At 54.3% G+C, this 70,521-nt stretch overlaps 2 protein-coding genes across 2 annotated transcripts; one reads left to right on the top strand and one right to left on the bottom strand.

Annotated features, from left to right (window-relative positions):
* Nucleotides 1-40,787: 40,787 nt before the first annotated feature.
* Nucleotides 40,788-58,118, top strand: PNOC (prepronociceptin; the record flags this gene model as incomplete). Its single annotated transcript, XM_084232130.1, has 5 exons — nucleotides 40,788-40,913; nucleotides 49,950-50,349; nucleotides 53,233-53,332; nucleotides 55,400-55,466; nucleotides 58,059-58,118. The coding sequence occupies 5 exons, from the start codon at nucleotides 40,788-40,790 to the stop codon at nucleotides 58,116-58,118; spliced, it is 753 nt and encodes a 250-aa protein (XP_084088256.1).
* A 1,131-nt stretch (nucleotides 58,119-59,249) lies between these two features.
* Nucleotides 59,250-68,222, bottom strand: ZNF395 (zinc finger protein 395; the record flags this gene model as incomplete). Its single annotated transcript, XM_084231850.1, has 9 exons — nucleotides 67,980-68,222; nucleotides 66,712-66,929; nucleotides 64,662-64,771; nucleotides 62,826-63,061; nucleotides 62,359-62,459; nucleotides 61,540-61,819; nucleotides 60,347-60,439; nucleotides 59,508-59,611; nucleotides 59,250-59,361 (listed from the first exon to the last, which is right to left on the bottom strand). Exons 1-9 carry the CDS (start codon nucleotides 68,211-68,213, stop codon nucleotides 59,250-59,252), a joined length of 1,488 nt encoding a protein of 495 aa, XP_084087976.1. The 5' UTR covers nucleotides 68,214-68,222.
* Between the last annotated feature and the right edge of the window lie 2,299 nt (nucleotides 68,223-70,521).

The following is a 70,521-nucleotide window of genomic DNA, read 5'->3' as shown; positions in this document are numbered from 1 at the left end:
ATGGCTGAGCCTCAGGAGCGTGAGGAGGGGAGGTCAAAAGTCAGAGGTGAAAGGGCACTCACCATCTACTGTGTGAAACGGAACATGAATTCTGTGCAAGTGTTTCATAAGCCAGATCATATTTTCCTTGTGGGAACCGCATTGTCACTGTAAATGGGCCGGCACCATGATCGTGCCCGAAAGCAAGGAGGTGTCGTCTGTGACACAGTCATTTGCAAGATACATTTATGCAAGAATTGGCATAAATAAATCAAAATATACTGATTTTAAACCGTCTACTGATCAGCACATAAATGTGCGATTTTGCCACATCATAAACTGTTGTCCACGACGAACGGATTCGTGGTGATCCTGCAAGCACTGACGGCCGACTGACCAGCCTTCCTCGCCTTCCTCGGTATCTGGCAGGATGAGATGAGAAGGTGGTTTGGCTGGTCCAGGCTCCCTGGGGAGTTGGAACAGCTAGAGAGGGGGACGTGTTCCCCGTGATCTGGCTCATCGAGGAATGGCCTCAGAGCTCAGCAGGTGGTAAACTGAGCGTGTTTTGGGGAGCAGGAAAAATATGGAAGCCCTCAGGGGTTGCTCCATAGTTTTTTGGAAGGAAAAAAGAAAACAGGGAGTCATCCAAACTTTAGTGACCTGTTGGTGCTGGTGAGGGGCCAACATGGTGCCAGCAACAGTCACTGGGATGACAGTGTCCACGCTCTGTGGTGGTCGAGTCTACGTGTCAATTTAGCTCGGTTCTGGTGCCAAATTGTTTGGTCAAACACTAGTCTAGATGTTTCTTTGAAGTTATTATATTTAAATCAGCAGACATTGAGTAAAGCAGATTTCTCTCCCTAACGTGGGTGGGCCTCATCCAGTCCGTTGAAAGCCTTAAGAGCAAACATTAGGATTTCCCAGAGAAGAAGAAATTCTCAATATTGTAGCACAGAATAACTGCCTGAGTTACCAGCCCGCTGCCCTATAGAATCTGGACTCAAGACTCCAACATCAACCCTTCCATGGACCTCCGGGCTGCTGGCCTGCCTTGTAGATCTCAGACTTGCCAACTCCACAATCACAGGAGTCAGTTCCTTAAGAAAATCTGGATGGGGAATGAAGGATGGATGGATAGACAGATCAATAGACAGAAGAAGCTAGATAGATAGAGATGGGCAGGTATGTAGATGGATGGATGGACAGACAGACATAGACAAATGGACAAATAGGTAGATAGCTGCAGAGAAAGATGAGTATCCTATTGGTGCTGTTTCTTCTGCCGAACCAGCTAACACTTGCAGGCTCCCCTGGGCCCAAGGTGGGAATAAACTCTGCAAAGAGGAAGCGGCCCAGGCAGCAGAGAAGCTACAAAAGAATGAGGCAAATTAGCACTGAGATGCCCATTCACTCCATCCCGAGGTCACTTTCCAAAGGCAAACAGAGCCCTCTGTGGCTATTAGGCTGCAGGCTCGGACACCGCCGTTTTTAGAAGTAACAGCCACGTTACCTGCCCGGCACCCAAAGTCCAGGATGAAACCGCTGACGTTTTTGAGCCTATCAGGTGAATTTCGAAATCAGCCCGATTCCCTTGACTCTCAGAGAGGTCTCCACGGCCCCCCAGGGTCTGTGCCAGGGACCACCAGGTAAACACTTCTCTATCCGCCACGGGTCTAGGCTGAGCAAGGGCTCGAGCCGAGGGCTGGTTCTAACCCTTCCCGGCCTTGGGAAGGGACAGGTAACTACGCGGCTCAGGGCAACAGAAACACTGTGTGACTCGGAACCGAAGCCAGCCCTCGCGGTCATGCAGCTCTTCTTGCAAGCCGAGGCCACGGATGCCTCCCACTGGAAAAACAGCCCCCTCAGCGGTGACCTGTGGAGCCCAAGGTAGCGGTCCCCAAAATGGTGGGAAGGAGGCAATTTTCACTTGACTGAGAGCAGACTCCTCCGGGGAAACACTGGCTGAGAGAGGGCGACAGAGGTGAAATCCCTGAGGAAGAGGAAACTGGGTTTTGGCAGGTGGTGCATCTCAGGGGGCTGGGCCAGAAGAGGCGTCGCAGCACCCTCCCAGCTGGGACCCTCGGAGTCTTGACAGAGGGAGGCAAACTCAACAGCTCTAAGGTAACAACGCACTTTGCAGTTATTAACTCAATTATTAACTTATTATGTCTTGATTCTTGCAGTGATCCTCTGAAGCATAACAGAATCTTTATTTTTTTCCCCCAAAGATAAAGATGCTAAGACTGAAAAAGGTGGAGACTTAGTTAAGATACCACAGGTTCTAGGCCTCCCTGGTGGCCTAGAGGTTAAGTCTCAGCACTATCGCTGCTACGGCCTGAGTTCCACTCTGGCTAGGGAGCTACCCACAGGGCGCAGCAGACCTCTCCTGTCTCCCCGCTGCTCCCCTCAGCAGTGGATTTCAGTAGATCTGCCTGTTCTGCTTCCCACTCTGTCTCTGGTGTATCCTCTCACACCCCTGCATGTCTGGCCTACAGCCCGCCACATCCCAGTTCTTCTACATTAAAAAAAAAAAAGACCCCAGATCATTTGCTGAAACCTGACTATTTCTCCCACCTCAAGCACCGCCTGCCTCTGGAAGCCTTTCTAGCCCTCGAGGACCGACTGTGGCCCTTCAAAACACAGACGCGGGAGCTCCAACCTCAGCGGGACGACATTTGGACCCGGGCCTTTAAGCAGTAATTGAGGTTGGATGAGTCTAAAAGGTGGGCCCGATGATACAGAATCCCTGTCCTCACGGGGGCGTCGCCCTCTTTCTCTCTCCACCTGCACAGGGAACTACAGCCACGTGAGCCCAGAGCAAGACACCGCCACGCGGGCAGAGGAGGGGCCTGGGGAGAAACCCCCTCCTGGCACCTTGACCTTGAACATCTCAGGCTCCAGACCTAGAGCAAACCAACTTCTGTGGTGGAGTAGGATTTTGCCAGGCAGAATAAGTTTGCTCCTGGCCCCCCCCAGTTGCTACTTTATACTCTAATTAGCTGGGTCTTTGTCTGGCTTCTTCTGACAGAGGCTTTTTGAGGTCAGTGACGCCCCACCCAGCGCAGGTCCTGTGGGAGCAGAGAAGAGGAAGGACCAGAGGACCAGGTTAGGGCCGGGAGGGAGGGCAGGGCCTGGAGGAGCCACCTGGAGCGTGGCAAGGAGTCACCGCAGTCAACTGGGGAAACCAGGAGCCTGCAGACAAGCACTTCCCGGGCACGCGGCCGAAGGAGGCCACCCCAGCTCCTGAGTCTCCTCTTCCTCGGCTGAAAAAGGAGGGTTCCGCCAACTTCTCAAGCAGGGTCACCGGAGAAGGCAGGCTGCCTAGTTGAATTTGAATTTCAGGTAAATAATCACTTTTTTTGGTGTAAGGATGTTCTGTACAATAGTTGGGACATACTTACATTATGAAAAGTGACATTTATGAAATTCAAATTTAACTGGGCAGCCTGTGATTTATCTGCTAACTCTGGGCACCTCTCCAGAGGTCTTATGAGGATTAAATAAAATGATTGCAGGGGCCTGTCGGCGGCGCACACGGTAGGCGCTGGCTGCTAGTGCTTATTAAATAACAGGAAGCCATTCACATTACCTGAACACGAGCAGACAGCACCATCCATCTTAGGGTTCTAAATTTAGCTCTGGTCAAAAACAATTATTGGAGACTTCTTAACATGCCTAGACATAGAAAGTTAAACTCATTTAAAATGCACCACGCACATAGCTTTCAATTATGACTTTATCTTTTCCAGGTTCTGCCCCAGCAACTCTGTAATGTAGCGCTGCGGAGGTGTCTGAAGTCGCTGAGCGTAATGAATGGGGATAATCATTCTCCCCCAATGCGCTGATGACACAGAGTGTCAGACATATGGGCTGACTCGAATGACAATTGACTAAATCATTGTTTCCACTCAATTAACTGATCCCCTGGGGTGTGGAGTCAGACTTCCGAGCTCCCGTCTCCTGCAAGCCCCCTCCCTACCAGGACCCCAAATCTCAACCCCAGGCTTCACCTGAGAGCGGAATACATCTTCCTTTCACAGATAACTCCCGGCGCAAATGAAAGATTAATATACTAACAGAGAAATCGTGTAAAATCAACAGAAGGTGCATCTCTCCAGCCTCGCTAAAGAACCAGCTGTGGCAGACTCCACGGGCCAGTCCCTCCCAGTGTTTTCTCCCCTCTTCCATGAACCCACAGCTGGACAGCCAGAGACAGGCGCTTCTAGCGTCCTTGACCTGTGCCCCTGGATCTCTCTACCCATCAGTGCAGCTGAAAGTAACATGCAACTTTCATGTCACCTGTTGAGAACGGCCCCTGATCCCCTGGGCTCTGGGGTGAGGTCAGGTGCACAGGCTGCTTACCCACCTGCTCTGGACCAAAGTGTCGGGATGACATTAATTCTACATTCTTGGAGCCGCTACATATTCTTGGGCTGCTTTCTTATGTCAGCCTGGCTTCGCCATGACACAAGGTGCTGTCTGTTCAGACAGGATTGTGTGTGGTCTTATTTTATCTTGAAGCGTCCTCATCCCAGAAGGGCCTTGTCCAAAGCTAATGTTTGTTTGAAATTTGTATGTTCAACAGGAGCACCCCGGGCCTCACTGACGGTACCTGGTCAGTTCCTGGATAGGTGGGGCAGCTTTTTTCTTTCTCAATGGGAAAGCGCTAATGACATCCAGTGGGGAAAGTGGGCAGAGCTATGAAGAGCAGTTCCCAGTAGGAAAAACCCTAGTCGCCACAGACACATGAAAAGATGCAAAACATCCCTAGCCATGAGGAAGAAGCAAAGGAAGACAAGAAGAGTCACGCCTACCCACTGGAAGATCTGATGATGCAAAGGTTGGCAAAGTTGAAGAGAAACAGGGAGCCCCAACTGTTGCACATTGTTTTGACTTTGGAGAGTGATTTGCCAACATCTAGCACAGGTCAAAATATGCATACTCTTTGGTCTGCCAGTTCAAAGTATTTAAAAATGTCCCCCCTCCCAAAAAAATTTACATATATATAGAGGAGATACATGTATAGGAAGGTTGATTGAAAACAAAAGGCCAGGACCAGATATTTCACTAGTGAGTTGTACCAAAACTTCAAAAATGAACTAGTATCTATCCTTCTCAAACCCTTTCAGGAAATTGAAGAGACAGTGTTTCCAAATGCAATTAATGAGACCAATATCACTCTGATACCAAAAACAGACAAGGATGTCACAAAATAAATACAGACCAATATTCCTGATGACCTCAACAAAATCTTAGCAGATCAAATTCTAACTCAATAACATATTAAAGGCATCATATATCATGGCCAAATGGGGTTTATTCCAGGGATGCAAGTCTGGTTCAACATACACAAATCAACCAGGGTAATTCACCACATCACAAAAGGAAAGATAAAGAGCATACGATCACATCCATAAATGCAGGGAAAGCACTTGACATGATAAAGGGCCTCGATGACGAACCCACAGCCACATCACACAAATGGAGAAACACGGAAAGCTTTTCATCTAAGCTCACGTTTGAGTCGGAGGCGGCCACTCTCCTCACCTCCTCCACACATTATTGGCAGTCCTAGTCAGAGCAATTAGGGAAGAAAAAGGAAAAGAAAAAAGATCTAAATTGAACATAAGAAGTAAAACTATCACTATTTCCAGGCAACATAATACGCACTCAAACCCTAAAGATTCCACTAAAAATCTACTCGAAGTAATAATTGTGGCAGGTTATAAAATCAAAACATAAAAATCTGTAAGCTACAAAAGAAAAATGAAATCTTGCCATTTGCAGCAATGTGAATGGAACTGGGGGGTGATGCTGGGTGCACAAGGCAGGGGGAGAAAGCTGGGTGCTGGGCCACCTTGCTCATGTGTGGATAGAAAGAAACAAAGCAAAGGCACAGACAAAGCAGCCTCAGAGAAAGCCTTGGCCTCTGACTGAAGAACTGCAGTGCCAGAGAGCACAGGGTGGGGGTGCCGTGGAGGGGTCACTGACATTTGGGGGATGGGCGTGGTGGGGGAACATAGATTTGAAGAGCGTGAACCTGTGTACTGTTGAAAACCCATGTTATTTCCGTTAAAAAAAAAAGAAGTGTGACTCTATGTAATAGAAATAAAACAGTCCCCCAAAATGGAAATAACCTCACACCCACCCACAGGAGGACAGAGAAGTAAATTGTTCGATTCAGACATAGGAACACCATATGGTCTTTTAAAATGAACGCACTAGAGCTATATCTATCCACTTTAATAAATCCCAGAAACAATTTTTGAGCAAAGAACTGAGATCCAGTGGGATATTTACAACAGGAGGCCATTTCTATGTACTTTTAAAGCAGGCGAAACAATGCTTTTTAATTGTTATGGCTATATAGCATATGGGGCAAAATGCAAAAACGTGGATAAAAATGATGAAAGCTGCATTCGTGAGAACGATACCCTCTGGGGAGAGAGGGAGGGCGGGGAAGGATCTGAGACGGGTGCACAGGAGGTCGCCCCTGTATCTGCAATGTGTCATTGCTTTCCAAAAGTTCTTCCAAATATATGACTTGCTATTGAGGTTGGACGAAGCTGGGTAATGGGTATGTGGGTTTTCATTACACTATTCTTTATTCATACTTCCATGTTTGAAACAATAAAGTCACTCTTTGATTGGAGTGGGAAGAGGCAAGTTCATTTTCTAGTAAGCGATCCGGGGAAACCAGGTTGGAAGCTATAGACGTGGTGCGGAGAAGAAAAGGTAGAAGGAACTAGAATGTTTTCAGAACCTCCTCCAAGAAAGTATTCCTCGATCCCACCCCCGACCCGATCGGGGCTCCCGGTACAACCCGAGCACCGTCTGTCCTCACATGGGCCGCAGCTGAGAATGTTCTGGTCCCGTGACGTCACCCCATGCTGCAACAATCCGTGGGGGGACCGGGTGATTTCTAATCTAGTTCTACTCTGTTTCGGGCTTTTGATATTGTTTGATGTTTTCAAATTAAGAAAACAAATGCTTCCCCAAAATCAATTCTTTTACAAAATAAATGATCCCAGAATGAAACATCCCTGAGCACAGAAACCACATCCATCGAGGTGATTTCCTCCTCCCAGGCTGGCTCTGCCCTGGCTCACAGCAGACGGGCGGCCTTTGCCCAGGCACGGATGGGCCATTCAGAGGAAACACTGAGGACGCGAGGAAGGAGGTGATGTCCAGCAGAGGACGGGGCCGAGGACAAGTGTCCTCACTGGACTTCACTGCCACGGATCTCGAAGGGGGTCCAAGAAGGGCAAAGAGAACGTGGTAGGTCGAAGGTGGAAAACAAGCAAAAGAAAACTTGGTGCTCCGCGAGCACAGGGTTCTCCCGGCACCACAGACTTCAGAACGGCTGGACTCGTCGTGGAGACCCCTGGCCCTGTTCTATGCCACATGCCGGCGTCCTCGCGATGGCCTCGCCAGCAAACCTCCAGCCACTGACAACCTCAGCCTCTCCCGGTGGCGCCACCTCACCTTTGGGCTGGAAGACTTTCCTTTGGCTGGGGCGCCACCTAGTATCCTCTCTCCCGACTTATTTCTTGGGGCCGTTAAATGAAAGAGGAACTTCTTAGGATCCTTCATCCTGACCTAAAATGGAAGCCGGGGATACACGCGAACATCTGCAAGGGTGAGGGGAGGGGATCTTGCACCCAGAGGACCAAGCATGCCCCCACCTCACCCCTGCCTAGCTGCCGGCCCCCAGGAACCTACTCCAGGGCTCCGTCTGTCTGACTCCCGAGTCAAACGAGAGAAGGTGAGTGGCAGAGGAGCCAAGTCAGGTGAGTCGACCTTGTTCTCTGACTCTCCACCTGCTGTGCTAAGTGCTTTCTGCTACGTTCTGTGAGCCTCGTCCTCACGGAGGCGCCGATCCGTTCCCCTGGGCTGTGCTGCTACTCCGTGGCCTCACCTCTCGTCCAGAGCCGAGACTCGCTGGCAGGCCAACATGCCTTCTCTCCTCTCCTCCCCGCCGGGGTTCTCCCGAGTGATTGGATTAATGAGATTGTTGATATAGTAATTTCACTGCCATCTTCATAATTAGTTCTCAGTGGAAATTGTTGCAGTCCTGATCCTTCTCAGTAGGAAGGAGTCGAGATGAAACTCTGGGAATAGAGCTTTTTAAACAACATGAGACGGGAAGTTTGCGATGGGACCTGACTCAGTCACTCCTACTTAAGAAGGTCGCTGAGATTAGGTCGACACGAGTCAAGTCGAAGTTGTGGTTGGGGATGCTGGGCTGTCATTTTCTAAACACATTCTCAGAAAATGAACTAAATGACCCTCATCTGAGCACTCACACGGTGGGAAACCCTCGGAACGACATGGTATAGCAATGGGGTAAGATGGCTCCTGCTGGGCTTCGTGGACAGGGGCCCGCCGTCCGCGTGACCTCTGTGCGGGCAGCACGGGTGAGTGTGGATCATTAGACGACAGTGATTTACAAACCTGTCCCTCCTGCAGCAGGTTCCGTGTCATTAGGCCCTGGAATCTACCACGTGTCTGCTCGGCCATATGTCGGCTGAGCTGTTGAGTGGGTGAAGCAAAGTGGCACCAGCGAGGTCCCGTTGCCATGTAAAATTCTCCAAAACCGTTACCGAAATTGCTGCGGAGTGAACTCAAACATGGCAGCTGCCAGGGGCAGAAGCACATGAGCGGGAGTGATGAAGCCAAGCTCTGTCTTTCAGCAAAGCCGGCTGAGTGCCGTGTCAGCCCTGCAGGAGCCAAGGAGAAACCGGAAGGGCTTCCCAGGGAGGGCGGGAGAGGTTGACTGCATGTGTGATGTTATTCATAGAGGATTTAATATTTATCACACAGAAAAGTGGGTAGATCCCCGCTTTACTCACGAAGATTCCAAGTCTCAGAGAGGCTGCCCGCCGCAGCCACAGTCCCTCAGCAGCGGTGGGCCCAGGCAGCTCAGCCCCATCGGACCTGCCTCCCCGCGACTCTCCGGAGCAAACAAGGTGTCTCTCAAAGTAAGGGGTGGCCCTGAACTTTGGGGCGCTTGTGATCTGATAAGGGAGATTGTGTATTTGAAAAATATTACGACCAATTAGAAAAAACAACACAGAGATGGAGAGTTTAGTTGTCCTCATAACAGGTGAAGTTTAGCCAACTAAATGTTGCCTCCTACTGATTTTCTTCCACATGCTAGAAAAATCCCACTTGAATGGTTTCATTTCTTCTATTTCTTCTACTTAGGATGCTTTCTTCACTAACTCTGCCTGACCACGTGTGTGGAGGTTTTGCATGGGCAGTTTCACTTTGGGGTCACCCAGAATCTGGGCCTCCTTCCAATGTAGGGCATCCCCAACCTAGGAATTTTAGTGAGCAGTGAGTCCACCTCCCATGACAGGCGCTGAAAGTGCCCGCAGGACACCTCCTCCCAATCTCCCTTGCTGTTCAAGTATAGACACACAGCCTAAGCTCCGCTAGTCTGGCACAACTGCCCTAGACCCAGAAACAGGAGCAAATGAGGCAAAGAAGCAAGGCCCACGGAGATGCTGCTGGCGGACACTAACAAGCCTGAAGTCCTGCATTGCTGACGGCAGCAGCCCGCGTCCAGAGCCGGGAGTCCTGGCATGACAGCAGGGCCCAGGGCCCGGAGGCCAGCTGTGGTGTCCTCCCCAGGCCAGCACCGTCCTGGGACATACTAGCATTTGATTCCTTGGTCCCATCCATGGCCTCTAAGCCCACAACTTCTTGCCTCCTCCACTCCAATGGACTAACCAATATAATTTCTGATAAAATTTTATTTTAACAGGCAAAGTGCAAGGCATAGAGTATAAAGTTAATAAACCTTAGAAGTAAAACTCTGACATCTATTAAATCCCAGTTGCCTCCCCCGCGAGCCAAGGACACTGCTCTGAACTGGTATTCTCATCCTCCTGTATCTTGACCACTTTCCTCTAGCATGTACGTGAGTGGAGCATGGTGACAGACTTGTTCGGTCCTGACGTCATGTAAGTGATGTCACACTCTATGTATCCTTCTGCACTGGCTTTTTTCTACTCAACACTGGTTATAGAATCTTCCAGGATGGCATGTGTCTATTAGTTCTGTGACTATAGAATTCCTTGGAATACATGTACCACCATTTACAAATTTCCCCATGGCAGACAGTTGTCATTCTAATTTATGCCAATATAACTAATACCGCTGCCACCTTCTTACACGTCTCCTGGCTTCACATGCAAGGGTTCTGCAGGGGCTGTCTCTAGCAGTAGAGATGGGCCAGACCATCGGAGCGTCTCCAAGCTGCGTGTATCTCACATTGCTTTCACAAGTTCCCTCTGCGTAGTCAGAGACCACTTGTCACGAAGGAAGCAGAATGATGCTGGGAACCAGTTCTCATGGGCTCCTGCTTTTCTTTCTGCAGGTCTTAGAGCAGAGCTTCTCGTTGTCTTTGTCCCAGAATATCTTTCCAAAAGTCTTCCTCAGGAGCAGAGGACAGGGCAGATTTGTTCTTGTCTAGTATAATAATAACATCTCCTTCCTGGGCAAAATCATACAGGTTCACACCCTCATGAGAGATTCAGTTTACTTGAGCTTGGGGTATTGCTCTTGAAATGCACCCCACTGCAAACGCAGGTGTCATCTGGACCTCTTTGCTGCTCTCTTGGAAACTGGAGCTCAAGGAACTGGCGTGAGTGCTGGTATTCTGGTTATTGTCACATTGTTATTCACATTTCCTGGATGTGAATAATATGGTGTGTTGTCTCTGACCCAGGGATCTATGGAACTTGGCCACGCTAATGCATTAACTTCAAGTAGGGTAATTTCTCATACCCTTCCTAGTTCTTGAGCATCGACCCAGGAAGCAGGGGTGGTGTGGGCACTCACCCCTCAAGAGAATGAGGAGGGGAGTCTTGGATTGGTTTTCTGAAATGGTCAGAGGTTAAGTAAAAATTCCAGTTTTAGAGAAGGGGCTTCTAGTTCATGTGTAGCCACTAGGAATGCTTTCAGTCTCAGTCATGGATAGCTGTGCTAATGGCAGCTTAACTATAAAGACTTTAATTATATCATGTAAAAAGAACTCTGGAAATTAGAATTACAGGGTTGGTACTAAAGTCCTGTGAGGCCAAAGGCCCAGGCTCCTCCTCAATTTCTGTCCTGCCATCTTGCCCATCACTTCCTTGTCACAAGACAGCTTGCAACTCCCTGCATTGACATGGAAAGAAGGGCAGCATCTGTCCTTTTTATCAGAAACATTGCCCTCAAGGTCTCTAGATTGGGAGAAATCACCATGATTCATTGCTTCCAGTTGAGCAAATACCCTCCCCCAACAAAATCAGGATTCTAGAAGCAAGAAAGAAGAAGCCAAAGGTAAATGGGAAGCTCTTCATCAAGGATCCAGCAACGTCTGCTATGGTCTGGATGTGAGACCGACCAACACCGCAGTATCTGATCCAGTTACCACATTCAGCTCAAAGTCCAGGATCTTGGGTGTGCCTCTTCGAGGTCTGGTAACCAGCAAGCTAAGAAGCACATTTCTGAGTAGACCCAGCTGAGTGTGCCCAATAAACAGTGATGAGAAAGAAAATAGGATACGTGAATCGACATCTTCCAGAAAATGGGGAGATAGAAAACACAAGGTAGTCACTGCTCCCCAATGCGTGCGCACCCCACTGAAGATGGCCAGGGCAGCTACTGGTGGAATGGGATGGCTGACCCCCTGCCCCCAGGCTCTGCTCCTGTCTAGTCCTCTTTGGTCATTGGCCCATGACCCCTCATCCTGGCCCCTGAGAGTAACTTCTTTGTCCTCTGAGGGGGCACCAAGGAAGACACATCACTTTCACAACCTTTGGAAAATTGACTCGAGTGTTAGTTACCATGAGTAAGATGACTACATGCACCCTTGTACAAGCCCTTCTCTGTAGATCAGAAGCCAGTTTCCATCCAGTGGATTGGAAAAATCAAAAACTGACAACACAGAGTTGACAAGACTGTGTAGGCAGGTGCGCACATACAGATGCTGACGGAAGCATAATTTGGAACAATTTCCAAGGGGGACAATTTGACTAAATATATTACTCACATATACATATGTGCACATGAGTCACTTGGAGATATATTTAGACATCTATCTATACACATTTGGCTATATACATGTACATTACTCATGCAATATCTTTTGACTAATTCCACTTCTAGGAATTTATCATATAAATGTATGCATACATATAAAATCTCATTTCTAGAAGATTATTCATTGCAGCTGTGTCTCTAAAGCCCAGGATCGGAAACCACCTAAATGACAATCGATAAAGAATGGTTAAATACAGTTTGGTGCACCCATACAATGGCCTATGCAGCTATAAAAAGAATGAGAAAGCTCTTAAGTTAGGCCTCCAAGAAACATAATTAAATTGAAAAATTACAAAACAGGCACAGGATAGCCTCATGCACGTCAAAAAAGCAGGGAATCATGTATCTCTGGAAGGACACACAAGAAGCTCTCATTTTGGGGTGCCTGATCCCAGTTATCAAAAGGAAATAGGGTTCTTACTAAACAACATGATAGGAGGGACATGAGGGATGCAGGTGATTTGCTGGAGTCTCTCTAAGCCCTGCTGCTATGGCCGACTACCTCACAGCCTCTCCTTCCACCTGACAGAATCACAGCAGCCTCCACTGCAGACAACCGAGTGCTTCAGAGAGGCTGAGAACACGACAGCCCCAACACGGTAGATCTTGATGAATCGCAGCCAGTTGGCTCCGCCATTTTCTTTTCCAGTCATCGGGGAAGGAATGCACTTGAGACAAAATGCCGGCCCATGACGTATGAGGAAAGGCTGTAGGGGAGTTTCTGGGAAAGATTTTGCTCTTAAAGTCACACAACTACTACAAAAGCATGAGAATAGCAAAAACTGCAAAGAAAGACCTTCTCAAGGGTGAACAGGAATGTGTGGCAATTAGAACTAACTCTCAAACACTTCTGGGGGAGTTGTACCTACACAGACTGTAGAACCCCAAAATTCCACTCCTAGGAGACACCCAGCAGCCAGGCACCCATATTATAGGTACCAAGATAAACACCCACTGAGATTAACACCGGGAGGTGAGAGACTGTCCACCCCGCTTGCCACTTTACAGTATTTGGCGTCACCAGATTCCACGTCAGATTGCTTTTTCTCTCTATTTCTACTTATAAATCCTCAACCCAATTGTAAGTTACTGAGGCTGGCAGCAAGAGTTCACGCCACCAGGCTTGCTGGATATTTGGGCTGAGCAGGGACAGGGAAGGCTGAGGGGGACTCGGGGAGGCGAAGCCCGTGAGAGCATCACACCAGGAGCGCCGGCGCTCAGCTCGGGGTGCGGGCTGAATGGGTCCTCATCTACTCTTTGGAAAGTAGCTTTTCATGCTCCATTGCCGCCTTGGAGGTAATTTTAAAATATGCCCAATAAGATATCCTGAGAAGAAAATCAGCAAATGCTGGAGAAAAGCAAACTTATGCCACTGAGCTATTCACATCACAGAGGAGCTCGCATCTTAATCCTCAGTATTAAAATTCATGATCTTTCAACCCTGAGGCAGTAAGTTCAGGCTCCAAAGACAATAAACATCGCTGAGATGCACCAGTTAAGCAAAACACTTCAGGTCTTAGAAATGGAGTTGGTGACATTATTGGTGTCACAAAGAAATGTTTTTATCCGCTTCCTGATTTCGAAAACTCCCAAGAGCAGCTTTCTCTCTGACAGCCGGGGAATCTCCTAGTGGAGAGTCTCTCACCCTAAGTGGCCATTTCCTGATGGAGCACACTAAAAGGATGTGCTACCCGTGGTTGTGATTTGGATGGATTCATAATTTTCACAATTTTCCATTGACCTTGAATCAAAATCAGGATGTGCTAGGAAATGTAGGTTTTATTATTTTTCAGGTATGGTGAGGCCACGAGATCCAGAGAAGATTGATATTGAAAAGGTTGCAGGACTGATTGATTCCAAAAGGGGGGGCCACACTTTGCCTGGGGGCGGGGGTGGGGGCCCTGGGGACAGAGAGGCACACTAGCAAGCACCCGGCTCTGCTGCCAGGCAGAGCAAGAGGGAAAAACATGACCAAGAGCCTAATTGTGGCTCCCCGGGGAGGAACAGGCAAGGTAGGGCAGGCAGCTGTCAGGTTGGCTGGTCTTAGTCATTTCGGCAGACTCGGCAACGCAGGGGCTGACGGCAGTTTCCTGGTGTCTGGCTCTGGGGTGACCAGCGTGGCCCTGAGTGTGAGAACCAGGGGCATGGACTCTGCATAACTGAGTTTGCACATAAAAGGCAATTCAGGTGATTTTGGTTCACCAACTCCAGGAATTAGCTAAGACTGGGAAGGGCAGGCGCTCCCCTGTCCGCAAAGCCCCAGATGCCAGAGCTGCAGAATAGAGAAGATGAAAGGCTGCCTCCTGGAGGCCACCAGTTGTCCCCAGTGAGCAGAGCGGTGTGGGGGTGACATAAAGCTCAACCTCTGCTCTGCAGAGCAAGGAAAGCCCCTCCTTGCTTTACACACAGATCGACACACTCAGGGGAGATCCCAGGCTACAAGCTCATAAACTAACCCTGACTCCATGGAAAATCTCTTCTGCAGCAGGTGCTTTTTAGTGATAAGACAAGACGCCCCTAAGTCTTGCAGCCTCGTGGACGTAGCGCACACAAGAACTGGTTCACGCTCCAGACAGCAGGAGTTTATCCAACCGCACGTGGTGGTAACTGCATCTTCCTGGGGCCTGTGATGTCCAATGGCCTCATTTCTTTAACAGCATGATTTTTAATGAATTTTTTAATAACTTGTTGTGCTTATTCCCTAAGCATATTTATCGCCAGCCTTTGGTGGGCTTTACAAGCTGCACGTCAATACCTCCATTTTCTCTGGGGATTGCAACTCTGAAAGATGCCTCTAATTTGGGTCTGTCTTGAACCACAAAATCAATCCATTAAAGGCTCACCAAAGAGTGTTCTGTGCTTATCATAGTGAAGGTCTTTGCATTTGCCAGAACTTGGATGTTCTGCACCACTAGTTGACAAAGCTTCAAGCAGACAACATACCAGGGCCTGGGAGGAAAAGAGTTTACCTGCCCAGCAAAAATCCAACTTCTAATTTATTATCTTCTTATTTGTGCTCCTTTTGACAAATTGTGTAGTCTGTCTTGTTGCAGCAGAGTCACAGTCTACGTTTGCACGTTCTACATCTGAGATGCAGTGTTTACATGATGGTTTTCACCTCTATTTTTATGCTTCATTGAACCATTTCCAACCTGTCTATCCCTTTCTCCAAACAAGGGAAATACTACAACACCTTTAAAGCTATAAATATTCCTTTGAAGGTTCTTTTCACTGTATCCAGTAGGTCCTAATATAAAATGCTCTGCAGTTCTCCATTTGACTGATTTTCCTGGATGTTACAAAAGTAATGATGATGGATGCAAAATTCAACAAGTATATGCAATAACATGCAAATACATCAACCTAAGACTGAATCCTAGTTAAATGATCTGATACTGCAAAAATGCAAAACATACATAGCCTTGCTCATAATATAATACAGTCTTTGAGAATGGAAACAATGACGCAGTGAGATTTCAGTTAAAATCATAATTGCAAAAGTCACAAATTTGCAAAAATACATATGACTAATATGGTCCCATTGTTTTTCTTTTGAAAATCCCTGAGTCACTGGATGGCTGAACTGAAATCACAATAATCTATAAATCTGTTCACGCTTTTGATCTTCCAGATGACTAAATCAACTGTGTCTGTTCCATTTTTTTTTCTTTCAGGTATTCTCATCACCTTTTTAAATTCAGAAATAATTTCACATTTCCAGAGGAAATTTTTTTTGCTCTTTGACCATTCCTTGCAGAATAGCCTAATATCTCTAGAAGATTTGATGATTTCTTTTTTTTGCTCCCCACCTTCCAGATTTGATAACTAAAAAAAAAAAAAATTATCAAACTCCCCATTCTGGTGTGAGCTAGATTTGCCTTCAAGCTCCTGAGCTCTCCAAATGACTTAGGGGCTGTCTTTACCCGCCTGCATCATTTAATGCAGGCCAGGAAGCTGAGCTCCTGCAGGCTGTGGGGGCTGGCTGCGTAGGCAGGAACTGCTGCTTCTGTGAGCCTGACTCAACCGCCTGGTCAGCCACCTCCCTTGAAGCCCCAAAGAGCTGCTCAGATCCTCAGAAACTACGGCAGGAACAGTCTGCCCCAGCCACACAGAGAGCAGTCAGCCAGCGGGGAAGTTGCCCAAGAGCGAGCCCAGGGCCAGTGGGGTCCACCGTGCCTCCCCTTTGGGTCACTGTGCCCCAGCTTAGGCTTTGCCAAAAAGTCTGCCTCCCTCAGTATTATATATTATATATTATATATTATATATTATATATATTATATATTATATTATATATTATATATATTATATATTAGGGTGTGCAAATGCAAGCATCTACTGGTCCATGACCCCCTTTGTCTCACACTCAAGCCTCTGGTTGTGTTTGGGATCCCCCTCCAGGCTCCAGCAATGAACCCCACTTTTCTTACTAGTTGATGACACCAGCAGAGAAGGAGAGGGGATCACAAAAGGGCACCCCAGCAACATCTTTGGAGTCCCAGCATCCAAGCTCTTTTCCATTGAATTCATCCACCTGGGAGATTTATTTCAAGCATAAAACATCATGCCCTGGGGAGACTCTTCCACCAACCACAGAAGAAGTGCAAGCTCCGTAGCAGTTTCCTGGTTTTTTTCTGCCACCCACGGGTGTGCATTTTACACCCACACAGGATAGACGTGCTCATCATCCAACACTGTGTTTTCTTGCTGACGCTGCTCCATTGCGTTCCAAGTTTCATCTCCTGACAGGTTCCAAGGAGCTGTCCTTAAGGCCCCAGGCTGGGTAGCATCCTGGCCGCTCCACAGCGCCAGTGCCTCTCTCCTCATGCTGCCACACATTATGGTGAGCTTCTGTAGCGCTGTCTCCTTCTAAACTACTAGCTCCTCAAGGTGGGGGCTCTTGCCATATTCATTCATGGATCCCCAGAATCTAATACAGCAGGTACCCGGCACGTGGCATGTCCCCAGAACACATGTTGAGTTAGACTGAGATTGGGCCACGTTTTCCAACTAGACCAACATCGCTAGTATTTTTACAACTCCCCCCGCAAGTGTTGACAATCACTGCTCTGGATGGAGTGTTTGTATCTCCCCCAAATCTATATGTTGAAACATGTGATGGCATTAGGGGGTGAGGCCTTTGTGAAGCGATTAGGTCATGAGAATGGGATTGTCATGAATGGGATTCATGGCATAAGAAACCCCAGAGGACTCCTTTACCCCTCGGCCTGTGTGAGGACACAGAGGACAGTCATCTATGAACTGGGCTTTGGGCCCTCATCAGGCATCAGATTTCCCAGCACCTTGATCTTGGACTCTCAGCCTCCAGAACTGTGAGCATCAAGTGTGCGTTACGTATTCTCTTCATGTGATAAAATGGAAGTTGACCATAAACAACTTTGTTGTGTATTTGGGGCAATGGTTATTTGGGGGCGAAAAAACAAGACTATGACTCAGGTTTCTGGATACGGGTCCTTGTCAAAACAACACCAGGCTGCTGATGTGGTGGTGGGAGCTCTATTCCTCTAGACCAGGGGAGCTCATCCATAAAGTTCACACAACTCTACAACGAAGCACAACGCGGGCCGGTGCACACTTCCAGCGGTGGGCCTCACGCTGGCTGACGGCTCGGCTGCTTTGCCAAGATGCTTCCCACCAGACCACGGTGTCAGGTTCTCTCTGAATAGTCCACATTTTCCAGGCCATAATGAGGTGTTCTTCTCGCAGACCCTTTTTATCCGGCCTGATTAACAGCCGCCACATCCCACTATATAATTTCCGACCCACTTCCTATGGGGTATTAGACTTGGCATCGATTCCCCGTGTTCATTCAAGCACAGGTGAAAACAACTTGGAAAAAAAAAAAAACGATTTTAGAGTGCACACCCATTTCCTAAGTTTGAAGGGAAGAGGAGAGAGACAGAAACAGGACAGAATAAATTTTTAAACTTAACCAAGAGGACAGATTTCATTTATCAGCACAACAAAGCACCACACATGATCACTTAGTTTCTTAGAAGACAGGACGTCCTTAACAGATGCCACCATGTCAGGCCTTTGTTGGAGAAAAGAACCTTGAAAGACTTTCAGCGTTTTTCAAAAGTCTCGCTAAGAGAAGGGACACTTCAGGAGGTTCTAGAGTCACCTTCCTCCAGCTGCAGCTCTACCTATTGTTCAGGTGAAGCCACTGAAATACTTGGCCACATTCGCCAGCCTGACCTCCAGAACCATCTCACTGAAGTGCACTTAAGCATCTTAACATCGAATTTTTTTGAGCATCACTACAAGAGTATGTAAAAAGCGGCTCTGCTTATGTTAAAGAATCTTGTTATAAAGGAAATTTATTCTGCGTTCCTGGTAATAACAACATCAACAAAATCCCCACATAGGAAGGAATGCCTGAAAAATTTATAAACCAGAGCCCAGGAAGACCAGATGCCAAGCTCAGGGATAGTGTCCTAGGTTGAATATTGGTTCAGAGGAAGGAGTTAGTGGGAAAACTGGAAATCCAGATGAAATCTGGAGTTTAATAAACACGCACCAGAGTAAATTCTTCCATCTTGACCGTGGCCATGTATGATGCTCGCATTAGGGGAAACTGAGAGCAGTGTCTACAGGAACTCCACTCTGTCTTTGCAAAGATTACCCCAAAGTAAAAAAATTATGTAGAAATAAAAACTGGCATGAAAAGCTTAAAGTCAGGCCTCCCAGGTGGCGCAGCGGGTTGAGCGCAGCGCTGTGAAGCTGTCCGCAGCCTCTGCAGTGCAGGTTCGATTCCCGGCCGGCCAGGGAGATTCCCACATGGCGCAGCAGACCTCTCCTGTCTTGCCTGCTGCTCCCCGCTCTGTCTCTGGTGAATCCTCTCACCCTCTTGTGTCTCTGGCCTATACCCAGCTCTTGTATAAAAATAAACAAATCTTTAAAAATAAATAAATAATCCCAAAAAAAGAAAAAAAGAAAAGCTTAAAGTCAAGAAAATGTTGGTCTCCCAAGAAAGTCTTATCTGCCTTTTTCTCTGTTGACAATAAACATCCATAACTGACCGTACTTTTCTTTTTTCTTTTGTTGTTCAGAAGCTCAAGGCAAGTTCTGCACTGGGTTACATCAGCTGCATCAACTCTCAGTGTGACCAAGTCTGTTTCCTCATTTTTCCTGATCCCAATTTCCCTTTTCTCAGGAATAAGGCCCACCCCGGCCTCCTTCTCCCCAGCCTCTTAGAACAAGTGCCCACCCCAGGCTGCTCTGAGAACAGGGGGTGGGAGGGGGAGGCCTGGGCTTAAGGTGAAGTGTCCCAGCGAGGAGGGTCCTGGGAGAGGTTCAGGAAGCTTAATCAGGAAGGAGGCTCTGCATTGACCACAGACCTGAAAACCAGGCTGAGGAGAGGCCGAGAAGGCTGCAAAGCACGAGTTCGATCCCTGGCAGGCCAGGGAGCTACCCACATGGCGCAGCAGACCTCTCCTGTCTCACCTGCTGCTCCCCTCAGCAGTGTATTTCAGTCAGTCCGCCTGTTCTGCTCCCCACTCTGTCTCTAGCAAATCCTCTCACCCCGCCTACGCACCCCTGGCCCACACCCCGGCTCTTGTATGCATAAATAAATCTTTTTTAAAAAATCTAGCCCATGCCTCCCCTCTAGGAAACTGGGATTAGCACACAGGCGACCAGCATCAACTGCACATGGGTTCCCTGCCCTCCCCCCAACTGCTGAAGCCTAGCAGCACCAGAGGGGTCCCTCTGCCCAAAGGAGCCCCTTTTTGTCCCCCGCCTGGCAGGAATCACAGCTCCCTGAATCTCCCCCACAGGACTCTCCTTGCTGGAGATGCTTCACCTCCAAGTCCAGCCCCCCCCCACCACCACCCCCTGCTCTCAGAGCAGCCAGGGGCGGCACTTGCTCTCTGAAGCTGGTAGTGCTCCCCCAGCTCCCTGACACCTGACCCCAAGGACTTGGGTCCCGGGGGCCGCGTCCTCCCAGCTGTCAGCCAGAAACAGCAAAAATGCCAAAATTTCTTCAACCAGGGAAAAGAGGACATTCAGCCACTCAGGGGGAGATAAATTCGGCAGATAACTAGTCAGGCGCTGGAAGTCACTGGAAGGCACAGTCCTCTTAATTACCTTGGGAACAGGAGATAAGGAAAAGGCAGCCGCAGATAATCCATGCGTTTCAAAAACCCTTCCACATTCAAATGTGCAATTCTAAGTTGATGTTTACAAGACACAAAGGAGCACTGGAGGCGGCTTTCAGGAAGGGAGTAAAATCCAAAGAACAGGAGAGACAGAGAGCTAAGCGGGCGCACGGAGCTGTGAGCCGCCAGCCACACCCTCTCCCGCTAATGGAAAGGCTGAATGTTTCTGAGTGTGACAGGACGCACCCTCTCTCCCTGGGGACCCTCTGTCTCTAGCCACTTAACAGTCACGATAAATTTTTCTGTAGTTCCACTTAAAACGTTATTCTCCGGGGGGTACTTTAGTTTACGGGGAACAGCCTGTGACACATATCCCCAACCAAGAGCAAAAATTCAACCCACCCCAAGGGGCAGCGAGTCTCGAGTCTGGGCCAGGCGACTGTGAGCAGGAAGTGGGGGAGGTGGAGGTTGTTCCCCAACTCTGCTGCTCACTTACAGGAGACATGACGGGTCCCAGGGAGAGGCAAAGACTTGCCCAGGTCACAGCTCCTTAGGAGCAGAGTCTGCGCCAGGTCTGAGCAACATCTATAACCAAGATGAAAATGCACACATTGTGCAAAAATGAAAAATGATGTAAAAAATAATAAATAAATAAATAAAACATCTAATTTCAAATAGAGGTTTTTTTCCTCTTTGTCCGAGCAGCCTCTAGCAGCCTGGGGTGGGTGGGCAGACCCAGCTGGGGAAGCGAGGTTGGCCCATGGCTGCTGGCTTAAAGCAGCCTCAGGGCCACCCTCAGCTCTGGAAGTCTGTGCCAGCCAAGGTCACTCCCTTCCTAGGGAGCTGGGGTTGAGGGACTGAGGAGGTGGGTTAATGTCCCAGTCATTTCTGCCCAACAGGCACAGCTGATGGGCGATGCTGGCCCCAGGTTCCCCGCAACCCTGCTCCCTAACCCGCCAGGCCTCCACAGGGCTTGCCGGGGCCGGCTGGGCCTGCATGGAACTGTAACTTCTCGCTCTTCCCAGTCTCGCTGCCTTCCCTTCTCTCCCCGATGCTGACCCCTAGTAAACACCTCAAAAACAGATGCCCCCTGGGCACTTGCTTTTGGAGATGCCAGAAGCCACACCCACACTCAGTTGGCAACCACCTTGTTCTGACTTTGCTCACCCCTGATCTGCCCATCCTGATGCTAAGCTTGCGCTCTAGCCTCAGTGCAAGACAGCCTTTCCTTCCACACCCTGTGCCCCAAGTTGTCCCCTTCTGGCCACCACTGCTGCTCTCTAGAACGGAGTCTTCCCGCCTCCCCAACCAACCACGCAGCACAGCAGACGGGAGACAAGACTCCCGGGACAGCCATCTCGCAGCCTCTGCCGTCCCAAGCGCACTGCGGCCTAGGCTCCCGTGGTTGTTGAAAATACCAAGTAAAATAATGGATAGAAAGGTGTTTTGAATGTATAAAGTCCTGTTCAGAGAACACATATCACGTAGTGCAGAACATAATAGATGTTTGCTGCATGAGGGATCGATGGGCTGAACGGTAAAGGAGAGGTGTGAGGTAAAGTTATTATCAACTTGTGGCAATAATATCCAACATGTTTTCTAAGGCCATGAGCCTCCCGACAAAAACTAGAATGTAATTCCCCCATTCTGGAAACAGGCTGGACTTAGGGACTCACTTCTAACGCAGAGAATGTAGTAGAATCACGTGACACTGCGAGATGCCCAAGGCCAGATCTGCAAGGTGCTTCGCTCTCCCCACCTGCTCGCGCTGCAGCCCAGCCGCCATGACGTGCGGAAGCTGGGGAGCATCGGAGAGGCCAAGTGTAAGGCATCTGGTCTCGGCCCCACGCAAGGTCCAACTAGCATCAACACACAATGTTGGAGATGATTCCAGATCCTGTCACTCTCTGATTGTCACCTCGTGAGATACCCCAAGAGGGAAACACCTCGGAAGCCCAGCTAACAATAAATAAGCATTTATTAAAAAAACATAAAAGCTGGTGGGCGTGTGTTCTGAACACAGATGTTCCTCTTGCTGCAGGCTGCCTCCGGACGGAAAGATGCCGGCCTCGCTGGGATTCTAAGCGGCTGGAAATGTACAGCCCGACAGCAGCCTCCAGGGAGGAGTCAGCCAAAGCATCGGTTTTCTTAGTAGCTAATTATGATGTCATCTCCACGTTTCTTCCTCTCTGAAATTACTTTTTAAGGCACTACCACCTCTTGAGATAATGATTTATCAGTCTCTGCCCCACGAACTCCTCCAGAGTTTGAAAGAAGACAAATGTATGTTCGATTTGTCCACCACCTGTACCGGTTCAGAGCTTCCAGACACGTCCACTGGTCATCGGCACCTTTCCAGGCTGAGAAGTCTGGTATTTCCCATCACATCCCCTCCTGGCAAAACCGGTGTGGCGTCTGACACACTCAAGCCCCGTGGCGGCCGTGCCAGCTCCCGGAGAGAGGGGGTTTAACAAAGTTGTTTTTCTGTTAATGCATGTATAGTTTTAATCAGCTTTGAAGCAGAATGTGGGTTTTTAATTTGTGTAAAAGAATGTAACACAGATTGAAGCACTTGAAAATAAATATGGAAGCTCTGAAGCGGCTGTTCAGATTCTCATGTGTGACTTCTATGGATGTTAAAAGCTAGATTTTTTCCCCCTTGGGAATACAGGATCACAGTCATAGTAGAAAAAAGTCAGAAAACTGCTGGTGAGCATCAAGCCCGCCCCGCTTGGCGCCTTTCAGAGCAGCTGTGTCCACAGTGTCCACCGTGCCTGGATGGACAGGTGGTATCACAGGTCTCCCGCCCCCCACATGCCCCAAACATCCCCCCAAAACCTGAGCTGTGGTAGGTCCAGTCACTCCCCACCTCCCGCTGCGTCTCCCCACCGCTCTGCCCCACTAGGCTGCCAGGGCAGCTTCCTCCACTTTCCCGAGTCCCTTCGTGCACATTTTTGGCTTCTAACTATTTATAAGGATCATTATTTTATGGCTTTCTTCTTTCTTAGCGGTCTTCCAAACAAAGAGAATTCACATATTTTTAATGAAATAAATCATATTCTATCTTGCAATTACCACGTGGGGCCATGCGCCCCTGTATCTAAGGCTCCGTAGCTAAGACAGCTCGGGGCATCCTTGTGATCTCATAGTCCCTCTATCTTAAAACACGCTGCTCTTCCAGCACACGCGAGTTATTGTTACTCGGTGTCCCTCGTCATTACTCACCCCTTGTTCCCAATCACGCTTTTAAAAAAGACAAAAATAATTCTTAAATGGAAGCGTAATGGAACTGCTAGGAAAGGCTTGTGCTCGTAAGTAAATCCTCATCTTCCTGTTCGCTCGTTGCCCAAAGAAATACATCATCTTTCCAGAAGATATAGAAGGAGGCAGTAGACACCATCTTTATAGACTGGTTTTAGCCTTCATTGAGCACAAATGACAACTTGGAATTGGTCATTTTCTACTCTTACAGGCAAAGAAAAGAAAATGGACAGGGAAGATGTTTCGAGTTATTAGACAAACCAGAAGATAAAATGAAAAGAGACAGACAGAAGCACTCTAGATGCTAATGATAATGGGAAAATTTACCCTTTAAGTGAAGTCTCAGACAGCAAGACCCCAGATGATACCATTCTGATGATTTTTCTCAAATTTAAGAACCAAGGTGAGAACAACATATTTTTAGGGACCCAAAAAAAAGAGAACATGGGGTTTTCATCCAGTTAGTCAAGTGACAGACTTGCTCAAGCCACAATTTATAACAAGAACCTGGTTCATCCCAGTTTGCAGAGGAGCTGTGACAGTATTGTTTCATTCTCTCTGATGTCTGTGCCTCAAATTTTGTTTGATACAAAAAGATTTACCATGTTTTAACTCTTATTAAAATGTCTAATGAAGTTATTTTTCCACTACGCCTTTATTTTCACTTGTATTGGCTGACCTCAAATACATAACCCACACCAAACCAGTGTTGTAGTGGAATGCCTGCAGCAGTAATTCTGGGAAGGGAAAGTTTAGGGTGAGTTGTGACCAGAGTGGAAGGTTCCAGAAGTTCCTGAACTATCAGAACACAGGAGAAGTAGTTACCATCAGGGTCCAGTGGCTATTTATTTAACTTTCATATTTGAAGCCAGCCAATGAAGACATATACCAATCATAAAGCTCTTTAGGGTGAATATATTCAGTCAACAAACATTGAGTACCGTGACGGGAACGCAACAGAGACAGATGAGGCACCCTCCTTGCCTCTCTGGTTCTTTCTGGCTCTGAAACAGGCCCAACCCTCAAAGGCCAGAGCAGTGGAGAGACCCAGAGCTTCTGCACGAGACACACCTGGATTTGAATGCTCGTGTCACCACTATCTGCAGGTACTTGGGGACTTGTTTGCTCTCTGAACCTTGTTCTCTTCACCTAAGAAGATTAGGGTCTATGTTCTTCCTGGAACCAGTATGAATTTGTAGGGTGGCCATAACAAGACACCACAGACCGGGTAGCTTAACCAACGGACATTTCGTGTCGCAGTTCTGGAGGCCGAAGCCCAAGATCAAAATGGCAGCGGGTTGATTTCTCCTGAAGCTGCTCCTTCTGCTGAATCCATCACACATTCACTTAATACCTTCTGCACTTCACACTGAGGGCCTGGCAGCTTCGTGTTGACGTGAGATGCATTTTTCAAGCTTCAAGGGCTAACACAGTGCCTGGCACCAATGAGACCCTCGGGGCACGTTTGTTGAATGACTAAAGAGGAATGGTGATGCAGGGCGGTGTGGGCTGTGTGCACCGAGACTGCACAAAGCCCTGGAATGCACAGCCCTGAGTTTGCCCCCAACCCGAGCCCTGACTCAGAGGCCTCTGGTGCCTTTTGTCTCCCAGCAGCCGGGAACCCGAGCAGAAAATTCTGTATTAATGGTTCAATCACACATTCAGGTCCTGGATGCAGCCCCTCGGAGGCCGCATGGCAGCCTGGAATACAGATGTGCTGCCTCGGGAGGGAGCCCCATCCTCATTCCTTCTTATCCGTCATTAGGACAGGCCTGGGCGCCTCTTCCACACTGGTGGGCACAGCGAGAGCCAGAGGCAGAGCGAAGTTTCGGCAAGTCCCAGTGTGCCTGCTCAGTGCCCTCCCGGAGCTTTGACTCAGCTCTGCTGTATGAGCCGCTGGAGGCTCAGCGCCCACCTTTCCCCCTGAGAAACAATTCCATTATCTTAACCGACCATGTGGCGGGGGATTTTTTAGGCCCCGGCGCTGGTGTGATTCAACAAGATACATTTTGTAAGTAATTCTAGAGCTTTGATGGTGCTGATGGCAGAGCTGGCACCCCAGCTGGGCCCGCAGCACCCAGGGCGGGGCCAGAGTACGGAGTCAGAGGTCAGGACAAGGTCTTTTAATTGATGCAGGGAAGCTGGACTTGGGGAGCCGTCACTTTATTTAGCGAGAGACTAAAACGATTTTCTCTATCAAGAAAAAAATCTGTTTCAAATTTTCCTCTTCCAGGACCACAAAATAGCTTTGGGAAGATAATTCCTGTTGTGTGAACAACACCACGATTTCCTGAAATGACATTCTCTGAGCGCTGAGCCAAAGACTGTTTGGGGAGAGGCAGGAGGAAAGCGCCCTTCCCAGGCTTAGGCTGTGACTCTCTCAGGCCACAGAGATTTGAGGCTGATGTATTGATAGAAACAGATGTCAGGAGATTAGGAGACGTCTGTGTGGCCCTGTTTGCTGAGAAAATGGGGAGCTTTCAGCGCGGGCCGACTCCTTGTAAGGCTTTTCCAGCGGGGTTTTGAGCTTGCAGCCATCCGCGCAGAACCAGCCGCACAGAGGCGGATGAACGCCCACACCCATGTTTTTTGCTTCCTCCCATCAGGAAGTTTCTAGTGCCAGCCCCGGCTTAACGATCCCAAAAGCCTGCCCTTGGCACATGTCTCCCCGTGCTGAAAATTCCCGGCGTCCCACCGCAGGGCAGGGCGCGCTGTGGTCCACCACTCAACACCTTCCACGGTCTCGTGGTCATCTGCCCGCTGGCCCCCCCGGTGAGCCAGCTCTGCTCTGGCCTCCTGGCCTGGCCACTCTCCACCTTCCCCTGCTCTGCCTCCCTGGGCCTCACCCCTCCTTCAAGAGCCTCCTCAGATCTTCTCTGTCCACCAGGTTCTCCCCCGCCCCAGCCAGAGGGGAACCATCTCCCTTAAATGCTGTAGCTTCTACTAACACTGTAACTGCCTTAAAACGTCTTTTTCAGTTCTTGCAGCTGATTTTCCAGGCCAGACCATGACCTCTGCGAGTAGAGAAACAGAATAAAAATCCCTGCACTCACAGGGTATCAACAAAGATTTGCTCAGAGATGAACAGGAAAGAATAGCAGCTGCTTCCCTTGCGTGGTTTACACTCCAGCCCACCCCCCAACAGCAAGATGCAGAACCTTCGGGGATACAGGTGTGGACTCCGCACACAACCACACTGCAGGTCTGAACACAGGCAACGGTCCCCGAAAGAGCTGTCCAGCACGGGGAAGGAAAGGGTTCCACTTTACTTACTTCTTAGTGGTGCTGCACTGGCAATGGCCTTGAGGAATAATCATTCTATTTGGCATTTGTGTGGTATGTTGGAGTTTTCAAGCCCCTTCATTTACAGTAACTGAACACATTTACATAGCTGTCATTAGGTATTACTCAGTCCATTTTAAAGAACAAGAGCCCAAGACCCCGGAAGCCCAACTAATTTGGCCACAAGGCAGGTAAAGAGCTAAACCAGGACTCAAAACCAGGTCCCTGGGGCAAAAGTCCAGTTGACTCTGCAGTGCACACCCCACCCCCTGCCCCCCACCCCCATGCTGTCTACCAACTTGATCATTCATTGCCTTTCAATTAGAATACTGGAGCAAGATATAGATATATTGAAGCGCTGACTTCCATGGCTTTATCCAGTGCTTTATTTCTTCATAGTCCACATGTGGATGAACTCAACCAGCATTTGTCTTTCTCCTTCTGATTTCACTTAGCATCATCCCCTCCTGTTTCATCCACGCTGCTGCAGTGTTATTGGAATGAGCTCACATACAAAACCAGTGTCTGCTTTAACAGAGGGACAGTTTTGGAGTACAAGGACACTTATTCAAGGGCCATTTTCAAGGGACTAGCACAAATAATACTACAAGTTGGATGGAACCACAAAAGACCCCAAAGAGATAAAGCAAACCTGAGAATAAAAGATAAATGGAAGTATCACAAGCCCCAACTTCAAACTATACTATAAAGTGATAATAATCAAAACAGTATGGCACTGGACTAAAAATAGACACAGAGATCAGTGGAATAGAATTTAGAACCCAGAAATAAACCCACACATATATGGGTAGTTATTTTATGTCATGGCGCCCAAGCAGACTAGTACCCCCATCCTTATCCTTGTCCTTACTGAGGCCTACCCGCCCCTCTTCTGCCACTCAGAGCCTGCCATTGACTTCAGCATCCTGACATTTCACTAAAAACAAGACCTCATGTCCTCTCTCCCTTTTTTTTAAAAGATTTATTTATTTATTTATACAAGAACCAGGGTACAGGCCTGATGCGCAGGAGAGTGAGAGGATTCACCAGAGACAGAGTGGGGAGCAGAACAGGCAGACTGACAAAATACACTGCTGAGGGGAGCAGTGGGCGTGACAGGAGAGGTCTTCCGCGCCATGTGGGACCCTCGCCGGCCAGCTAGTATTGAACCGGCACTGCAGAGGCTGCGGACAGCTTCACAGCACTGCGCTCAACCGCCTGTGCCACCAGGGGAGGCCCCTCTCTCCCTTCTTGCTCCAACCTCTCTTTCACGTCCAGCCTGGTCTATAACTGGCCCCTTATTCCATGCTTTTTAATTCTCTAATGCTCTGAGCCACTGGGATATGTGCCGTCCTGGCCACCCTTCATTAGCATACATCGTGGCCCCCAGGGCAGCTCCCTGAAGCAGGGATCCCCCAGCTCCCGTTGTCCTCACGTCACCAGCACAGCTGTCTCAACTGGATGGCCCTGGAGAACCCACACCTGACAGGTGATCTCTGCCTCTTCACCTTGACATTGTATGTACAGAACCCTGCCTTCACACCTCAGCTCTTGGGGATCGCTAAAATTCAGCTTTGCCCCAACAGCCCAAAAGCCTACCCATTTCTCTCTCTCTCCCTCTCTCTCTCTCTCTGAAAGCCAACATGTGAAGAAACACGGGCAGCTCTCTATTTTCAAAATCCATTTGTGTTTGACACAAGTTGTTGCAAAATGGGACGAGGGTTTGACCACTTTAAAAAGAAGTATCAGCCTTCCCAGCCAGGACCCTTTCAGCAGGTTACTAGGGAGACAGAGCGGCGGGAGCGCCTTTATCATCAGGAGGATCCCAACGGCCACCGACCTGGCGGTGACAGGCTCTTCACTCGAGCCGAGACAACTGCTCCAGGTGGAGCTTCACGTTCACTGTAAGAGCCCAGCTGGGCTGCCTGCTCCCCTAGACTCTCACTACTGAAATTTCCTAGGGATTGTTTTAAGAACCTCTAAATCTCCTTCAAAACATGCCTGTGGGAACTTGGAGCCACCCCAGCTGGGACCTCGTGGGTTTGTAGGGGCAAAAGTTAACAGAAGTCAACAGGCCCAACAGTGCAATCAGCGCACTGTGGCACCTTCCTGAGCAGCCATTTTTTAATAAATGGTCACTTATGGGCCAGAACATGTCACAGAGCCGCGAGGAACCCAGGGGTCTCGGGAGGCTCTGCTTAGCGTCCAGGACACGCCAGGCAGCCTGCACCCTTCCTAGCTCATGCTTGCTTTTCCGGGAGTAGGGGGTCTTCGGTCTTTGCCCCCACGCTAAGGGGCTGTCCACCCCCTCCCTGGGTCATCCGGCCCTTCCCCCTGCGTTTTGGGAGACAGCCATCATGATGAAGCTTCCTTCACCCCCAGAGAACCTCCCAGTCCTTCGGTTCAACTGGCTCTTTTGGTAAATGAGGCAAGAGAAGGGGGCTTGCTGTTTCCTTCTTGCGTGTCTTGCCCTCAGCAGCGAGGGAAGGACAGCCCTTGGCCGCCAACCCCTTTGGAAATGGCCAGGTGTGCAAGGGCAGGGGTCTCGTTATCCACGTAAGTGGCGTAAGCAAAACATGGTGGGTTGAAGTGGTCAGCGCGGGGTGAACAGTCCTTCCCTTTGCCCTACCCGTTGGCCTGAGGTTTTGTGGTCTCCACTCAAGCCGGCTCCGAGCTGGCTCGTGACTGGCTTCCACCGGCAAATGCAGCGAAAGCAATGAAGCAGCAGCTCAGAGTTGGGCTCGTGAGGTTTACATGCATCTGCCTGTTCCCTTGCTTGGTGTGCGTGTGCTTCAGTCTAGTATGAGAGCAACGGACATAAGGGGGAACCCAGGTGCCCCCAAATGACGGCCAACCCGCCCCCGGAGCCACCCCGCAGCTGACCGCGGATGCGAGTGAGCCGCCCGAGACTGCCCCGCTGAGCCTGGTCTAAACCGCCACCTTGCAGCATCGTGAGGCACGTCGTCTGTTGCTTTACGCTGCAACAGCTAACTGAACCCTGGCTGATGTGTGAAACCAATATTTGAGGGTTTTTAATCTTAAAAAGTAATTTGGAGGTTGGTAGTTTGAGATTAGTATCCACAGTCATCAGGGACTCAGAATCCTTCTGTCTTCATGCTCCATAATCTGTTAGTCAATACCTCTCGTCCTCAAAGTTGTCTCAAGATTCAAAATAGCTGCTAGGGCTCCAGCCATCACATTTGTGTCCCAGGCAGAAAAGAAGGAGGAAGGTCAAAGAGGTCGCGCCTAACTGAACCAGCCCCCTTTCATTGGCCACCCTTTGTTCCAAGAAGACTGGGAGCTGTACCCTTTGAGCTACTTACACTGCCATCTAGAATGAAATCAATGGTACTGAAGTGCAAGGGAGGACGGGGTGATGGGTGCTGGGTAGACAGTACTGGGTAGCCCGCATCCCCGGGCTAGGACCCCATGTCACTCAGCGAGAGCAATGATTTCCCAGAATTCACAGTGGTGGCTTTGACCTGCAGTAACAAAGCGTGCGGCTCAGTACAGATCTAGGGGGAAACCACGCTATGCTGGTCTCCAGGGCCCTGTAGCTGCGAATGCAGATGGAGGGGAAATTTTATTCTTAGGACTTTTGCTCTTAACCTGGGGCAGGTGCTTGCCAGCTTGCTGCTTTCTGCTTCTCCCTGTCTCTTCATGGGGATGTCATTTGCATAACATAAAAATTCCCTGTTTAAAACACGCACTTCCATGGCTTTTAGTATATTTGCTATGTTGTGTAACCATCAGCACTATCTAATTCCAGAACATTTCCATCACCCCAAAAAGAAGCCCCATGGCCCGTATCTGTCAGGGCAACGCTCTCTGCATCCTCCCCTGCCCAGCCCCTAGTGGATGAGTCAGACCTGCCACCGGGTCAGTGGGTGCTTGAGCTGCAGAGATGACATCGGCTCAAACCCTGGGATTCGGGAATATTTGGGGGCCTTCTTGGGAGAACCAAGGACAGGTCATGGTATCTGGGCAAGCCACAGAGGGCTCTGCAAGGGCGCTGCAGGGTCTAAGCCCCCCTCCTGTGATGACTGTGCACCCCTTCTCACAGCCCAGGGCAGGGGCCCCCCCAAAGAGGTGGGGGCATCTTCCACAGCCCCAAGCCTCCAGGCCCTCAGTGTGACCCCATAAACTACAGACACAGCTCTAAAAGCACTCTGCTGTCACGCCAGAGGCTGACAGGGATATTTTAGATTCCGTTGGGTTATTTCACGGGAAAAGGATGGAAGGGCTGCAGACCTGACGTTTGTTCAAGGTCTCACACTTGTGAGGTCCAGACACAAATAGGGCGTCCTCTCCCCCTCACGCCACCCCGGGAAGTGTCACACCCATTGTGCAGCAGGAGGCCTGGGGTTCGCAAGAGGAGTCCCCGGCTCGGTGCAGGGCCAGCATGCCAGCTGCTCCGGGTGAGTGTGCCGACCGGTCCGCAGGCTCGCAGCCTCCCAGCCTCCCGACCTGGCCTGGCAGGTAGCGCCTGGTGGCGGCTGCCTGCGGGCATGTCATCAGGAGGGGGGGGCTCCTCCACGCCTCTCTCTCGTGCTGCCCTGCTCTGCCCCCTCCTACTCTCTACGCCTCAGGCAAGGAGGCTGCACGGGAGGCTCCAGAGTGGGGTCTGCCTCACACCATCGCCAGGAGTCGTTTTGTCTGATTGACTTGCCAGAGTGTCTGGCAGCCAGGGAAGGCGCTGGGGGGGCCTGGCGGCCCAGGACCCAGGTAAAGCAGGCCGAGGACGCACGACGGGAGGTTGGGGTGTCTCGGGTCTGAGCACAGAGCCAAGGGTGGGGGGCGGGGAGCAGCCAGGAGGGAGGGTAGGTTCCGCTGCTGGCTTGACGAAGGGGGTCAGCGCGTGGATGTGTCACGGAGGTGGGCAGGGAGGGGAGGGCCGCGGGGGGAGGCTATATATGCGCGGCGGCTGAGACGGCTCGCCCAGCCGCACATCGAAGGAGCCCGCGCCGGCACCGACAGCCTCAGGTAGGCAGCGGCTTGCAGGCTCGGCAGAGCCCGGCAGCCGGGGCGCTCCTCAGCGGCGCTGCTTTGTCCAGCGTGGCTGCTGCTGGCCTCCGGGCGGTGATTTCCTCCTTCGTTTTGTTTGCAGCGCTCGCGGGGTGCCGCGGGGGAGGGCGAGCGTCTCATCCCAGAGCGAGAGGCAGAGAAAGGGCTGAACTTGGAAAGGAGGAAAGTTTTGTTTCCCCAGATGTGGCCCCGATTCTGTCGTTGCTGTCTGTTGAGAAAAGGGGGCTGTGGGCATGAGCCGGGGGGGGTGGTGGTGGAAGGCACCTGGGATGGGGGGCTGTCCTGCAGCAGCCCCCGGCCGCCTGCGAGCCATCTCTCTCCACAGCTCGTTTCCTTTCTTTCTTGCCTCAAATTGTGTTCACGCCAGTTTTCAGCGTATCACTGAACTTGATTGGGATGGGGGGCTTGAATCCTGAGGGGACCCTTCTCCCGTTGGCAACGAATAGAAATTGTTGGTAATGATGCCGGGGGACGCGGGCCTGGGACAGTGAGCGCGACCCGCTCCGGCTGAGCAGGCTGTTGGGGGGGTGCGTCCATGGGGGTGTCTGCAGGATGACCTTGCCGCGCGGGCCCCGGGACCCTGGGCACTTTCTCCTCTTGCGTCTCTCACCGCCCCCCCAGCCCTCCCACCTGAGGGCTCTACCTGGAGGGGCCGCTGCCGTGGAAGTCGTCCGGACTCTCCGCCTTTGTGTGTGTCTCGCTCGCCCCGCTTCCTTCAGGACCGACCCCCCCCCCCATCTCGGAACACGGGCAAGTTCTGGGGGAATTTCAAGGGAGGCAGGATGGCTGGGGAAATGGACTATTTAAAGCAATCTGCTTTGGGCTTGAATCCCCTGATCCTGGGCTTAAACATCTGTGTTTCGCTCCCTCGAGCAGCCCATAATTGCCCCAATTATAACCAATAACGCTGTTCGGCAGACTAACAAAAGATGAGCTGCGCGTGGCCGTCGCCAGCCAGCCTCACCCAGAGTTTCCAGCGCAGAGGGGAAAAGTAGCGCCTGGCTTCTTATCAAAACCTCCCAAAGAAATCGTTGCTCTTCCTCCCCGCCCGCGGGTGGCTGCTGCGCGCACATGGATGAGGGGCGGCGGGGAGAGGGTCCGCGTGCTTTCACGGTGCTGTGACACCGCTAACAAAAAGGATGTGTGTTCTTGGGGCTCTCCGAGTCTTCTGCAGGGGAGCCCCCCCGCCCGCAGCTCCTTAGTAAAGGGAGCTGCTTCCGACCCTCTGTGTGCAGCCCGGCACCCCCTGGCAAGGGTGCCGTGGGGTTGGCAAGGGTGCGGAGGGGCAGTCAGGGTCATGTGGGCTTGCAGTTTTGTTCTCCCTAGGGTGGCAGCCCCCATTTTATCAGCTGCAGGCGGAGGGTGCTGGGGCTTTAGAAACCGCAGGCGAGGTTGCATTGTCAATGAGGAGAGTAATTGCAGGATTAGGCTCAAACCCCAGCTCTCTGGAGCCCGTGACGGGAGCTGTCACAGAGCTCCTCGGTGTTCCATCCATCAGGTATTTATTGTCTGCGCTCCATCCGTGGGGGAGGCGGGCGGGGGGCAGGTGGATTCCCCGAGGTGACAGAAGAGCCCTCTGAGTGTGACGATGTGCTCCTTAGTGCTCACACCCATCGTCCCCAGCAACAGCCGTGTGCGGCCGTGTCAGCATCTCCGTGTTGCCTTTGAAGAAACTGGAGCTGAGAGGCTAAGTCATGTGTTGACTGAAGACAGAGTCCTGCTTTCCTGGTTTCGGGGCAGGGTCCCCTTCTCTGGGTAGGGAAGCTACAGACTGGTGGTGGGGGGCGCGCATCACAACACCCGGGAACAATCCGAGCATGCTAGGCTGGGGTGAGTCCTAAGCGGTGCTGTCCAGACAGCCTGTGCTGGAGGAATTTGCGAAAAGGAGTGAGATTCCAGGGCTTGAGCCAAGAAAAAGGAGGCAGAATTTGAGGGGCAGAGGGCTTGGGAGAGGGAGGATGCTGAGAGGAGGGCGCAGGAATTCACTGTCCTTACAGGCCAGGGGGACCTGCTCTGAGCTAAGCTCATCTGCATGTTTGTTTTCTGCGCACCTGCTCCAGCAGGCATGCGAGGTTTGGGGGGAGAGCTCTGCCTTTCACCCACATGGTTCAGGGAGACTCAGCCCCACCCCACAGAACCCAAAACCCACCAAGGAACCTTTGGAATCTACCTGTTGGGTCCAGGAGGACCACTCACAGGGGTGCTGGGGAGGGGAGGGGCGTCTCTGACAGCAGGAGTCTGGTGGAAACGCCTTGCAGAGAGGTTTGAATGTCAGGAGCGCATTAGGCTACTGCACCTTTTTAACACCCCGGGGCGCTGGCACGGAGGAACAGGCAGGTTTCCTTCTAGCCACACCCCAGCCACGCTGGGAGCAGCAGGCTTTCTGGGCATCCCTCCAGCCGAGCACCTTCTGTCTGTCAGATCCTGTGGGTTTTCACTGCTGGGCACAGTGAGGGGACCGCACCAACAGCTCGGGGGGCCTGGCTGGCCTCCCACGCATTCCGGGTCCGGGTGACGACAGCGAGCCTCCTACAACCAGGGCGTGGGCTGGAGCCGCCTCCGGGGCCCATCCCGCCCCGCTCCCGGTTCATCCTGCTTCATTCAGCCGAGGAACGTGCCTGGGGTCCTGATAGGAGCAGCGCGTGCCCAGAAAGCAGAGCTGCCAGACGCCCTGTTGGCCCGAAATTCGGGGCTTGAAACTCGGGGCTCGTGGCCAGTGTCCCTCCCTGTTACCCCGCCCGCTGGCGTCCAGGGCCGCGGGGCCAGACAGCCCCCAGGCTCAGGGAAGTGCAGAATTTATTCTGCAGGTGGTCCTCTCGCCCTTCCTAATGTCCACGTTAGTGGGCTTTATAGTGTCTATACCGAAAAATAAACTGAGGTGCCTGCCCCAAACCCATTGTTTGAGGGGTGCAGTTGAGGAAGCTTGAGTATTGGGGTAGATGCACAGCCCCCCCCCCCCCCCCCCCCCCGTTTATCGGTCCCTTTTGTTTATGGGTTCTTTGTTGTTTGTTTTCAGCTTATCTGTATTTTCTAATCTTTTGGAAAAGAACACTAAGTGATTTTATTGTACAAGCAAATAAAAGATTTTTTAAATCCATTTAAATGATGCTGACGGGGGCGTGGAACCGTGGGCCAGAACCCCGGGAAATGGAAGGGGAAGGACTTTCCAACTGTGGCAACCTGGATTACAAACTTGATGAAACTGTGGCAACCATGATAAAAACCCTCCTTGGGGCCCCCACTCTTGTCCCCACCCCTCTCTCTCCTTGTTAAGGCCTCTGGAGTCCTCGCTCACCCCAATGGCCCTCCCTTCTCGCTTCCCCTCGCCGGGAGAACCCCAAAACCCGGTCGCTCATAAACCCCAAATATTAACGTTGTGATCCAATTGGCTCTTTTTGGAGAAGGGGAAACTGAGGCCGAGCCGCACCCCAGCGCTGCTGCTGGGTCACTGTTGCAGCCCTGCCTTGCGTGTCTGTGCGTGGCAGGACTCCCCACACCCCCCATCCCCTCTGTGCCCCCCCTTCCAGGCAGGAGGTTAGAGCAGAAGGGGGGCCTCTTTTCATGTAAAACAGGAGGAAAGGAAGCTGAAACTCAGGCGGGCTCCTGCGGAACAGCTGGGGAACCAGCCCATTGAATGTGGGCGTCTTCCTGGCAACGAGTCAGAGCAATGGGGTGGGCGTGTGAGGACCAACCCAGAGCCGGTGGGCAGTGAGATCTGCCCTATGAGCCCGGGACAGGCAGCCATAAAGAGGCTGCCCTCGGAGAAGGCCCAGGGTTCTGAACAAAGGAGGTCCTTGGGGGCCTTCCTAGTGGTGCAAGGGGTTAAGTCTCAGCACTATGAAGCTATCCACAGCCACGGCAGCAAGCACCACAGCATGAGTTCGATCCCCAGCCAGGGAGCTGTCCCATATGGCACAGCAGACCTCTCCTGTCTCCCCGCAGCTCCCCTCAGCAGTGGATATCAGTGGATCCGCCTGTTCTGCTCCCCACTCTGTCTCTAATGAATCCTCCCCCCCACCTCTGGCCTGCACCCCAGCTCTTGTATGCATAAATAAATAAATCTTTAAAAAAAAAAAACAAAAGGAGGTCCTTGGAAGGAACCCACATGCTGGAAGACAGACGGACAGCGGCAGACAGCTGGTGCCAGAGTCTTGGCGGGCTGCTGAGAACACTGGGGACAGGGTGTGGGCCTCAGCTCCCTGCTCCAGCTATTTCTCCTGTGCCAGCCCTGGTCTTCTCAACTGTGAAAAGGGGTCCACCCCACGGGACTGTGCTTAAGAAAGTAGCAGCGCTGGCACCTGCTCTGGGACATGATTACTAACCAACAGATAGAGGCCCAGCAGGACTCCACCAGAACCGGTGTACCAGGCCAAGGGTCTCTCAAAACTCAAGGTTTGGAGGTCAAGTCCTGTCTCTGCTATTGACTGGCCAGTCTGAGGCAAGTTGCTTAACTTCTGTGAACTGGTCCTGGCATCCAAAAGGGGGGTGATAGTAAGCCCTGGCAGGGTTGTGTATGTGTGTGAGAATCTTTCTGCATCTATGAAGAACAGTGTCTGCCCGTGAGGGCAACGATGTCTCTGCCTCCAGCAAGACTGCCCCCTCCAACTACAGGTCCCCCCCGGGACCTGTAAGACATCATAAGACAAAATTCAATTAACTTTTAACTTCAGCTAAAGCTTCCTATGTAATACTCCAAGCAGATAAAAACTCATTGTGTTGCCCTTGGAAGAAAGATTATCTGCAAGTTGATGAAGGCAAAAACGCCGTGGTTTTTTACCTTTATAAATAGAGGCACGATGCAGTGTGAGGCATCATTACCGAAATAAGAGTTAATTAAACATTTATTTATCCCATACCAGATAACCAGATTATAATGTCACCACAGAGAAGTGTTAGCTGAGTTGATTTACCACGTAAAAATGCAAGTATGTAAGATTCAAACAGTAAGTTTTAGTGCCTGATGGTCATTAATGTACAATAAAACGCATCCACAAAAACCTGTTTTTACACCCATTTTGCAGTTGAGAAGCCTGAACTCTCACAGGTGAAACAACTTGCCCAATCACACAATTACCAACAACAAGGGTCAAAGATCTAACTCACCAGTCAACTAGTCATTCACCTTCTTTTAATTGGCATTAAGTTATGTACAGAGTTCCTGAAAGCACACAAATGTACTCGAAAATTCTTAAAAGTCGATTGAGTTTTCAATTAAGTTCAAAATCTAACCTCAGAATACAATTGTACAAAGTGTTGTGGGAAGGACCAGGAAAGGCAAAGTTTTGATCCCTTTGTAATGCTAATTACACGTTTTCAGCTTCCGCTTAGGCGACTCTCATTTCAATATCACACACCACCTGTGAGGCTGGGCCCTGCTGTTCCCATTTTACAGATTCTTTGAATTGCTGCGGAGACTGAATAGCGATGAGTACCCCCGGTTTTTAAATGATAGGTGGGGTCACTTGGCAAAAGAGGACAGGACAAAGCTGGCTGGGTAGGAGAGTGGCAGGGGAAGGGAGAGACACACCCCCCCCCAGGGCAGTAAAGATCTGATAAGCCTCCCCCAGGCCCCCCACCACCAAGGAAAGCCCACACAGTCCACGAGCTGGAAGGCTCTGCTTTAAAAGTCCCGGGAGCTCATCTGCAGCTCCTCCTAAATCCCTTCTGCCTAGAATTTCAGATAACAGCTATCAGTCAATCCACCACCCACTTCCTGAAGTTGTCGAGGTTCGTGAAGTTCACGACAAACCTCAGCCAGAAAGCATCTCATTAACATCTGTCACAACTTATCAGCTCAGCCGGTGCAAACATTCCACGTTGCCATGTGAAGCGGGGAAGGAAGAGGCTCAGCTCTTGGCACCTCACCTTCGCGCTCCGTGACATGCAGGCACCGCCATCGGGTGGCCGTGGAGGGCACTGCAGCCAGCTCTGCCCAGCTGTGCGCTGAGGGTTGAACTTTGCTTCCTCCTTCCAGCCCCACCCACGAGAGTCAGGCTGAATCAAGGCCCAAGGCCAGTGATGGAGGCTGTGGTGTTTGTGTAATGAAACCTGCATTAAAACCCACAAGGACTCCATGGTTTCCGGGTCAGTGAACACACGGAGACTGGGGCAAGTGGGGCGCTGGAGAGGGCCTGGATGCTGAGGCCCCACACCTCGCCACGTCAGTTTCCCCCGGGACTGTTTCTGAATTATATCCCTTTACAAGACACTGGTAATCCAGGAAAATTGAAAAAAAAAAAAAGAACAACTATAAAAATGTCTCCCAACTACATAGATTGAAATTTCATAAAATAAGAAATATAAAGATCGTTCTCAAATTCAACAAGAGACTTCCTCGGGCAGTCCTCGATGTATTTGGTGTCGGAACTCAAGATACAGATTCTCTTCAAAAAAGCCAGTGAGAGGGCACGCGTACCGGCTCCTCTACGGGCACCCCTGGACCTTACAAACTCACCACCCCTGGCGCGGGGACATCCGGCCTCTCCACCAGGCCCTGCGCCACGACCGGCTCACTCGGGAGACCCTTCTCTGGGACAGATGTGTTCCCACAGAGGCTGGGTCCTGGAGTGGGTCCTGCACCCTGACGATCCCAGGCCCCGGTAAGGGCTGCTCCTTCCCACAGTTTGCTGGAGACACGGGGTTCCTTTGCAGGGTGAACAAGGTGGACACGTGGGTGCTGAGCTCTGCTGACCTTGGGCAAACTCTGAGCACCTGCTCAGTGCCAGGCTCCAGATTGGGCTCTGCAAATACTGAGGCTCAGAGGGATGACCTCCGCCCTGCAGGAGGACCGTCCCAGGGAGGACCACAGGCCCAGGGAGACTGCCCGCCCCAGGGTGCCATGGGGCTCTCTTGCCTTCATGTGCTTTGCTGCGGTGCTTGCTCTGGGGTTGGTTTAACTACTTACTGACCAAAACTGACCTGTGAGGTGGATGCCACTATCACCCCAGTTTTATAGATGGGAAACTGAGAGGCTGAGTGACAGAGCCGGGATCTGAGCCGGGGGTCTGTGGATGCGAGAAGGAGAGAGTGTCCCATGGCCCGGCTGGCTGGCAGACCCTGGCACTGGCCACCAGCTGTGATGGCCACCTGGAGATATCCAGAAGCAGAGGGTCACTAGCTCAGCAGGGCCTGGGGGTGGCTTCCCAAAGGGATCATTCTTGGGGTGCGTCTGAAGTCTGAGGGGGTTCTGGATGGGACAGGAAGGCACTATAGACCTGACAGAGTTGGGAACTTTACTTGACTCTCCAGGATGGAGGGCATGCGAGCGTGAGCAGCAGGAGACGAAGTGAGCAAAGGGGCAGAGCAGGGCCGGGCTAAATCCTGGGCTCATCCGGATGGGGATTATAGAAATATACCCATGAAGTGACGTCGTCAGATTTGACAATGACTCGGAGGGAGCCAGGCCATGAGACTAATTAGGAGGCATTCACCATAACTGAGGCCATATCCCTCAGCTGGGGTGCAAGGAAGGATGCATTTGAGGTACACACATTTGTAGAGATGTTTGTGTTCACTTTCATTAGCCAGGGACTTCCACCTTCTATAAAGCCTGGCCCTTTAGGATGGCAAATCGGGCCAACTCAATGGGGTCAGCCTCTTTTCAGTCAAGTGCTGCCCCAGGAAAGTGGACTGGAGACCCAGGGAGAATGGCCAGCATGCTGTGCCCTCAGAGACAGTGGACCCAACTCCTCTCCGCCTTCAGAGGCTGTCTCAGAAGCCATCTTCTCTGTCCTCTTGGCGAACTCTTATTCATCCTTCAAAATCCATCTCAGAAGTCACCTCTTGACTTAACAAGCACTGATGGAGCATCTTAGAGTCGACAATCTCTTGGTGCGAGATGCATGGAGGATGCACCAGAAGAGCCGGGGGCAGGGTATCTAATGTGGCTACTGGGTGACCTCAAGTGCAGGACCCACTTCCTCCTGCTGTTGCCTTGCTGCATTTCACAGCCTTCTTAGAAACCATTGCTTTTTAAACTTTAGCCCACCTACACTTGAGACCCTTGCTGCAAACAGATCCAGACTCAGTGGTGGGGGTGGGGTGAGACCTAGCATTTCTGACAAGATCCTGGTGATGCTGGTCAGCTGACTGAATTTAAATAGCAAGGCTGCTTGTGTGCTCAGTCAACTCATGAAAAAGGAATAAAGGAGATGTTTGTTGTTCTACACTGAACTCTCCATCAAGGTAAAACTCACCAGTGATGAAATGCACAGGATTGAAGAGGACAATTCATCGGTTTTTGGCAAATGTATACACCCCTCAATCAAGAAGATGCACAACATTCCAGAAAGTTCCCTATTCCCCTTTCCATTTACTCCCCCAAGTCAAAGTTCCACAGGCACTAACACGATGCCCTCAAGGACTGAGCTAAGTGACAACAGTCGGAGCTGTTATCTGTTTCCTTGTTCATCTTTTAGTCACTAACCCTGCACGCTTGGTCTTGTGCCTTGCACAGAACAGCCGGGTGAGCATCCTGGCAGTGAGCATGGGGAGCCGGCTCCCAGCCAACAGGGGAGGCAGGTGAGGAGCCTGGCACGAGATTCCAGGAGCAGCGAGTCCTGGGGGGCAGGCATTCCCGCAGCGGGAGGACAGGCTGGCGGAGGAGGAGCCCACGGGCACTCACTGTTAAAACCCCGCTCTCACCAGCCTTTTTGCAAATGTCCCGACTGACCTCGTCTCACCTTCACAAGACCCTGGGAGGCGGGCACCACCCTTCCCTATGAAGGACTGGGGTTTGGGGAGTTTCCTCAGTCACCCACAACTTAGCTGCAAAACTTTTAGTTCCCTGAAGTGCCCGTGCAAGGCTGGGTGGCGGGAATCGCGGGGTGCTCTCCCCAGGAGCCCCGACACCAGCCGCTGGGCAATATTAGCTCCGTGCCCTTGACAACCCACTCCCTCCGGGGAGGTGACTCACAGGTGCAGGCGCTGCCCCCTGCGGGAGGGTCTCCAGCCCGCCAGCCCTCAGGATGGCTGTTCTAACTGCCACCTGCCCACACTTGTGTTTCAGCACTTGGCTCCCGCTCCCGCACCATGAAAGGCCTGCTCTGCGGCCTCCTGCTGCTCAGCCTCTTCTCCAGCGTGTCCAGCAGCTGCCAGGGGGACTGTCTGACCTGCCGGGAGAAGCTCCGCACAGCCCGCGACAGCTTCAGCCTAGAGGTAGGCCCAGAGCACCCCCGCCCACCTCTGGCTCCCCCTCCTCCTGCAGAGCCCACTGGGGGGACGCTGCTCCCCCAGTGGTCATGTGACTTGTGTGCTGTCAGCGGCGAGGAAGCAGGCGTGAGCTGGAGCAACTTCTGAACCCCAGCCCTGTCAGCTTCCCACTGGGCCACGGTCAAGGAAAGGCCTGCGGGGCCGCCGTGTGGTTCCCGTTATTAAAACAGTGTCCTCGTGCCGGGGAAGTTGGCAAGTTCAGAGCAGTATGAAAAAGGAAACTTACAACCACCTTTAATCCCACCCATCAGAGAAAGAACCTGGCTTTTTCATACTGAGATAGTTTCCCCAGGTCACCAAGCATTAGCAATGTTTTAAGTTATTTTTCTCTGGAAACAGTATCCTCTGCTCAACCAGCCTCGGAGTGACGCGTTCCCTCCACTTCTGACATTACAGATAATTCCACGGCGAGCTCTGGTGCCCTTACGTGGCACGTCTTGAACTCGAGGTCAAGTCTGATGTTAAATTTCTTGTCAGGAAATAGCTCTCACTCCAGTCCCGACAGCCAGGCCTCTGCAGTTAACCCAGCCTACCTCCGGGGCCTTTTCCTAGAGGACAAAGCTGCATCTTTTCAAAGATGCCACGTTATCGCTACTTGGCCTTTTGGCTGAGACCAGGTATAAAAGATGCCACGTTTCAAACTCCTCGGCCTGTAAGGGCAACCCAAAGTAACTCCTGTCCCTCGAGGCCAGCGCCCAACGAGAGGGCCCCAGCATTCCTGCGGGATAACACCCTGCGGACACCCGAGCCGATGGCCCGGCAGGCCCAAGCGCCCCGCCCCAGCTCAGGCACGGCCAGCTGTCTGCTTTCTGAACAGTGCTCACCGGCACGTCATGAGGGGTGTCCCTGCCCACCCCGCCCTCCTGCTCCCCAGCCTTGTGGCTTGCACTCGCAGCTGCTCTGTGCTGAGCAGGCGAGGGCACCCAGGCGAGCAGGCAGGGAGCTGCAGCTAGAGGGAGAGGAGACCTCTCAATCCCTCCACGGGGCACCAGGCACTGGAGAAGCACAGTGCAGGGAACCCCACCCTAGTCTAGAGCAGAGGGGCCTTGAGGGAACTGAAGTCTCTAAGGCCAAAGGCGATGCGGGTGTGAGGAGGGAGGGCTGCCCGCTCGGGGAGGGGCACACGCATGCAAATGCAGAAAGGGGGGTGACTGCGGAGCTGGTTTGGCCAGGAGACCCAGTGCCATGTCTGAGCAGCCCCCAGAGCAGTTTCGTGGTACCTCCTGGCTGACTAGAGGTTGAAGGGTCACCTTGGTCTGGTGCAGACTAGTTTTCAGGTGAAGGAGCTGATGGAGAGGGCTCCTCACAGTCACCGCACAGTTAAAGCTCTCGGGTCGCAGCCTAGACCACACTGAAGGTTCCAGCTTTAAAGGCAGCGCCTTCAAGCGCTCCACAGAGCATCGGGGCTCGCCCTCGCTCCCCGCTGCACTACTCGCAGTCACCAGAAGGGGCGACAACCCAAGGGCCCATCCACGATGGAGGAACAAAATGGGGCGTGTCCACGCAGGGGACTGTCACTCAGCCTCCAAGAGGAAGGCGATTCCGACACCTGCTTCAACATGCATGGTGGACCACATCCTAAGTGCCCTAGGCCAGAGAGAAAAGCATGGCGATGGACAGCAGACCGGGCTGGGGGCCGGCCAGGGCTGGGAGGGCCTGGGAGCGGCTGGGAGCCAGTGTTTTATGGAACAGTTTCAGCTATGAAGGGTGAAGGAGGGGCACAGCTGCCTGGCAATGTGACCGTCACGGACGCCACTGGCTCTTTACAAGTGACTGAAATGGCAAGTCTTCTGTTTTGTGTATTTTACGCAAAAGGAGCATTAGGAACTTAACTGTAAGGACATCCCCGGGCCTGAGCTAATGGGTTTCTTTGTGATGAAGTCATCCTTGGGCTTAGGTGATCTTTTTGTGGCAAGACCTCACAGCTGATGGTGAAGCACTCATGCCCTGCCCTTCCCCTTGTACCGAGAAGACAGAGACCCCCAAGCACAAGTCCCTCCTGTCTCGACACCACACGGCGTCTGCGCGCTCGCCCCACCTGCCCCGGAAGTGTCCCTGCTCCTCAATCTCCTTCCTTTAGCCATTGATTTCCCCACTGGGCTTTCCCCTTCATCTTTCCTTCCCTTTGCTGTCACTCTTCTTGATGGAGCAATGTGTGCTGGCAACAGACCCCGGTCAAAGAGAGGGCTACTCCCTCGGCGCTCTCGGGCCACACCGACCCCAGAGTCTCCGACTGATTTGCAGGCTGCCTCCTCCCCAACCTGCCTGGCTCTCCCCACTCCGAACCTTCTTTTTCTGCCCCCACTTCCTCTCCCCACGCCCAGCCAAGTAATGACCGAGATTCCTGCTTCCTACCTGCGCGCACTGTCTCCCACTGAGTCGCCATCCAGCTCCCCAGGCTTTCCGCTCTGCCCAGGCAGCAGGTAACTCGCAGAGGTGCAGCCCACCCCTCTCTGCTGGGCTCCAGTCACCTGCTGCAGTTCCTGGAGGTTCCGTCTCCCTTTCTGACACTTCCCACTGCTCCAGGAAGTCCCCGACGCCTGGCGCACACGTCTCCTTCCTCCCTCGTCCAGTGAACCTACTCACACTTCAAAACCCAGACCAGGCTCAACCGTGTGAGAAGGGAACCCTCGGGCAACTCTCCACCCCCTGTGCTGGGTCAGCGGTTGGTCTCCGCGGGCTTCCTGCACGCTTCCTGCACGCTTCCTGGCCCGGCTGCTCTTGATTGCCCGGTGGAATGAGAGCTTTGGCCTCCTAGTGGGCTTCCCCATTGCCGGGGCTGCCAAGTTTTTACATTGTCTTTCAACCCAGTAAAGAATTGGGAATGTGTTTGCGTTTCTCCTTAACATCTTAGTCTCTGGGGGTCAGAAACACCGCTGGCTTGACTTCTGTGAAATATCCCCAGAAAGTGACCGGGCACAGCTCACGGTGAGGGGTAAGCCTCACGGTGCCCACTGGCCCCCCAAGAACACGGCTGTCTGGATGTTTTGTGTCTATCTTGCTTTTACCTTTAACTTAGGTTTAAAAGTAAGTTTGATGAAACGCTAGAAAGTAGACAACCATGTCTCATTTCTGAACCTTGCCACCCTTGAGTATGTCTGCTCTGTGAATGATGACTGGGTGGGGGCGTCCTGATATTTCAGCAAAGGTCACCTCCCAAAACCCTCCATCAGATTAGGCAATTTTCTGTGTAGGGCCAGCAGGGAGGCTGGCATGCAAGGAGACAGGCACCAGCTGGGCAGGGCTGGGGGGCAGGCAGGCAACGGAGTCTCCCTGCCCCCCACGAATCTCTACGCTCTTTCTCTGGGTTCTCTCTTGCACGTCCTCTCATCTCGTGGTCTACACCTCTTCTGTAGTCACACTGCTCGTCCTTTCATGGCTGCACTGTTGCAGCTTTTAGCCCGCCTCTAGGTTCAGGTGTGCACACTTATGCATGTGCACGCACACACCCATCCTCCAGGTGTTCACAATCAGGCACTCATGCCTGCACCCACGCTCCCAAGCACCTCCTGCATTAGCACAACAGGGCCACAGATGATGGCCACAGAGGCTCGTGATGTAAAAAGCCTTGTTAATTCATTTACCCTACACTCATCTATTCCCAGGGCCTTCTAGAACCGTGGCTTCATCAAGAATCTGTTTGTAGTGGCAGGAAGGCAGAGAGCAGGATCTCTATGATCCAAGCAGATGGTTAAGGAGGATCCTGGAGCCCTCAGTGGCTTTTCAGACTTTCATTGCACTTTTTACAAGGCAGAGGGGCTAAGGGGCCTGGAGGCTGACAGGCCTCCCAGCCCCTGGCAAATCTTCACTCTTTCTGCTTCTCTGTTGGCTCTGCTCTCTTTCTGTTGCTCTCATTCTTCTTCTCGTTATGCTGGCGTCCCCAGGACGCCACCCCTATAAGCCCTGTCTCAGCCCAGGCGTGCCCACCTATGCAGGCCCACACCCTACTCCAGGTGCCTGCCATCAGGCATGCACGTAGGACCGCAGGGATCCATCATTAATGCTAATGGCGGGAGGGTGGGAAAGCCTGATAATTTTTCACTTGTCCTACAATTTCTCCCTCCAGGTCAATGGCCCGAGTATGACTGGCTCTTAGATTATCGTTTTGATGGCTAAATAGCCCCCGCCTCCAAGCCCACAGCAAGGTTCTGGCCCCCAGCTGGTTGTGAGTGGCCCGGAGGCCACCAACTCAAGTAGGAAAAGCTCCATTCGTTGTTCGAGAGACAGAGAGGATGACCCAGTGAAGGTCTGGGGGAATTTATTTAAAACAGCAAAATCACCTCCTTCTGGTAGTTCCTTCTGTCTTTATTACATGGACACTCGGTAGCAAAGTGCAGCTGTCCTTTGTCTCTGGGCGGTGCTGTTCGTCGGCTGCGCTACCAGCGTTCACCCTCATGTCCCAGCAAAACCCCCTAAAGCAAATCTCCCAACTGTCTCTTGGTTAGAGGTGGTTTGAGACTTGAATGGCAGAAACAACAATATCAAAGAGCTGCTGCTTTTCCTTGCAATGGGCTCATGTCTTCCCAAATCGTTTATCCCCAACATCCAAATGGCTCTTTGCTCAGTTCCACTTAAGTCCAGCTTTACAGATGGATGCAGTGCCAATCTGAGACCTCCCAGATGCTCATCCACATTCCGGCCAGGCCTGCAGTGTGGGCTGTGAAAATGCGTCTAGCTTGCTTAACAGGCCATTAACCCATCTCTGGAAAGAGGCTGGTGGGTCCCTCAGACCCGAGAGTTGGGTATTTAGCTCATATGCCCATCTGGTGCCACAAATGCTGTTGTGAATTTGGAGTACTCCTATTTGCCTAAAACATCTCCTAAATTGAGAGTTGAGATGATTATTTTAGTGCCTGATTCATCTAACAGGATGTTGAGTCTCAATATGCATCTGGTCTGATCACAGAATTTCATTTTCTCTGATTGACATACAACCCAATCACCATCTGGGCTTAGAAGCCCAGGGGCTCGCGGAAGATCTGATAGCCTCTAGGCTAACAGTGTCCACCTGTTCCTGTAAATGGAAGGCTCAAAACCACTCAGCAGGCACTTGGGGCTCCTGTTCAGTGAGCACTGGACCAAATGTGCCGCAAAGGCCATTACAGCTCCCAAAATCGACACCTTGGGTTTTCTGGAGCTGCCAGTGCTCCCCCCTGGACACGGTGGGTAGGAGTTCTCAGACTCCCCACCAAGGACCATTGTATGGGGTTTGCCCTGTGCATTGTAGGCACCCTTGGCCTCTACTCTCTAGATAATTGTAGCAACCCTGCCCAGCCTAACAGGTGACAACCAAAAATGTCTGCAGACATGGCCAGAGGTCCCCTGAGGGACAGAACGCCCCCAGTTGGGCCCACTGCTATAGAGAAATAACCCAGCAGGGTTACGATCTGAAAGAACACATGGCCGATGGCCCTAACTGGCTGTCTCCAAGGGGCAAACCCAAACAGACCCAGGGGCTCTCCCGGAGGAGCCTGGCCAGTGAGTTCCGTGACAGCGTCTCCCTCCACAGAGCGAGCTCCACAGTGGGCTTGTCAGCGTGTGGTCCAGCCTCAGAGGCCCTGAGCGCTGGCCAAACGCGCAAGTTCCTGGGCTCCATCCTGGTAGACGGAGGCCCGCTCTCCAGGGTGCAGGTGAAGGATATGCTTTCTACGCAAGTCCAGGAGCACCCTGAAAGAACATCCCAGTGCAGCCCATGGCTGCACATTCTGCCTCCTCATCTAGGCAAGTTGTCCATCATGTCTTCACGCCTAGCGACGTGAAGTGTCCCGAAGGGGCAGCTGCTCTGCATGTCTGACTTGCCCCTGACGATCGGTCTCTCTGCATCTCTGAAAATCTAACCAGAAAAGACACTAGAAAGACTGGAGCTTGCATTCCAGTAGGTGCCAGTAGCCCCATATTGGCAGAGGCTGCTCCTGGGACCCTGACAGTGAAGGAGGGGGCACCCCTGGAGACAGCCTGCTCTGGCCCAGGAAGGAGCCGCGCCCCTGCGGACCTTGCCTCTTGGCCTCATGGGGTCCTGCTCGCCCTCATTTCCACGCGTTCCCATTGCAAACTTGCCGGGTGGCTGCTAGATGTCCTGGCTGAGACCGAAAGTGGGTTCCTGTAAGGTCCTGTGTTCCCCTACATTGTGCTCTTGGGCAGCTGCTGAGCCCCCCGTGACCGGCACAGACCGGACCCCACCGTGGGCTCTGAGCCCGTTCACAAAGGCCTGAGCTCTGAAAAACAGGTTTTAATCTCTGGCTCTGTTCCTCAGGGACTGAAGTGGGTCTTGAAATCCTGCTTTTACAGTCTACAGACTATGTGGGCTCCCCCGGGTGCGGGGTCCCAGGGCCAGGTGTTGCTTGCGGAAGGTCCCCCCGGAGCTGGCATGAGGTGCACGTGTGGCCAATGCACAGGAAGCGCTGGGCCTGGGTGACGCGATGCAGGGACACCCACTCCCTGGGGTGCTTCGTCTCTGTCCGCACTGGCAGCTCCGCCTGGCGAGCCGGCTGGTAGAGGCCCGGGGGGCAGGCAGACTCCCTGCGGGACGGCCCGCGGCAAGCAGAGGACCCGCCGTGTCCCCAGGGCCGGGCTTCCAGAGAGCCGTGGGCCGCCCGCAGGACGCGCGAGGTTGGCGCGCGGGCATTTCCACCCTGGAAGGGGCTCCTTTGCTTCCACGAGAGTCCCACGAGCCCGTGACCCAAGAGGCTGGGTCTAGAGGGACAGACAAGCCCCAGCGAGCAAGGCGCCGCCACATGCCCGGGGTGTGAGGACGGCAGCTCTGGTTCCACCAGCTGCAACGCTCCTCCCGGAGCCTCGCGCTCTGGTCGGGTTTCTTCCTCCCTCCCTGTCTCAGCTGAGCACAGAGCGGCTCCTCGACTAACCCCGCTCAAGGCAACGTGCCTCCTCTGAAACGCGCCCCCTTGTAGGAAGGAGATGAGCTGGGGGCACGGCCATGAGTGAGGCCAGCCCGCCGCGCTCTGCCCTGTGAGGCATCCGAGTAAACTCAGCGAGCCCCTCAGGAGCAGCACACAGTCAGGTGGAGGCCAGAGGGAGCGGTCCTGGCCGGGGGCGGGGGGGGAGGGGGGACGGGGATGTGAGCCAGGAGGCCAAGGGGGGCGGGCAGAGGGACAGCTTCCTGGAGGGAGAGCGGGAAGAGGCAGGACGTGCGGTGTGGGAGCTCGGGTGAGCCTGAGCCCCGGGGCGCACCCTGCCTGCCCCACGGAGGTGGGCGTGGGGAGAATCAGACAGAAGACTGAAGGACGGGCAGGGCTGTGGATGGTGCAGAGACCCCAACATCCTGCCCAGTCTGGAGTATTTTATGGACAAAGAAGACCGGGCAGTTGGGGCAGGTGACAGCGTGATCAGAGTCTCTCCAGGAAAACTGTTCCGAGAGGCCTGTCAGGTGGATCACGGCAGCAAAGATCAGAGACGGCGCCATCAGCTGGAAGCCCCTGGACCCGAGGCCATGCTTGGCAGAGGGGGTGGCAAGAAGGGAGCAGGCGTGTGCACTGCAGGGGCCGGGGCCGTGAGCAGGGAGACGGGCAGGACCTGGGGTTCTAAGGGGGGGATGAGGCGCCAGAGAGAGATGAGGAAAGGGCGCGTGTGGGTGAGGAAAGCCTGTTAGGTGGGACTTCAGTTCACCTCCTGGCACCCGAGACCTAATCTAACATCCGCTAAGGGGAGTGGGGCCCTGGGTTCCCCGTACCAGAGCCAGGAGGTGGATGCCAGGCTGGTCTGGTGGCTCTGCCACGCCCCCGCTGCCCCTCCCCTGCCTGCTCGGCCTGCGCACAGCTTCCAGCTCAGGTGCCCGCGGGTGCCCGTCCTCCACGCCCCCTCGCACTGCCAAGGGGGCCCGCCGGCCGGCAGCCAACATGTCCACATCCCGAGAAGGAAGCTGGAGGAAGAGGGGAGAGGCTGCTCCTCCCAGCCAGCCCAGCCGGAGCGGTGGGACCGCAGCAGCTGAGCAGTCGGGGCTCAGGGCTGGGCGGACAGCCCGAGAGGCGTGTGGTCTAAGCTACCTGCACCTCTCGCTCCCTGGTTAGGGGTCTGCTGGGGAACTTCCACGGCACCCGTGCCCCTCTGCACACCTGGGGCCAAGGGCTGGCTCCCCAGCCGGGGGCTAGGAGGCACACCCCAGTCTTCTGACATCGCACGTGCCGGGGCCCGGCTTTGAGCTGGCACTCTGCAGGCCGGGCGCCCGCTCCCTGGTCTGACCGAGGGCTCCGTGGTTTTCTGCGGACCATGACGACAAGGTCAGGCTCGACTGGGATGTTCACTTGGCTAAGCCAGAGGCACGGAGAGGGGCGTTCAGGTGAAGCCAAAACAGCAAAGAGGAAGAAGAGGCAGAGGCAGAGGCTTCCAGGAGACCCAACCAGAGGCAGGAACTCAGGCAGGTGGGCGCGCCGCCCCCCCTCCCCCGGTGCCTGGCGGAGCAGAGCAGACGCTGCTGGCCGGAGAGCTGTGCTTCCTTTGACTGCCGCCCTGCCCCACTGGGAAGGGATTGTCCAGCCCGCCTACCTTGACCCCCATTTTCTATAATTGAGGCACAGTAGGTGACAGTGTATGAGGAGTGAAAAATTAACACCAGTGACCTTAAAGTAACCATGAGGATTTGTATCCTTTGACACGCCCGATTGCTTAAAGCCAGAAAAGATCAAAATAAAGTTCTCCTGAGGGGCGGCCCTCACAAGCTATGTTTGCCTCCAACCCCCAGGCAGGCTCAGGCAGGGTGCCCCTGGGGTGCACACGTTCTGTGTTAACTAGCATGTCCCCTCTGGGGGGCTGTTAACCACCGCCCTGAGCCTGTGCTCATTTGTGAAATGCCAGAGCTGGGCCAGAGTGTGTTTCTTTCCGTTTTGGAAATTCTGTGAAGCTACAGGCCCCCCTGCAGCGCAGCACCCGAGACACTGTGCCAGCACCTGCGCTGGAGCCACAGGACCGGTCGACAGAGGCTTGTCTCGCCCCCACCCCACCCTTGTCCCCCCCCACCTTTCTCTGCAGGTGTGCGTCCTCGGGTGTGAAGGGAAGCTCTTCGCCAGCCCCCTCTGGACTCCATGTGTCAAGGCCATGGCCAGGGGCACCTGGCAGCTCGGCCCTGTTGACCCAAAGCAGGCGGTCGCTGTCCCGGACCCGCCCAGGGCCTCGGCGACTGAGACGCAGCACCTGAAGCGCCTGCCCCGCGTCCGGAGCCTCGCGCCAGCCCCCAACACAGCCCAGCCCGGAGGGGAGGAGGCCGCCGAGGCGGAGCAGAAGCAGCTGCAGAAGCGGTTCGGGGGCTTCACGGGGGCTCGGAAGTCGGCCCGGAAGCTGGCCAACCAGAAGCGGTTCAGCGAGTTTATGCGGCAGTACCTGGTCCTGAGCCTGCAGTCCAGCCAGCGCCGGCGCACCCTGCAGCAGAACCGCAGGGCCCAGTGAGGGGGCCCTGCCCGCGGCACCGGCAGCGCAACTCACGAGTGAGGTGGGCATGGAGGCGCGGGCCGAGAAGAAACCCGACCCCCAGCTGTCAGAGCACCTTAGCCCCCAATACACACACACCCCCCACTCAAGGTGTTTAGCTCCTGGGGAGCCTGGGAGGTAAAGTCACCTCCCTGCCTCCTGCCGCCCCTTCTCCAGGGAACAAAGATTTGCCCAGGATTGCTGGGGGTAGGGGGCTGATGGCTGCCTTTTAGAGTTTGGTTACCATGGGGATAATAGTAGTATGTTAAGATAACTAATTCCTCGTTGGCTCTCGGGGAGCTTAGTTACTATGGGGACAGTTAAGTGGACCAAGTCGCTACTCGGTTGCCATAGCAACCGCTCAGTTCACCTTTCCTGAGTCTTAATCTGCAGGAAGCGATAGCTGAGCCTCCCCTGAGCCCTTCGCTGTGACTCAGACGGTGGCCACGGCCACGGCTGTGCTGTGCCACCTCCAGAGTGTGCTCAGCCCCTCCCCGGGCCCTACACCAGGGGACCGGACTTCATGGAAGCCACTCAGCTTGCACACGCGCCCCTCGTGTTAGGACCAGGAGTCTTCATTTCTGCTTCTCTTGCCTCCTCTCCTCATGTGTCCTTCCCACCACCTGGGCAGAGACGGGCTGATGCCTTGGGGTCCATGGCACTGCGACCCAGCGGGGCCTGGAGAAGTGGACCCCACAGACCAGCAGCTTTTAGGACAGTGGCTCCCCTCACTGCGTCTTCTTCCCAGTGGCATCTGTGCCCTCTTTCTTTTTGCATTTAGTTTTGCCTGCACCTTCCCCCTCTCTGCCTTCTTCTGGTCTTTTCTTCCCCACCTGCCCACTTGCCCATGGGCCCATAATTCACCCCAGACAATTAACATCGAGGACCCTCTTTTATCGCCCATCATTGCTGAGTCAAACTCAGCTTCCCCAGCCCATCTGCCTACACGTCACATCTCACAATACCCGACATTAGGAACAAGCACATCTAAGGAAATCCCAACCACCAAGCAGCCATGCCTCGATTCATTATAGAACATGGCTGTCTGTGGCGTGTGGAACCTCTCCTGAAATAAGTGGAGAAACTTGCACCAGCCGATCTAATCAGCTGGCACCATCATCTCACAGCCTCACCCAACTTTCCCTGACTGAGACAGAAAGCAGTATGTGCTGTGTGGCTTGCTGTACGTGAACAGTAACCAGATCATTCATGATTTTCCTTCTGAGTCTATGGAGACACGTGTTCATCGGCAGCAGCCACGCTGCAGCTTGCCGGGAGCCACGTGGCTCTTTGCAGGAAGGCTGGCTTCTCTGCAACAGGCCTGTCACCGTACAGGACATGTGTTAAGTTGTGAGATGCCTGCATGGCTATTTTAGCAGAATGACTCATCTCCAAAGACCCTGAGGTCACCTGCATGGCTTTGAAGCCATCCGCTGGGACCCTTAGCCAGCGGTCTGTTTCTCCCTCAGCCCGAGCAGCCCAGCACTGCGGATAACCCTTTCAGGAGCATGGATCAAATTCTTTCCAATTTTAAAGACAGTCTTTAAAGTGGCTCTACGGGGCATGAAGCTCAGGTGCCATTCCGAACTGCCACTGTTTTCTTTACCGAAGGACAGCCTCAAATCAGTCACATTTGCAGCAATTTATTAAAACAAAAAGCTTATTTGAGCCCCTATTCAGGCAATTGGTTTTTCTAATTTTCTCCCCAGCTTCCCACTGGGAGGCACCACAACAAAGCTGGTAAGTAGCTTCTGTTTGAGATGCAGCATTCTCCAGGGACGCTCTGGAAACAGAAGCCAGCTCTCTTGGGGGTTACATTCACCCCGGTCTCCTGTGGCCGCCATCTTGTTTCTGTGTTTCCACACTTTCAATGTGACTGACTTCGATATGGAAACATCTTCACGGGTCTGCAGCAGGAGGCTTGCATCTCACCTCTGCTCATCTATACACACCCCAACCAGCCCTGCTCTCGCTGGAGATTCCTCCCTTTGGGGGAGCTCCTGTAGCCAGAGCTGCTCTGGACTTATGAGCTGCTCCCACTCTAGGAGGCTGGAGGTCATGGGCCACCCAATGCCAAAATGAGGTGAAGAACCCTATTCGGGAAGTATAATGACATCCTAGGATGAGGAGGGCACTTGGGGTGCAGAACAGTGGAAAGGGGACCTCCGATCTCTGTAGCTACTTCCCCTTCCCTGACCCCATACGGTCATGCCTCACTTAATGGCAGGGAAACTTGGAGACACGTGACATTCATTAGAAGCCGTTCTTGTCCAAAGGTCATCAAGTGAAATCGCGCCACACTAGACAGCGCCGCCCCAGGCGCCTGAACCGTCAGGTCCAGCCTGTGGGGGCCGCATCCCAGGTGTGGTCTGTCTTTGACTGAAATGTCATGAAGCAACTCTTGACCATGTTGTGCTGTTTTTGCTGCTCCAGGCCTCAACCCTCTAGACAATGCAAAGCGAGAGGGGCCACTCGCTCATGGCAGGGAGCGGGGGTAGGGGGTGTACTGAAGCCAGACACTTGCTCTGCGAGAGAACTAGAACTAGACACACTTAGCCTGCAGACGTGAGCGACAACACAGAGATTCCCAGCACCTGCTTCTGGGCGGGCCCTCCCCTGCACCGGCAGACCTGCCCTCAACCTGCCCTCGACCCCACAGTCTGCCAACAGACCTGGGATTGGGGGCAAGGATGCCAGGGCAGGGAGGGAGGCCTTCTCGCTGCATTGGGGGCCATTTCCCGGGGGACAGCTTCTCGCTGCCTCCTTCCCACCGCTGAGACACTAGTGCGACCTGGACAGGAGGGTCAGAACTATCGGGGTTGCCTTTTAATCATTTCTGTCTCCCCAGGTGTCCAGGTGATCCCCAAAACAGCATGTCTCCAGTCCCAGACCTGCCGGCCAGGAGCCCGGCCTTCTTCCCCGAGGCGGGAGGCGGAATCGGTCTCCAGGTCTCCACCCCTGGGGCGCAGCCCCTGCCCTTCTGGTTGTGACCCCCGTGCCCCCGGCATGTTTCACGACACCCCTGTTGCTACATCAGAGTGTATTTTTGTAATTCCTCCCGCTAACACGCACCGCCGGCTCTCTCGCCCACCTCTGCCCTCTCGGAGGGCGGTGGAACGACAAGACTCGCGGGGGCTGGGCTCGTCTCACTGCTATTACTCGTTTGTAAAGAGCTGTTCTTTTTGACGGATTGTTTTAAAGATATTTCTCCATTAAACTTCTACTGAGCAAGAGGTTAATAAGGGGTTGACTGTTTTTAAGTGACAGAGCAGCAGACTCCAAACAGAGCATCGGCGTGTGTGCATGTGTGTGTGCGTGTATATGCGTGCGCGTGTGTATATATGTGCATGCGGGCATGTGTGCATGTGTGCTCGCATGCGTCTTCTCTCAGCAGGGCTGTGAAGCACACAGTTCTGCTTTATATAAAGCATGATGGGGAAGCCACGTGAGCATAAACCCCGACTGTGCTGTGTCCCCAGATCCAGTGGGGGGCTGACGCCTACACTGCATGAGTGGAAGCAGGCGAGGGGGCAGGGTTCCCTGAAACTCCATGCACAACCTCCCCAAGGGCAGGACACCGGACCCCCATTTCTGATTCAGCAGAAATGTGCACTTTTTACAGATTCCAGGTGCTCCAGACCTGCTCTTTTGGGGCCTGCACCGAAGGCCGGGGTGGAGCCGGGGCGAACCTGCTAGCACTTTGATCTCTAACAGGAACCAGGTTCCAGAGCGTCAGCTGTAGGCCTGGCCAGGGAACGTGGGGGCGTCCCCGTGGCCAAGCCAGAAGCATGGGCTCCAGGGATGGGCGAGGGAGGGTGAGGCGCTAGGCTGGGCTCCCCTATAGTCAGCTCTCCGTAAGGAACCCTGCGCCCACCCTGCAGGGCAGAAAGGCCCCGGAAGTGCAACACCCCAAATTCTCTGTCCTCCAGCCCCTCAAATTCCAGCCTGGTTTCCTGTTGGTCAAACCCAATGTAGGGTCAGTAAATGATATCAGGCTTTTCTGCCCTCCCGCCATCAGGATAGATGACGGATCCCTGCGGTCCTGAATGCATGCCTGATGGCGGCACCTGGAGTAGGGGGCGGGCATCTGTAGATGGGATTCACCTGGGCTGAGATGGGGCTTATAAGGGCGGCGTCACGGGGATGCCAGCAGAAGCCAAACCACGAGAGAAGCAGAGAGAACGCGAGAGAAGGCCGGAGAACCCGGAGAGAGTGAAGGCTTGCTGGGGGCTAGGAGGCCTGCCAGCTCCCGGCCCCCCAGCACCCCTGCCTGCTGTGTGCCTGGTAAATCTCAATAAAAGCCTGCCAAAGCCACTGAGGGCTCCAGGACGCCTCCTTTACCCGGCTCGGTCTGCTGAGATCCTAGGAAACCTGTCCGGGGCCATCCTGCCTTACACCCAACCAGAAGCTGCAGAGTCAGGGAGGCCGCTGAGACAGCCGGACAGATGAGCCCGGGAGGGCCTGGGCGTGACCTGATGGGGGGCTGGGCACGGGGGCTGGGGCCTCCCTGGATTCTATCAGAGGCATCTTAGGGGGTGGGGGCGGGGCTGGGCAAGGAAAGGGGAAAAGGCTTCTCTGCTGGAGGAAAAGGCCGAAGGGCGACCTCCCCGCTCCCCCACCAGCTTCATGGGGCTGACGGCTTTGTACCTGGTCATGTCCAGGGTCGCCTCAGCGGACACGATCCATGTCCAGCACCGTTGGGGGTCTCGGGGCCACTCCCACGATCCAGAAGCTTCTCACTGCTTCTGCTTCCCACCCTCTTGGGCTGGCGCCCCTGCACCTGGCGCTGGCCACCTCTCCAGCTCAGGCGGCGCCGATTCAATGCCCTCTCTCACCCTCCCCCACCCCCAGACACACACCCCTTGTTTTAAGTCCACGTGCCATGACTTCCCAAACCTGACCTGGAATCCACAGCCGCTGCGCTCAGCTTCCTCTGGTTCAGCACCAACACACTCAGTCCAGGGGCTGCCAGAGGGCCCGGGTCATGGCCCAGCCCCCACCACCCTACCACCCAGGCCTACTTTGAATGGGCCTCTTGGAAGAGACCGACCCAGCGAGGCCATCATGGTGTATGACTGTTGGGTGAGTTAATCGGGCTTTTTACGCCACGAGCCTCCGTGGCCATCACCTGCGGCCTTGGTTATGCTAATGCAGGAGGCGCTTGGGAGTGTGGGCACGGGGCACGCGTGCATTGTGGACACCTGGAGCATGGGTGTGTGTGCATGTGCAAGTATGAGCCCCTGAGCCTAGAGGCGGGGATACAAGGGTGGTGTCATTCAGAGCACGGCTGTGAGGGGACCAGTGTGACTACAGGAGGGGCCGGACCACCAGAGGACGTGGGAGAGGCCAGAGAGCGCCCAGAGCAAGAGCATGGAGATTCGTGGGGGGCTGGGAGGCTCGACTGCCTGCCCGCCTTTCAGCACCCCCTCCCCCTTTGCCGCCAGACCCCCTGCCTGGCTCCCTGGGAGAGCTCTACACCCTGAGTCCACTGAGCGCTCGGGGCTCTCCTTTATCCATCTGCCCCAAACGAGAGTGACACCCCGCCACCCCTTACCTTCTGGCACAAGAGTGACTGATTTCTCCCAAGTCGCTTGCTCACTTCTCAAGCCGCTCAGCAACAAGGCCCAGAACGCACATCATGGTCACTGCCTGGATGACAGTCCTACTGTCACTTCCCAGTTGAGGGATGACCTTGGGCGAGTTACCTAACCCCTGTGCCTCACTCTTCTTGGCTGCAAAATGGGGGCAGCAGTAACTCCCTCAGGGGTCACTGAGGCCATCGCTGAGCCCCAGGTCCCAGCACCGACTGTTACAAGTGAACTGGGGCTTGGCCTCGGAATGATGTGCCCCGGGGACACCACAGACAAGGACACGGCTGTCCTTTGGGGGGAGGGGCGGAGGGACGGGCACACATTAATCAGACAACGCACCCCGTTTTATTCCTTATAAAATATATTTCATATTGTTGCTGTAAAAACATTACATTTCACATTTTTTAAAAAAATTTTTAACAGTAAAAATAATACTTGGAAGACAGCTGGGGAGAAGGCGCCAAGAAGACAAATTCACAGATGGGATCTCGCTCCCTCTTTTTTGTTGCTGTTGTTGTTGTTGGCCCCTGATCAAGTCAGAACCTGGGCAGGCCAGAAACTAACACGTCAGATGTCAAACCAATCAGGCTTCCCCACTCCAAAGCATCATGTCCTCCAAGGAGTCAAGCCAGAGGCTCACCTTGTCCAGAACACTCTCTAAAATTACCAAATCGCTTTCACAGCCGGCCTGAAAGTCAGAATGAAGCCCAGGCTGTTTTCTTCCCTAGTCGGTCCGTGTGCCGGCACCCGGGACGGGCCTGACCAGCGCACTCGCGACGTGGGGGCAGCGTCCGTGTCATTAAGGGCCTTCAATGTGGCCGCCACAGACGCCAAAGGGTGATTCCAAGAGATTTCAGAGGAAGGGGGACTTCTGGAGTAAACGGCTGCCCCAGGTAACTGCTTTGAAAGCCGGACCTGTTAGCCGTCCAGAGCACACCGTGGCCTCAGCCATCAGGGTCTCCTCCCTGGGGGGTTGGGGAGCCGGGAAAGACAGGAGAGACCGGGTGGGATGGCCTGGTCAGTCCCCGAGCGGCAACAAAGGGGGCAGCCCCAAGGCTTGTCAAGGACCAACACGGGCCACCGAGGGCGCCGGGGGAGGGTCAAGGGCCAGAGGGGCGCCCACCCCCAAGGGGTCAGGGGCGGAGGCAGGCAGGGGAGGCAGCCCCAAAACAAAAGCTTAAAAAAAATCATCCAGCCTCCTCTGTGGTTAAGCTGCCTGGTCAATCCTTCCTCCTGGCTCCTTTTCTGCCCCGGGCACCGGTGACGGAGACACCCACCCCACTGGGAGAGAAATCTTCGGAGTCAGTACTTTACATGCCGGCGTCCCGGATGAGGGGGAACGCGAACGGCAGGCGCTGGCTGAAGCAGGGAAGAGGCTCCCGGGCGGGTCCCGGGTCTGGAGGCTGCCCACACCTCCCACCGCTCAGACTCGTCTTTCTCAGGAGGCGGGAGGGACAGAGGAACCGGGCCACCCCCAGCTGGCCCAGTGTTGAGACGGCCCCGGGACAGAATCCATATGTGCTTGTTTAACTAAGTCACTAAAACACGCCCCGTCGCCACCGAAGACCCTGCGCCTGCCCCGTCACCGTCCCACGTCACGCCTCTACCTCCAGGTGGCGTCCAACAAGTCTTAGCATGAAAGGCATCTGCTCGTTTCCCACGGGAAGCAAGTCAGCAGCCAAGGATTTCCACCTGGGGCCCAGAGGCTGGCCTCCATCAGAACCAGGGATGTGGGGGGTGCTGCTGCCCCACCGTAGGAGAGGGGGCTCGGTGGGATTCAGACGTGGCTCCAGGAAGTGTTCAAACAGGTACCGAGGAATCCCCAGACCAGTCACCCTTGGGAGAAAGATGAGGTTCCCTGCAGGGCCCAGCCGGTCGCTGGCTGGCAGGCATGAAAGTCCCCACCCACGTCTCCCACCCTCTCAAGAACAGCGTGGCCCTCTGCCTCCCCAGCCATCGACCCAGCGCCCCCCACTCTTGAGGGCTCAGAAATGCACAGGTCTGCAGCGCCAGGATGCAAGCCCTCCCCACCGCCTCCCGGGATCCCACTGCCCCCAGGCGGCGCTCTGCCGCATCTGTCCAGCCTTCAGGCAAGAAACTGGGTCACCACCTCAAGCGGACCCTCCTCAACACCGACACTTGACCGACAAAGCAGGAATCCACGCCCCTCTGCACGAGCTGCAGAGTCCAGTCCGGCTGGGAGGAAGACTGGGCAGTCCCCAAAGGGGAAGGTGACCCACCAGCTCCCTCACCATTGAGGGGACAGCTGCCGCTGACCTTTCCATGGGTTTGCTTCTCCCTCCCCACACCAGCCCCGCAGCAGCCTTGGGAGGGAAATGGGGGAGTTCCTGGTAAAATCCAAAAGGACCACCCAGGGTCACCAGGGCACCCAAATAAAAGGGGGTTTTAATCAGAGAGAAGCTTCTGAATACTCTGAGAACCAAGTGCCAGGGGAGGACACGTGGCGAGGGGCGTTACTGGGGCCGGGCCAAGCTCGCAGGTGCTGGAGGCCCTCCGGGCTCATCTCCTGGGGAAGAGGCGAGAAGGCTCAAGTAGTGTTTTAACCAATGAATTCCTACTGCCCACTGGCTGGACTTACCAGCCTCTTCATCTGGGCTTTGCAAAGAGCCTTGTAATGTTTTTGGGGTGCACCCGATGTCTCAGAGAACCGGGTTCAAGCCGTTGTCACCAAGAAGGGGCCTTCCGTCTGCTTCCGCGGAAGCTGCTTTGGTGAGGGCCGGGCTCTCCTCCGATGCAAGCGGGCAGAGGAGGGGCCACTGCACCTCACAAGGCAAGCAGGTACCCCGCTCCGCCCACCCCAGTCCCGCCGGTCCTGCTCCAAGTCAGCCGGAAACCTGCGATTTGTATTTTGTTTTTTTAAAGAAAAGTCAATTCATCTTGCTCACAGTCCCTTCTGGAAGAGCGGAGAAGGCAAAGAATCCCCCAACTCTGCAGGAAAGAGGGCGAGCTGGTCCCTCTTTGGAGCTTACAAAGGAATCCCCTAGAGAGGCGGGAGGTGGCGGGGTGTCACCGATTCTTTGGTCTCTGGTGCGCTGTAGAATACCCTGGGTCAGTTTCGGTTCGCTCTCCTATTTTAGGGGAAAAAATAATCACGTTTCTTTTCGTAAAAAAAAAAATGTTCCCACCAGGAGGGACCGTGTTTGATCTGTTAGGCCTCAGCTAACAGATCCCGAACACCCGAGGTCCACTCTCTCTGCTCAGGCTCTGCGGCGGCCTGGAGGCGGAGGCCGCGGGCCGGGCGCCCGGGCGCGGCTCAGTCCAGGAAGCGCTGGCACGCCTTCTTCCAGCGGCAGGCCGTGCACCACTGGTCCCGGTGCTCGATGCCGTACACCTTGCGGCACTTCTTGGCCTCCCCGCGGGCCTTCCTGCGAGAGAGGCACACGGGTCAGTCCCACGCCAGGCCCCGCCCTGGAGACCTGCCGGGTGGACCCAGCCGGAGTCCACGCCGGCCACAGGGGTGACCCAACAGAGGCCAGAAACGGAGGCCGCAGGGGAGGGCGGACGGTCTCACCTGGCGCTGCTCTGGGCCCGGGGAGGAGACGTGACAATCAGGTGAGACTTCATGGCAGGCGGCGGCGGCTGGGGCTCGCTGAAGCTGAGCGACCGGCTCCGGACCTGGACACGGGAGAGGGCCATGAGCCGAGGGCCAGAGTGGAGGGGGCAGGACCATCCTGGGGGCAGAGAAGCAAGCGCCCCGGCCAGGAGGATGCCGCAGGGACAGGTGAGCTGCCCTTCAGCTGCACTTGGGGTGGAGGTGGGGCACACTGGCGGTGCGGGGAGCCCCTGGCCTGCTATGGCGACTCCTGCCAGAGACGGAGATGGAGTCACCATCCGCGGGACAGATGGTGGCACCAGGGGTGCACAGGCCCTCCAAGGTGCGAGACCCCTTTCCCACAGGGGCTACTGCAAGTGAAAGCCGCTGTGCTTGCTTCACAACAACTTCCAACATATTTTCGTTGCGCAGCCAGCAGCCCGAGCCCTCGTCCGTGGTGACCCAGGATCCCCACCCTGTCCTCCATGTGCCCCATGTCCCAACCTCTTCCTCTCTGGCTGTCCCCATTTGCTCCCTTATCTTCTCAGCATTAAAACTGAAAGCCCCCAAACACTCAGGGGTACAGAGGTGGTGACTTTCCTGACCTCAACTTGCGGCTCTGGGTGGGTACCCACCTCCCACCTTCCCTGGGGGCTGCAACCGGGGGGGCAGACCAGTGATGGGGAGTGCTTGGAACTCGGGAGTCTGGGGGCTGGGCGACTGTGGGGAGCCAGGCCTGACGCTAGGCATGGTGGGAGAGCCCCCGGCTGGTGCTAGGGCCCCCCAAGACCTCGTGGGCTCAGGGGCAGGGCACTCACCGGAGAGAGGGAGGAGGCTGTGGAGGGTGCGGCCGCCCAGCTAATACTGGTGTAGATGTGGGGCGAGACAGGGATCTGAAAGGATGGCAGAGCCTGCCAGAGACAAGAGCACGTCAGCCTGGGTCCCAGCTCAGGAAGCTTCTAGAAGCTACCCAGTCTTCCTGGAACCTTGAGGTAAGGTGGCAACCAGAAAACCCTGGGGTATGCCCAAGAGCAAGATCAGAGTCCCCGACTCTGAGTAAGATGGGCCCCGGGAGCCAGTCTGCTCTGGACTGTGCCAGCCCCCACCTCCACCCGCACAGCACCTCTCGAGTGCGGGTCTCTTAAGGCTGCACCTCAGGCAGGGCCCAGCGAAGTCCACAGCCCCGAGAGCACCGTGGGACCGGCCCGAAGGCCTGGGCGTCCCAGGCGGCCCCCTGCGAGAAGCAGCTCTCCCCTGACGTGCCTGCGGCTGGGTCTGTCTGGGAAATCACCAGCCCGGCTCACCGCTGCCCGGAGCCACCTGAAGTCGGCCAAGAGCGAGCAGCCCAGCGGCCGCACACTCCGAGGAGGGGCTGGTGCTGAGCGGCTTGCTGGCCGACAGCCCTGTTTTCATCCCTGCTCGGCACCGGCCCCCACTCTGACCAAACCCCGCTGCAGGCATGGGAGGGCCGTGAGAAGCACCAGCACTGCCGCGAGTGGGGTCAGACCAGACGGGCACGAGCCGTTGGCCCTGCTGCGCCCACACAGCACCCTGCACCTCCGTGAAGCCCGACTCCTTGTTAGAAGCAGCCGGTGAACCGGGTCAGGGTCTGATTCTGCCCGGAGAGCTCCCCCGCGGGACAGCAGCCGGTACAGAAGACCCCGCCGGAGCGTCCAGCACCTGGCTTTGCTCTGGGAGGCCCAACAACGCTCTTCCACCCGCTGACAGAAGCGGGACTCGCTCCCCAGCCCACACCCACGGCCACCCGCGTGCTCGGGTGAGCCAGACTTCCAGCGGCCGCCCAGGACAGCCACCGACGAGCACCCGAACCCCCACGTTCACAGAGTGTGATGTCATCTCCCCGCTCAAAGTCACAGGTGTGCGATTTAGCCAACAGGTCAGGCCTTCCAGCAGCGCAGGGGGCGGCCTGGGGTGGGCTGGCCAGGGCCAGGGCCTGGGCAGGCACCGAGGGACCCCACAGCCGCAGACCAAGCTCCCCGCGTCCGCATACCTGGTAGGCGTGGTCGGCCTGAATGTGCCAGAAGGAGCCAGGCGCGGACTTGCTGAGAGCGCCCGGGGACAGGTAGGACTCCAGGCCTGGGTGTTCGGCTCCCGAACCCTGCGCCTTGGGCGGCGGCGGGAGGATGGCCAGGGGCGGGCTGGTCATGCTGGGGGCAGGCGCTGAGTCAGCCATGGGGGCCGCAGCAGCAGCCGCGGCTTCCTCCTTCACCTGCACCTCCGTGTAGTAGAAATCCTCTTCCCGCTTGAACTGGTCGGAGTCCACGGTGTCCCTGTGTGGAAGGGAGGCCGGGACGGTCAGAGGAAACTGAGGCACAAGAGGAGGTCTGCTCGGGCCACCCAGCTGGTCGGGGAGGGGGCCCAGGAGCCACAGGGAGCGTCTGGTCTGCTGTTTTCCTGGCATCTAACGCGGCCCTGCCCCCTACTCCTCTCCTGCCCTGAGTCCTGGCTGGCCTCCTCACCCTCAGGCCCCCTCAAGGCCCAGGGCTGGGAGCAACGCCCCGGGCTCAGGCAGCCCTGGCTCCCCAGAGCGGGGAGGCAGGTGCACGCCCCACCACCCTTTATCTACTGAGAACCAAAATATCTTGCTTCCTGCAGAGAGTGAGGCAAGACAGGACCACAAGATGGACGGAACCTGCCCATCCACAGCCTCAGTGCCACATTTGGGGGTGGGGTGACCCCAGCTTCAGAGACCTCTTCCCCACGGGGCCCAGGGAGCCCGGCCCCCAGCACCTCGCTCTGCTGGAAGCGTCCTGGCGTGTGGTCCTGGGAGTCTCAGGCGGGGACCCTGGCGGGCACCTGGCATACCTACCCCAGGTGGAGGGTCTTCACGTGTCTTTTGATGCCCACGATGGAGCGCAGGACTTTGCCACAGTTGGGCCACAGGCACTTGTACATCACCTTGACCGAGTTCTAGGGGAAAGGAGCAGGGTGACTGGGCGGTTCCTCCCCCACCCCTCGGGGACTTCACCCTCTGCATCCTCTGCCTTCGAACAGAACCCAAGAGAAGGTTCAGGGATGGGGCCAGAGGTGGCGACCAGCAAGACAGAGGGCGGGAAAGACCCCCCCACCCCACCCCAGCTCGGGCTCTGCAGGGGCACAGCAGCGAGGGCAGGGCTGGGGGCAGAGGCTGAAGGGAAAGGAGGCAGCATTGAAAGGAGAGGCGGCTCCTGGGCCAGGAGGGACCAGAAGCAGCAAAGGATGCTGAGATTGTGGGGCCCCTCCCCTCCAGGCCCAGCTCCTCTCTCTGCCCCGCACATGGGCCCCCCGTCCCCCCACCTTTCTTTTCCGTGGAGCTGGTTCATCCAACAGGAAAGCATCTGGATCGGTCTCAAATCCATGATCAGTTTGGGGAGAACCAAAGGCGTCCCCCAAATACTTGGGGCTCGCCTGGGGATGGGGGGGCGAGGGGGTGGAGACCCCGCTGCTCCCGCTCCAGTGCCCGCTGGTGGTGCTGCTGCCGCTGTCCGACACGTCACCGCTCTCCTTCCACAGGTCGCAGGCCGCTCGGGACACTGGCCGGGGAGGACAAGCACACTCAGGGCGCGGCCCCGGCCCGCGGGGCTCCGTCCCCGCCAGGTCGGCAGGGCGGTCGGCTCGCAGGTGCCGAGTCAGGCTCCGGCTTCCTGACTTTGCTACTCCGGAGGAAGGAAAACCCCAAACTTTCTCTTTCTGAGCTTCAGTGAAAATGGGAGCGGGTCTGTTCACGGCAGTGATTCCACCAGCAGCCCTCGTGCTCCGGGGCACTGGCTGCCGCGCGCTGAGCACACCGCCCGACGTGGGCCGTGATGAGACAGACCCGGCGTGAAGGGGGACAGTAGGGGGAGCAGTGGGGCATGGGGGGGGTCTCCTGCCTCTGAGCCTCCGGGATGGTGAGAGTCACCCCAGGGGTGCCCGGAGCAGCTCTCCCTACGACGGAGGTAGCACAACGGCCATGTTCGGGGCATGCTGACCAGGCTGGCGTGAGAAACGCCACTGAAACCCAAACAAGCAGGTCACACTGCCATCAGATTGTGTGTGCAACGCACCAGCACATCCCCAGGTAACATACGATGATCCTGATGTCTTCCGACCCTTTCTAACACGAGCACCTGCAGTTCAGCCCGCCTCTGTGTGGGTTGCTAGACCTAAGCAGCCTGTTCGGCCACCATTTTTCTTACCCGCAGTTCTGCATTCCTATACGAGGTCAGAACTGCCCGGCCAGTCAGCCATCGGCGCCAAACCTTACTAGGTGCCTTTCGAATCAACCAAGAGCAGAAAGCTTGCTCGCCCCGGGAAGGGTGTGCAACACGAGGTATGACCGGGAACGCCTGGGGGGCCGAGGACCGAGGTATGACAGGGAGGGTCCCGAGAAACTGATCGGTGGACGCCTTGTTGATAAGACTGGAACCACGGCTGGGGGCCTGGGGTATGGTTTCCTTTACAACACTTGGTCATCAAGCAGGTAAGAATTATCTTGGGGAGTCAGTAGACCCCCAAAGCCCTAGACAGCAAAAGCACATTCCTTAGCTTCACCCATTTTTCTCTCTTTGTCCTCCTACCCCATGGATCTGATGCCACGTGATCATTCTATCAATAAAAAGGCCAGGATCTTGCTTGTTCAGCAGCATCCTGCTCTGTGCAGCCTGCTCCACACCTCCCACTCATCAGTGTGGTGTTGCTGATGCAACACCTCTGAGCTCAGGCTGACATCAGTGGAAACAGAGGCACCCTTGGCAGCTAACTGTTCTGAAACACTCTGCAGGGTGAGGTCAGTGCTGCAGCGAAAGCTGCTCTACTGCTGGGCAGATCTGCAGAAACCACCTCCCTTGAATCTGTGGTGCAAATGTGCGAGCAGAGGACAGAGGGGGCCGTGAGTCTCTAGAAAGCTCATTGGCTCTCACGGCGGCACAGAGCAAGCAGTGCCCTTTCCTGGTTGACCCCGGACCCACCCAGGAACTGCTAGGGTCTAAGGCAGAGGAACGGCCATTGTCCAGCTTGTGACTTGGACATTCGTGGATGAAACTGAGTTTGGGGTTTGCTTCATAGTCTTCTCCCAGTGAGAAGAGGGTCCAGCGACTTAGGCCACAAGCTGCTCGAGCAGTGGTGGCCTCCAGGCGGCCAGACCGTCCTCACCTGAGAAGCTGGCCTCAGCCCCGGGGGGACTCTGCACCACCGGGCTGCAGGACAGGGAGGTGAGCACCATGGCCGCCATCATCTCATCCATCTCCACTGCATCCGACTTCCTGGAATCAAACAAGGGGGTGTGAGAGCCAAAGTCACTTCCTGACGCTCTTCTAAATGGTTCCACACCCCCCTCCATGCAGCCAGTTTGTGCTCAACTAATGAAAGTTACAGTAAGAAAGTCTCGCTGCATTCTTGGTGAAAAACACTCATTCTTAGCTATGTTTACAGGATCAGGCCGCCTCAGGAAGCGGGGGGCCGGCCCCATCCCACCGCCGACACCCTGAAGCAGCTCCATTCTCCCCCAAATTCACGCTCTAACCCTAATCTGCAGCCTATCCTGGAGACTTTTATTTGGGGCGAGGAGGAAGAATCTAAGCAATGAAACAGAGCGTGGGTAGAGACACCTGCCGGGGTTCCACAATCACCATCCTGCCCCCGTCTCACCTTTCAATTTAAGGGGGAACAATTACACAATTACACTGACCAAGTGCCCACCCACGGAGGAAAGTGACGACAGCTCTGACAGTGTGACTGTCAACAGGACCTAGTGCATACACCAAAGAGCAGTAAGCCTGAAACGCAAATGTAAGTCTCCCTATGCCATCCTCAGGCTTTCACCAGAGTCGTGTGAAACTGCATACACAATTTCTTTAAAACTCCATTTAAGGGCCCCCCTTAAATGGTGCAAGGGGTTAAGCACAGCACTATGAAGCCATCCGCAGCCTCTGCAGCATGAGTGCGATCCCCGGCCAGCTCCCCTAGGGAGCTACCCACATGGCGCAGCAGACCTCTCCTGTCTCCCCACTGCTCCCCTCAGCAGAGTATTTCAGTAGATCCACCTGTTCTGCTCCCCACTCTGTCTCTGGTGAATCCTTTCACCTCCCCGCCTCGTACCTCTGGCCTGTACCCCAGTTCTTGTATGCCAAAATAAATCTTAAAAAAAACAACTCCATTTAAAGCGACATTACTTGGAAACAAAACCTGAGCTGTCTCTGAGTTAACACTCAAGAGGGAAAGTGCGTGTGAAGCCTATTTCCGGGGGCTCCCGGGGTCAAGGGCTGTGTGCCTGCAGCCTGACGACTCAGACCCACGACGACACGCAGCCGGGTTTGAAAGCACGAGGCGGAGACTCGTACTAGCCCAGGCACGTCAGCGCCTCCCTTTAGCGTGACCTTTGCATTTCTGCCTCCACAGAAGAGAGCACAAGCTCTTCGCCAGCCTGCCATCGACTACTCAGTCCCTAATGCTGCTCCTCTGCTCTGGTCTCGGAACACACCGACGGGGCGGCGGGGCTGAGGGCGTCACTAGTTCCCTCTTTCATCTCCAGAGACCGGTGGGTGGAAACCAGCAGCCCAGAAACTAGGAGAGCGCCTCTCAGGGAAAGCGCCTAGCACAAAACCCACAGCCGACCAGCATTTCCATCCCCCAGCAGGGATTCTCGGCTCCAGGAGACCCGCCAGCTGCGGCCTCGGGCCTCCTGTTTTTGTTTGGCGCAAGAGCTAAAGCTGGCTTCACCACGTTCAAATGGTCATCAAAATCCAAAGAGCATCACTCCTCGGCCTGTGACACATCAAAACCAAACACAAGTGAAACCTGAGTGTCCGCAGCCGTTCACGGAGGACGGCCGAGCCCGAGGTTCGCAAACTTCGCAAACTCTGTCACCCACGGCCAAGCGGAGGCAAGGGCCGGCCCCAGGGCCCACCTGCCTCACTCTCGGCCCATTCGGAACAAGTCTGCCGGCTCCTGGTCTGAGCCGCTCCCTCCCCACCTCTCATCAAGGAAGGAGGCGGCGCCCAGCCCTTAGCCAACCCCAAGATGTGCCTATGACCCGCCAGAGTGTCGGGGAAGGAAGGTGCCACCCTGGGTGTTTTTAAAGGACGCCCTGCCTCTGCATCGCCTGATCCAATACCTTGACCACGAGATCTAGAGCTCCCACGTTCCATCCCCATCAGGACACCCCCACCCTAGGACTTGCAGAGCCCAGTTCTCCCACGCGAACCTCTTGGGGACGTCGATATTCCGAGAAACAGGCCTATAGGCGGGTGCCTGTGCCCCCAGCTCCGGGGCAGGTGCCTGCAGCTCGGCCAGCCACACCTCCTCCGCTCTGCAGCACACCTGGGCCATCTGCTCCAACAGCCGGACGGTCACCTTGTCCTCGGGCCAGCTGTGCTGCTCCACCAGCCCAGCGCGCTCCTGACCGCCGTACCACACGTAAACCTGGGGAGAAAACAGCGCCCGGCTGCAGTGTTTGGAGGTTCTTGCCGCACAGACCCGGATCACCTGCCGCCAGCTGCATCCTCGACACTCTCTCACTTTTACCTCAAGCAGATGCTCCAGGTCCTGGTTCTCATCTGCGCGCCCAGACAACCCACACGGAATCGGGTCTTCCTAAATCAGACCCTCACACGCTCTCCAGGTGGAAGGAACAATGTGACAGTCTCTAGGATTTTTTCATTTTCCTGAATTTGGAATCTCCATGCAACTGAAGTTGTTATCAGCTTAAAGAAGCCTGTAGTCTGCTTGCCTGCATCTTCTATGCCTTCCCTGTAACCTCCCAAACCTTCTCGCCCCCTCCAAGCCTCCCCTCTGTAGCCAGTAGCACCTGAAGCCATTGGGTGACTCAGTCATGCTGGGTCTCTCCCTTGTATACAGAAGTTATACAAGTTACTGTTAAATTTATTTTTATTTTTTAACATTTTCTCTTGTCGAGAGAGAGAAAGGGGGGGGGAGAGAATTATAAGCTAGTTTCTCTAAGTTCCATGGTAACCACAGACAAAAAAAAACCCCTGGTGACTACACAAAAAGATAAAGGCATCAGACCCTTACACAATCAACAAATCACCAAGGAAGAGAGAAAGACAGGAACAAGGGAACAACGAAACAGTCAGGGAACAGTGACCAAAACAGCAAGAGTCCTTATCCATCAATAACTACATTAATATAAAGGGACTAAATTCTCCACTCAGGTGAACTGGGAATCTATGTCCCTCCTCATTTCTTGTGCTGCCTCACCCTGCGAGTCCTATTTATCTGTTGGTGCCCAAGTATTGCCTTGAACTGCTTACACCTTGCATTTTTCCCACCAGAGGATTTGGAGTCAACCTGAGGACCCCCAGGGAGGGTGGAGGGGTGTGCTGACCTCTCCAAGGCAGGCCAGTATACTAGCCAATGCCCAGGAAGTTTCCAGCCTGTCACTCGGGGCTCCACCTGCCACCTGGTCCCAGGCCTGGGGAGATGGGTTATCTGGCCATGCTGGGATCAACCTACCTTCTGCCCAGGCTGAAAGACCACAGGCGGCAGGCCTGAGGGGCAGGGGCCCTTGAGGACCTCTTTGGGCTGTTCCAGGCGGTAAGTGTCCTTAGAGGCGAGGCCGGGCTGGGAAGATGGCCCTTCCAGGAGCTCCGCCTGAGGTTCCAGGGCTGGGGCAGCCCCTGGTGGGCCCAGCACCCGGGCTCCCAGGAGGGACCGCTTACCGAGGCGCCGGGACAGCACGCTGGCCATGCTGCTGTCCTTCCTGTGGAAGCAAAGGGGTACAGGTTCATGATTGTGATCTAGGGAATGGGGATCTTAGCAGGAGCCCCCAAGTGTCCGTTAGAAGGGATGAAACTTTGGGTCTCCCTAGTGGCACAGTTCAAATTTCAGCACTATCAAGCTACTGCCAGCCACTGTGGCTTGAATTCAATCCCCAGCCAGGTTGCTGACAGACACGGTGCAGCAGACCTCTCCTGTCTCGTCCGCTGCTCCCCTCAGCAGTGTGTTTCAGTCAGTCTGCCTGTTCTGCTCCCCACTCTGTCTCTGGTCAATCCTCTCTCACACACACCCCCATGGCACCTCTGGCCTACACCCCAGCTCTTACATGCATAAATAAATAAGTCTTTTTTTAAAAAAAGGGATGAAACATTTTAAGGTAAATTTTATGTTTTTTCCTCTTTACAAAAGAAGTGCCCACTCCTATTAGGGCACTTTGGAAATACTAATAAGCACAGAGACCAGCGATCCTGCATGTGGCCTCCCAGGAATACCCACCTCTCCTATATAGCATGCCAGGCTCCACGCCAGATATGACTTACGTCTTTTTCTACAACAAAGGGATTGCGGTTTCCCATCAAATGTTTTCCATCTAGACACCCTGCTGCATTTTCTGGGGTGAACAGAGCATTGCTAACTTGACAAAGTGGCCAGGTGCCCAGCTCCCCAGGCCAGGCTCCTGGAGGGGCCCCTACTAGGGGCGCCAGGACATCCGCTGGCTGCAGAGCAGCTGAGAGCCACGGAAATGAGCCAGGCTGCCCGCCTCCCCGGCTCACCCCACAGAAGCTGACAGGGACGGCTTGAGTGACTTGTTCGTGGCCACCAAGGCAGTTGGTGCCAGAGCCAGAGCGAGATCTGGTGTCCGGCTTCCCTGCGACACCCGGTAGAAGGCCAAGTCAGGGCCCCGGCGGCTGACTCTCCTGGGTTTCCTGGGAATACACCGTGCCCCACTCCCACCCCAGCCCAGCTCCCCCGAAGCCTGGGGGCCAGGGCCCTAGACCTCCCCTTCCCCAGCCCTCACCCCCTCTAGCTCCCTGGGCCTTGTCTCCACCGCCCGTGCCAAGAACTAGCTTCACAAGGTACCCACAGCCTCCCCAGAGTCAAGCTCTGTGCTCACAACCCTCACAGCTCCTTCCTGCCCCCTCCTCACAGCCTCACGATCGCCAACTCTCCTCAGGAGGGACGGCCGAGGGTCACCCGACAGCAGGGCTCTGCCACGCCGCCCTCGCCCACACAGACCTACCCTCTGCCCCTGCACAGGTCAGGGGCCAGCAGCACCTCCAGGGAAGGCTTAGGGGCTCCTGCAGCTGCTGGCAGATCCTGACCCCACAAGCCCGCGCCACCTCCTCAGTCACCCTGAGGTCCAGGTCCCCTGGGTCCCAGCACACGCCCAGCCTCTGCTACCCCAGGTCCTCCGTTCCCAGTAAACAGGTGAGGACTTGAAATGTCAAAGCTGCCCGGGGCCGTGGCAGGCGTGCAACCCTAGGCAACCCTAGGATCTTCCCGGACCCCAACAGGGGCACCCCCACCCCGGACCCAGCCCAGGCTAGTCCCACCGAGGCTACTGGTTTCCCAGCCACGCTGCTCCCCCCGGCCGCCCCGCCACTCGCCAGGAGCCGCCGCATCATCACTGCTCTGCGAGGGTCCGGGCTTGCTTTCAGCAGTCGCATAAAACCCTCTTTACTATTTACATTTACTCTTGTCCAAAAGTCCCTCAGTGCTTGGCTGGGGTCCCACGCCATCTCCGCATCTCCAGAATCCCGGCCTCCTTAGTAAACATCTGCCCAGAGCAAGCCATGAGTGGACACCGTAAGTTCACCAAATAGTAAGAAAGCTGCAAATATTGAGATCCAGGGTTTGGCTCCTGTTCACAGTATGTGGCTCAGGCTGCACTCAGATCACACGGCCCCTCACCAGGAGGCCCCTGGAAAGCACGTCCAGGAGAGGCCGGTCCACCGGACCCGGCAGGGCGGAGGTCCAGAATGCGGCAGCACCCACACTCAGGAGCTCTACAGTAAAAGGAAGAAAAACCAAGGAGTCCATGCGTCACCACTGCAAAAAAAAAAATCTATGTCCAGGCTAAGGGGGCCTCAAAACCTCATCCCCCCATCCTGGAAGCCTCAACCGAAACGCGAGTTTACCCTCGGCGATGCCCGGGGAGCTGGAGTCGCCGTCCCGCTTACAGACACCAGGTGGCAGCACCCACCCAGGGACAGAAAAAGCCCTTTTCTTCATTCAAAAACACAGCCCTGTGGCCACCCCCACTTTCCAGAACAGGAAG

The sequence above is a fragment of the Talpa europaea genome (genome assembly GCF_964194135.1).
Source record: "Talpa europaea genome assembly, chromosome: 4".
Classification (NCBI taxonomy): Eukaryota; Metazoa; Chordata; class Mammalia; order Eulipotyphla; family Talpidae; genus Talpa; species Talpa europaea.
This window is presented reverse-complemented; position numbering and strand designations above follow the sequence as displayed.